Consider the following 60948-nt stretch of genomic DNA (forward strand, 5'->3'; position numbering starts at 1 on the left):
ACAGTGTTGTAGCATCAAGGCAAGGCAACGCTTGCTCTTCAATCTACACTATTAAACCAAAGCAAAGTTTCCACATTCAGTAGATCCTGATATTCCTGCATGGTTTCACCCACTGATGTACACCTGAAACAGCTATATATTTTGTTAAATAGTGCATGGCTCTTTGCATTTTGGTGGTGCAGGCATAGAATTCAACATACAATGATTTAGTGGTAGAATCTTGTGGTTTAGTGGTAGAATTCTCGCCTGCCATGAGGGAGGCATGGATCTGAAAAGGGAATAAACACCACCCAATGTTGTGCTCAAAGCAAATGACTCTTAGATTTGGAGTCTTATTCGCTATTGACTCAGATAGCTAGGCTTTTTTACAGTGTTATGGCATCATGGCAAGGCAAGGATTGCCCTTCAATCTATAAAACCAAAGCAAGGTTTCCACATTTAGTAGATCCTGAGATTCCTGCTTGGTTTCACACACTGATGTACACCTCTTTTAAGTTTCAAATAAAACACGTTTGGTTGTGTAGTGACAGAGATCTCGCCTGTAGAATTCTGGGAAAAAACACCGCCCAATGTGGGGCTCAAACCCATGACCCTGAGATTAAGAGTCTCATGCTCTACCGACTGAGCTAGCCAGGCTTGGTTACTGTGATTTGACAAAAAGGCCACTCAAGCCAAGGAGTGCAATACAAGCTATTAAAGTAGATCTAGGCTACCACATTCAGTACACTGAGATGCATGCTTGGTTTCACACATTGAGGAAAATGGGTAAGTAACCGTGAAGTAAAATGTGAAGCATTGGTTGTTCAGTGGTAGAATTTTCGCCTGCCACGCGGGAGGCCCGGGTTCGATTCCCGGCCAATGCAGTACTCAAGTTTTACTGAAATTATGGTATATTTTGTTAAAGAGTGTCTGGCTCTTTGCATTTTGGTGGTGCAGGTATAGAATTCCACATACAATAAATTAATGGTAGAATCTTGTGGTTTAGTGGTAGAATTCCCACCTGCCAAGAGAGAGGTCTGGATCTGAAAAGGGAATAAACACCAAACAAATGTTGTACTAAAAGCATATGACTCTTAGCTTGGGAGTTTTATTTCTATTGACTAAGCTGGCCAGGCTTTGTTACAGTGTTGTAGCATCAAGGCAAGGCAACGCTTGCTCTTCAATCTACACTATTAAACCAAAGCAAAGTTTCCACATTCAGTAGATCCTGATATTCCTGCATGGTTTCACCCACTGATGTACACCTGAAACAGCGATATATTTTGTTAAAGAGTGCCTGGCTCTTTGCATTTTGGTGGTGCAGGTATAGAATTTAACATACAATGATTTAGTGGTAGAATCTTGTGGTTTAGTGGTAGAATTCTCGCCTGCCATGAGGGAGGCATGGATCTGAAAAGGGAATAAACACCACCCAATGTTGTGCTCAAAGCAAATGACTCTTAGATTTGGAGTCTTATTCGCTATTGACTCAGATAGATAGGCTTTTTTACAGTGTTATGGCATCATGGCAAGGCAAGGATTGCCCTTCAATTTATAAAAACAAAGCAAGGTTTCCACATTTAGTAGATCCTGAGATTCCTGCTTGGTTTCACACACTGATGTACACCTCTTTTAAGTTTCAAATAAAACACGTTTGGTTGTGTAGTGACAGAGATCTCGCCTGTAGAATTCTGGGAAAAAACACCGCCCAACGTGGGGCTCGAACCCACGACCCTGAGATTAAGAGTCTCATGCTCTACCGACTGAGCTAGCCAGGCTTGGTTACTGTTGTGTGACAAAAAGGCCACTCAAGCCAAGTAGTGCCTTACAAGCTATTAAAGTAGATCTAGGCTACCACATTCAGTACACTGAGATGCATGCTTGGTTTCACAAATTGAGGAAAATGGGTTAGTAACCATGAAATAAAATGTGAAGCATTGGTTGTTCAGTGGTAGAATTCTTGCCTGCCACGCGGGAGGCCCGGGTTCGATTCCCGGCCAATGCAGTACTCAAGTTTTACTGAAATTATGGTATATTTTGTTAAAGAGTGTCTGGCTCTTTGCTTTTTGGTGGTGCAGGTAAAGAATTCCACATACAATAAATTAATGTTAGAATCTTGTGGTTAAGTGGTAGAATTCCCACCTGCCAAGAGAGAGGTCTGGATCTGAAAAGGGAATAAACACCAAACAAATGTTGTACTAAAAGCATATGACTCTTAGCTTGGGAGTTTTATTTCTATTGACTAAGCTGGCCAGGCTTTGTTACAGTGTTGTAGCATCAAGGCAAGGCAACGCTTGCTCTTCAATCTACACTATTAAACCAAAGCAAAGTTTCCACATTCAGTAGATCCTGATATTCCTGCATGGTTTCACCCACTGATGTACACCTGAAACAGCGATATATTTTGTTAAAGAGTGCCTGGCTCTTTGCATTTTGGTGGTGCAGGTATAGAATTTAACATACAATGATTTAGTGGTAGAATCTTGTGGTTTAGTGGTAGAATTCTCGCCTGCCATGAGGGAGGCATGGATCTGAAAAGGGAATAAACACCACCCAATGTTGTGCTCAAAGCAAATGACTCTTAGATTTGGAGTCTTATTCGCTATTGACTCAGATAGCTAGGCTTTTTTACAGTGTTATGGCATCATGGCAAGGCAAGGATTGCCCTTCAATTTATAAAACCAAAGCAAGGTTTCCACATTTAGTAGATCCTGAGATTCCTGCTTGGTTTCACACACTGATGTACACCTCTTTTAAGTTTCAAATAAAACACGTTTGGTTGTGTAGTGACAGAGATCTCGCCTGTAGAATTCTGGGAAAAAACACCGCCTAACGTGGGGCTCGAACCCACGACCCTGAGATTAAGAGTCTCATGCTCTACCGACTGAGCTAGCCAGGCTTGGTTACTGTGATTTGACAAAAAGGCCGCTCAAGCCAAGGAGTGCATTACAAGCTATTAAAGTAGATCTAGGCTACCACATTCAGTACACTGAGATGCATGCTTGGTTTCACACATTGAGGAAAATGGGTAAGTAACCGTGAAGTAAAATGTGAAGCATTGGTTGTTCAGTGGTAGAATTCTCGCCTGCCACGCGGGAGGCCCGGGTTCGATTCCCGGCCAATGCAGTACTCAAGTTTTACTGAAATTATGGTATATTTTGTTAAAGAGTGTCTGGCTCTTTGCATTTTGGTGGTGCAGGTATAGAATTCCACATACAATAAATTAATGGTAGAATCTTGTGGTTTAGTGGTAGAATTCCCACCTGCCAAGAGAGAGGTCTGGATCTGAAAAGGGAATAAACACCAAACAAATGTTGTACTAAAAGCATATGACTCTTAGCTTGGGAGTTTTATTTCTATTGACTAAGCTGGCCAGGCTTTGTTACAGTGTTGTAGCATCAAGGCAAGGCAACGCTTGCTCTTCAATCTACACTATTAAACCAAAGCAAAGTTTCCACATTCAGTAGATCCTGATATTCCTGCATGGTTTCACCCACTGATGTACACCTGAAACAGCGATATATTTTGTTAAAGAGTGCCTGGCTCTTTGCATTTTGGTGAAGCAGGTATAGAATTTAACATACAATGATTTAGTGGTAGAATCTTGTGGTTTAGTGGTAGAATTCTCGCCTGCCATGAGGGAGGCATGGATCTGAAAAGGGAATAAACACCACCCAATGTTGTGCTCAAAGCAAATGACTCTTAGATTTGGAGTCTTATTCGCTATTGACTCAGATAGCTAGGCTTTTTTACAGTGTTATGGCATCATGGCAAGGCAAGGATTGCCCTTCAATTTATAAAACCAAAGCAAGGTTTCCACATTTAGTAGATCCTGAGATTCTTGCTTGGTTTCACACACTGATGTACACCTCTTTTAAGTTTCAAATAAAACACGTTTGGTTGTGTAGTGACAGAGATCTCGCCTGTAGAATTCTGGGAAAAAACACCGCCCTACGTGGGGCTCGAACCCACGACCCTGAGATTAAGAGTCTCATGCTCTACCGACTGAGCTAGCCAGGCTTGGTGACTGTTGTGTGACAAAAAGGCCACTCAAGCCAAGGAGTGCCCTACAAGCTATTAAAGTAGATCTAGGCTACCACATTCAGTACACTGAGATGCATGCTTGGTTTCACAAATTGAGGAAAATGGGTAAGTAACCGTGAAGTAAAATGTGAAACATTGGTTGTTCAGTGGTAGAATTCTCGTCTGCTACGCGGGAGGCCCGGGTTCGATTCCCGGCCAATGCAGTACTCAAGTTTTACTGAAATTATGGTATATTTTGTTAAAGAGTGTCTGGCTCTTTGCTTTTTGGTGGTGCAGATAAAGAATTCCACATACAATAAATTAATGTTAGAATCTTGTGGTTTAGTGGTAGAATTCCCACCTGCCAAGAGAGAGGTCTGGATCTGAAAAGGGAATAAACACCAAACAAATGTTGTACTAAAAGCATATGACTCTTAGCTTGGGAGTTTTATTTCTATTGACTAAGCTGGCCAGGCTTTGTTACAGTGTTGTAGCATCAAGGCAAGGCAACGCTTGCTCTTCAATCTACACTATTAAACCAAAGCAAAGTTTCCACATTCAGTAGATCCTGATATTCCTGCATGGTTTCACCCACTGATGTACACCTGAAACAGCGATATATTTTGTTAAAGAGTGCCTGGCTCTTTGCATTTTGGTGGTGCAGGTATAGAATTTAACATACAATGATTTAGTGGTAGAATCTTGTGGTTTAGTGGTAGAATTCTCGCCTGCCATGAGGGAGGCATGGATCTGAAAAGGGAATAAACACCACCCAATGTTGTGCTCAAAGCAAATGACTCTTAGATTTGGAGTCTTATTCGCTATTGACTCAGATAGCTAGGCTTTTTTACAGTGTTATGGCATCATGGCAAGGCAAGGATTGCCCTTCAATTTATAAAACCAAAGCAAGGTTTCCACATTTAGTAGATCCTGAGATTCCTGCTTGGTTTCACACACTGATGTACACCTCTTTTAAGTTTCAAATAAAACACGTTTGGTTGTGTAGTGACAGAGATCTCGCCTGTAGAATTCTGGGAAAAAACACCGCCTAACGTGGGGCTCGAACCCACGACCCTGAGATTAAGAGTCTCATGCTCTACCGACTGAGCTAGCCAGGCTTGGTTACTGTGATTTGACAAAAAGGCCGCTCAAGCCAAGGAGTGCAATACAAGCTATTAAAGTAGATCTAGGCTACCACATTCAGTACACTGAGATGCATGCTTGGTTTCACACATTGAGGAAAATGGGTAAGTAACCGTGAAGTAAAATGTGAAGCATTGGTTGTTCAGTGGTAGAATTCTCGCCTGCCACGCGGGAGGCCCGGGTTCGATTCCCGGCCAATGCAGTACTCAAGTTTTACTGAAATTATGGTATATTTTGTTAAAGAGTGTCTGGCTCTTTGCATTTTGGTGGTGCAGGTATAGAATTCCACATACAATAAATTAATGGTAGAATCTTGTGGTTTAGTGGTAGAATTCCCACCTGCCAAGAGAGAGGTCTGGATCTGAAAAGGGAATAAACACCAAACAAATGTTGTACTAAAAGCATATGACTCTTAGCTTGGGAGTTTTATTTCTATTGACTAAGCTGGCCAGGCTTTGTTACAGTGTTGTAGCATCAAGGCAAGGCAACGCTTGCTCTTCAATCTACACTATTAAACCAAAGCAAAGTTTCCACATTCAGTAGATCCTGATATTCCTGCATGGTTTCACCCACTGATGTACACCTGAAACAGCGATATATTTTGTTAAAGAGTGCCTGGCTCTTTGCATTTTGGTGAAGCAGGTATAGAATTTAACATACAATGATTTAGTGGTAGAATCTTGTGGTTTAGTGGTAGAATTCTCGCCTGCCATGAGGGAGGCATGGATCTGAAAAGGGAATAAACACCACCCAATGTTGTGCTCAAAGCAAATGACTCTTAGATTTGGAGTCTTATTCGCTATTGACTCAGATAGCTAGGCTTTTTTACAGTGTTATGGCATCATGGCAAGGCAAGGATTGCCCTTCAATTTATAAAACCAAAGCAAGGTTTCCACATTTAGTAGATCCTGAGATTCTTGCTTGGTTTCACACACTGATGTACACCTCTTTTAAGTTTCAAATAAAACACGTTTGGTTGTGTAGTGACAGAGATCTCGCCTGTAGAATTCTGGGAAAAAACACCGCCCTACGTGGGGCTCGAACCCACGACCCTGAGATTAAGAGTCTCATGCTCTACCGACTGAGCTAGCCAGGCTTGGTGACTGTTGTGTGACAAAAAGGCCACTCAAGCCAAGGAGTGCCCTACAAGCTATTAAAGTAGATCTAGGCTACCACATTCAGTACACTGAGATGCATGCTTGGTTTCACAAATTGAGGAAAATGGGTAAGTAACCGTGAAGTAAAATGTGAAACATTGGTTGTTCAGTGGTAGAATTCTCGTCTGCTACGCGGGAGGCCCGGGTTCGATTCCCGGCCAATGCAGTACTCAAGTTTTACTGAAATTATGGTATATTTTGTTAAAGAGTGTCTGGCTCTTTGCTTTTTGGTGGTGCAGATAAAGAATTCCACATACAATAAATTAATGTTAGAATCTTGTGGTTTAGTGGTAGAATTCCCACCTGCCAAGAGAGAGGTCTGGATCTGAAAAGGGAATAAACACCAAACAAATGTTGTACTAAAAGCATATGACTCTTAGCTTGGGAGTTTTATTTCTATTGACTAAGCTGGCCAGGCTTTGTTACAGTGTTGTAGCATCAAGGCAAGGCAACGCTTGCTCTTCAATCTACACTATTAAACCAAAGCAAAGTTTCCACATTCAGTAGATCCTGATATTCCTGCATGGTTTCACCCACTGATGTACACCTGAAACAGCGATATATTTTGTTAAAGAGTGCCTGGCTCTTTGCATTTTGGTGGTGCAGGTATAGAATTTAACATACAATGATTTAGTGGTAGAATCTTGTGGTTTAGTGGTAGAATTCTCGCCTGCCATGAGGGAGGCATGGATCTGAAAAGGGAATAAACACCACCCAATGTTGTGCTCAAAGCAAATGACTCTTAGATTTGGAGTCTTATTCGCTATTGACTCAGATAGCTAGGCTTTTTTTACAGTGTTATGGCATCATGGCAAGGCAAGGATTGCCCTTCAATTTATAAAACCAAAGCAAGGTTTCCACATTTAGTAGATCCTGAGATTCCTGCTTGGTTTCACACTGATGTACACCTCTTTTAAGTTTCAAATAAAACACGTTTGGTTGTGTAGTGACAGAGATCTCGCCTGTAGAATTCTGGGAAAAAACACCGCCCAACGTGGGGCTCGAACCCACGACCCTGAGATTAAGAGTCTCATGCTCTACCGACTGAGCTAGCCAGGCTTGGTTACTGTGATTTGACAGAAAGGCCACTCAAGCCAATGAGTGCAATACAAGCTATTAAAGTAGATCTAGGCTACCACATTCAGTACACTGAGATGCATGCTTGGTTTCACACATTGAGGAAAATGGGTAAGTAACCGTGAAGTAAAATGTGAAACATTGGTTGTTCAGTGGTAGAATTCTCGTCTGCTACGCGGGAGGCCCGGGTTCGATTCCCGGGAAAATGCAGTACTCAAGTTTTACTGAAATGATGGTATATTTTGTTAAAGAGTGCCTGGCTCTTTGCATTTTGGTGGTGCAGGTATAGAATTTAACATACAATGATTTAGTGGTAGAATCTTGTGGTTTAGTGGTAGAATTCTCACCTGCCATGAGGGAGGCATGGATCTGAAAAGGGAATAAACACCACCCAATGTTGTGCTCAAAGCAAATGACTCTTAGATTTGGAGTCTTATTCGCTATTGACTCAGATAGCTAGGCTTTTTTACAGTGTTATGGCATCATGGCAAGGCAAGGATTGCCCTTCAATTTATAAAACCAAAGCAAGGTTTCCACATTTAGTAGATCCTGAGATTCCTGCTTGGTTTCACACACTGATGTACACCTCTTTTAAGTTTCAAATAAAACATGTTTGGTTGTGTAGTGACAGAGATCTCGCCTGTAGAATTCTGGGAAAAAACACCGCCCAACGTGGGGCTCGAACCCACGACCCTGAGATTAAGAGTCTCATGCTCTACCGACTGAGCTAGCCAGGCTTGGTTACTGTGATTTGACAAAAAGGCCACTCAAGCCAAGGAGTGCAATACAAGCTATTAAAGTAGATCTAGGCTACCACATTCAGTACACTGAGATGCATGCTTGGTTTCACACATTGAGGAAAATGGGTAAGTAACCTTGAAGTAAAATGTGAAGCATTGGTTGTTCAGTGGTAGAATTCTTGCCTGCCACGCGGGAGGCCCGGGTTCGATTCCCGGCCAATGCAGTACTCAAGTTTTACTGAAATTATGGTATATTTTGTTAAAGAGTGTCTGGCTCTTTGCATTTTGGTGGTGCAGGTATAGAATTCCACATACAATAAATTAATGGTAGAATCTTGTGGTTTAGTGGTAGAATTCCCACCTGCCAAGAGAGAGGTCTGGATCTGAAAAGGGAATAAACACCAAACAAATGTTGTACTAAAAGCATATGACTCTTAGCTTGGGAGTTTTATTTCTATTGACTAAGCTGGCCAGGCTTTGTTACAGTGTTGTAGCATCAAGGCAAGGCAACGCTTGCTCTTCAATCTACACTATTAAACCAAAGCAAAGTTTCCACATTCAGTAGATCCTGATATTCCTGCATGGTTTCACCCACTGATGTACACCTGAAACAGCGATATATTTTGTTAAAGAGTGCCTGGCTCTTTGCATTTTGGTGGTGCAGGTATAGAATTTAACATACAATGATTTAGTGGTAGAATCTTGTGGTTTAGTGGTAGAATTCTCGCCTGCCATGATGGAGGCATGGATCTGAAAAGGGAATAAACACCACCCAATGTTGTGCTCAAAGCAAATGACTCTTAGATTTGGAGTCTTATTCGCTATTGACTCAGATAGCTAGGCTTTTTTACAGTGTTATGGCATCATGGCAAGGCAAGGATTGCCCTTCAATTTATAAAACCAAAGCAAGGTTTCCACATTTAGTAGATCCTGAGATTCCTGCTTGGTTTCACACACTGATGTACACCTCTTTTAAGTTTCAAATAAAACACGTTTGGTTGTGTAGTGACAGAGATCTCGCCTGTAGAATTCTGGGAAAAAACACCGCCCAACGTGGGGCTCGAACCCACGACCCTGAGATTAAGAGTCTCATGCTCTACCGACTGAGCTAGCCAGGCTTGGTTACTGTGATTTGACAGAAAGGCCACTCAAGCCAAGGAGTGCAATATAAGCTATTAAAGTAGATCTAGGCTACCACATTCAGTACACTGAGATGCATGCTTGGTTTCACACATTGAGGAAAATGGGTAAGTAACCTTGAAGTAAAATGTGAAGCATTGGTTGTTCAGTGGTAGAATTCTTGCCTGCCACGCGGGAGGCCCGGGTTCGATTCCCGGCCAATGCAGTACTCAAGTTTTACTGAAATTATGGTATATTTTGTTAAAGAGTGTCTGGCTCTTTGCATTTTGGTGGTGCAGGTATAGAATTCCACATACAATAAATTAATGGTAGAATCTTGTGGTTTAGTGGTAGAATTCCCACCTGCCAAGAGAGAGGTCTGGATCTGAAAAGGGAATAAACACCAAACAAATGTTGTACTAAAAGCATATGACTCTTAGCTTGGGAGTTTTATTTCTATTGACTAAGCTGGCCAGGCTTTGTTACAGTGTTGTAGCATCAAGGCAAGGCAACGCTTGCTCTTCAATCTACACTATTAAACCAAAGCAAAGTTTCCACATTCAGTAGATCCTGATATTCCTGCATGGTTTCACCCACTGATGTACACCTGAAACAGCGATATATTTTGTTAAAGAGTGCCTGGCTCTTTGCATTTTGGTGGTGCAGGTATAGAATTTAACATACAATGATTTAGTGGTAGAATCTTGTGGTTTAGTGGTAGAATTCTCGCCTGCCATGATGGAGGCATGGATCTGAAAAGGGAATAAACACCACCCAATGTTGTGCTCAAAGCAAATGACTCTTAGATTTGGAGTCTTATTCGCTATTGACTCAGATAGCTAGGCTTTTTTACAGTGTTATGGCATCATGGCAAGGCAAGGATTGCCCTTCAATTTATAAAACCAAAGCAAGGTTTCCACATTTAGTAGATCCTGAGATTCCTGCTTGGTTTCACACACTGATGTACACCTCTTTTAAGTTTCAAATAAAACACGTTTGGTTGTGTAGTGACAGAGATCTCGCCTGTAGAATTCTGGGAAAAAACACCGCCCAACGTGGGGCTCGAACCCACGACCCTGAGATTAAGAGTCTCATGCTCTACCGACTGAGCTAGCCAGGCTTGGTTACTGTGATTTGACAAAAAGGCCACTCAAGCCAAGGAGTGCAATACAAGCTATTAAAGTAGATCTAGGCTACCACATTCAGTACACTGAGATGCATGCTTGGTTTCACACATTAAGGAAAATGGGTAAGTAACCTTGAAGTAAAATGTGAAGCATTGGTTGTTCAGTGGTAGAATTCTTGCCTGCCACGCGGGAGGCCCGGGTTCGATTCCCGGCCAATGCAGTACTCAAGTTTTACTGAAATTATGGTATATTTTGTTAAAGAGTGTCTGGCTCTTTGCATTTTGGTGGTGCAGGTATAGAATTCCACATACAATAAATTAATGGTAGAATCTTGTGGTTTAGTGGTAGAATTCCCACCTGCCAAGAGAGAGGTCTGGATCTGAAAAGGGAATAAACACCAAACAAATGTTGTACTAAAAGCATATGACTCTTAGCTTGGGAGTTTTATTTCTATTGACTAAGCTGGCCAGGCTTTGTTACAGTGTTGTAGCATCAAGGCAAGGCAACGCTTGCTCTTCAATCTACACTATTAAACCAAAGCAAAGTTTCCACATTCAGTAGATCCTGATATTCCTGCATGGTTTCACCCACTGATGTACACCTGAAACAGCGATATATTTTGTTAAAGAGTGCCTGGCTCTTTGCATTTTGGTGGTGCAGGTATAGAATTTAACATACAATGATTTAGTGGTAGAATCTTGTGGTTTAGTGGTAGAATTCTCGCCTGCCATGAGGGAGGCATGGATCTGAAAAGGGAATAAACACCACCCAATGTTGTGCTCAAAGCAAATGACTCTTAGATTTGGAGTCTTATTCGCTATTGACTCAGATAGCTAGGCTTTTTTACAGTGTTATGGCATCATGGCAAGGCAAGGATTGCCCTTCAATCTATAAAACCAAAGCAAGGTTTCCACATTTAGTAGATCCTGAGATTCCTGCTTGGTTTCACACACTGATGTACACCTCTTTTAAGTTTCAAATAAAACAGGTTTGGTTGTGTAGTGACAGAGATCTCGCCTGTAGAATTCTGGGAAAAAACACCGCCCAACGTGGGGCTCGAACCCACGACCCTGAGATTAAGAGTCTCATGCTCTACCGACTGAGCTAGCCAGGCTTGGTTACTGTTGTGTGACAAAAAAGGCCACTCAAACCAAGGAGTGCCTTACAAGCTATTAAAGTAGATCTAGGCTACCACATTCAGTACACTGAGATGCATGCTTGGTTTCACAAATTGAGGAAAATGGGTAAGTAACCGTGAAGTAAAATGTGAAGCATTGGTTGTTCAGTGGTAGAATTCTCGCCTGCCACGCGGGAGGCCCGGGTTCGATTCCCGGCCAATGCAGTACTCAAGTTTTACTGAAATTATGGTATATTTTGTTAAAGAGTGTCTGGCTCTTTGCTTTTTGGTGGTGCAGGTATAGAATTCCACATACAATAAATTAATGTTAGAATCTTGTGGTTTAGTGGTAGAATTCCCACCTGCCAAGAGAGAGGTCTGGATCTGAAAAGGGAATAAACACCAAACAAATGTTGTACTAAAAGCATATGACTCTTAGCTTGGGAGTTTTATTTCTATTGACTAAGCTGGCCAGGCTTTGTTACAGTGTTGTAGCATCAAGGCAAGGCAACGCTTGCTCTTCAATCTACACTATTAAACCAAAGCAAAGTTTCCACATTCAGTAGATCCTGATATTCCTGCATGGTTTCACCCACTGATGTACACCTGAAACAGCGATATATTTTGTTAAAGAGTGCCTGGCTCTTTGCATTTTGGTGGTGCAGGTATAGAATTTAACATACAATGATTTAGTGGTAGAATCTTGTGGTTTAGTGGTAGAATTCTCGCCTGCCATGAGGGAGGCATGGATCTGAAAAGGGAATAAACACCACCCAATGTTGTGCTCAAAGCAAATGACTCTTAGATTTGGAGTCTTATTCGCTATTGACTCAGATAGCTAGGCTTTTTTACAGTGTTATGGCATCATGGCAAGGCAAGGATTGCCCTTCAATTTATAAAACCAAAGCAAGGTTTCCACATTTAGTAGATCCTGAGATTCCTGCTTGGTTACACACACTGATGTACACCTCTTTTAAGTTTCAAATAAAACACGTTTGGTTGTGTAGTGACAGAGATCTCGCCTGTAGAATTCTGGGAAAAAACACCGCCCAACGTGGGGGTCGAACCCACGACCCTGAGATTAAGAGTCTCATGCTCTACCGACTGAGCTAGCCAGGCTTGGTTACTGTGATTTGACAGAAAGGCCACTCAAGCCAAGGAGTGCCCTACAAGCTATTAAAGTAGATCTAGGCTACCACATTCAGTACACTGAGATGCATGCTTGGTTTCACACATTGAGGAAAATGGGTAAGTAACCGTGAAGTAAAATGTGAAGCATTGGTTGTTTAGTGGTAGAATTCTCGCCTGCCACGCGGGAGGCCCGGGTTCGATTCCCGGCCAATGCAGTACTCAAGTTTTACTGAAATTATGGTATATTTTGTTAAAGAGTGTCTGGCTCTTTGCTTTTTGGTGGTGCAGGTATAGAATTCCACATACAATAAATTAATGTTAGAATCTTGTGGTTTAGTGGTAGAATTCCCACCTGCCAAGAGAGAGGTCTGGATCTGAAAATGGAATAAACACCAAACAAATGTTGTACTACAAGCATATGACTCTTAGCTTGGGAGTTTTATTTCTATTGACTAAGCTGGCCAGGCTTTGTTACAGTGTTGTAGCATCAAGGCAAGGCAACGCTTGCTCTTCAATCTACACTATTAAACCAAAGCAAAGTTTCCACATTCAGTAGATCCTGATATTCCTGCATGGTTTCACCCACTGATGTACACCTGAAACAGCGATATATTTTGTTAAAGAGTGCCTGGCTCTTTGCATTTTGGTGGTGCAGGTATAGAATTTAACATACAATGATTTAGTGGTAGAATCTTGTGGTTTAGTGGTAGAATTCTCACCTGCCATGAGGGAGGCATGGATCTGAAAAGGGAATAAACACCACCCAATGTTGTGCTCAAAGCAAATGACTCTTAGATTTGGAGTCTTATTCGCTATTGACTCAGATAGCTAGGCTTTTTTACAGTGTTATGGCATCATGGCAAGGCAAGGATTGCCCTTCAATTTATAAAACCAAAGCAAGGTTTCCACATTTAGTAGATCCTGAGATTCCTGCTTGGTTTCACACACTGATGTACACCTCTTTTAAGTTTCAAATAAAACATGTTTGGTTGTGTAGTGACAGAGATCTCGCCTGTAGAATTCTGGGAAAAAACACCGCCCAACGTGGGGCTCGAACCCACGACCCTGAGATTAAGAGTCTCATGCTCTACCGACTGAGCTAGCCAGGCTTGGTTACTGTGATTTGACAAAAAGGCCACTCAAGCCAAGGAGTGCAATACAAGCTATTAAAGTAGATCTAGGCTACCACATTCAGTACACTGAGATGCATGCTTGGTTTCACACATTGAGGAAAATGGGTAAGTAACCTTGAAGTAAAATGTGAAGCATTGGTTGTTCAGTGGTAGAATTCTTGCCTGCCACGCGGGAGGCCCGGGTTCGATTCCCGGCCAATGCAGTACTCAAGTTTCACTGAAATTATGGTATATTTTGTTAAAGAGTGTCTGGCTCTTTGCATTTTGGTGGTGCAGGTATAGAATTCCACATACAATAAATTAATGGTAGAATCTTGTGGTTTAGTGGTAGAATTCCCACCTGCCAAGAGAGAGGTCTGGATCTGAAAAGGGAATAAACACCAAACAAATGTTGTACTAAAAGCATATGACTCTTAGCTTGGGAGTTTTATTTCTATTGACTAAGCTGGCCAGGCTTTGTTACAGTGTTGTAGCATCAAGGCAAGGCAACGCTTGCTCTTCAATCTACACTATTAAACCAAAGCAAAGTTTCCACATTCAGTAGATCCTGATATTCCTGCATGGTTTCACCCACTGATGTACACCTGAAACAGCGATATATTTTGTTAAAGAGTGCCTGGCTCTTTGCATTTTGGTGGTGCAGGTATAGAATTTAACATACAATGATTTAGTGGTAGAATCTTGTGGTTTAGTGGTAGAATTCTCGCCTGCCATGATGGAGGCATGGATCTGAAAAGGGAATAAACACCACCCAATGTTGTGCTCAAAGCAAATGACTCTTAGATTTGGAGTCTTTTTCGCTATTGACTCAGATAGCTAGGCTTTTTTACAGTGTTATGGCATCATGGCAAGGCAAGGATTGCCCTTCAATTTATAAAACCAAAGCAAGGTTTCCACATTTAGTAGATCCTGAGATTCCTGCTTGGTTTCACACACTGATGTACACCTCTTTTAAGTTTCAAATAAAACACGTTTGGTTGTGTAGTGACAGAGATCTCGCCTGTAGAATTCTGGGAAAAAACACCGCCCAACGTGGGGCTCGAACCCACGACCCTGAGATTAAGAGTCTCATGCTCTACCGACTGAGCTAGCCAGGCTTGGTTACTGTGATTTGACAAAAAGGCCACTCAAGCCAAGGAGTGCAATACAAGCTATTAAAGTAGATCTAGGCTACCACATTCAGTACACTGAGATGCATGCTTGGTTTCACACATTGAGGAAAATGGGTAAGTAACCTTGAAGTAAAATGTGAAGCATTGGTTGTTCAGTGGTAGAATTCTTGCCTGCCACGCGGGAGGCCCGGGTTCGATTCCCGGCCAATGCAGTACTCAAGTTTTACTGAAATTATGGTATATTTTGTTAAAGAGTGTCTGGCTCTTTGCATTTTGGTGGTGCAGGTATAGAATTCCACATACAATAAATTAATGGTAGAATCTTGTGGTTTAGTGGTAGAATTCCCACCTGCCAAGAGAGAGGTCTGGATCTGAAAAGGGAATAAACACCAAACAAATGTTGTACTAAAAGCATATGACTCTTAGCTTGGGAGTTTTATTTCTATTGACTAAGCTGGCCAGGCTTTGTTACAGTGTTGTAGCATCAAGGCAAGGCAACGCTTGCTCTTCAATCTACACTATTAAACCAAAGCAAAGTTTCCACATTCAGTAGATCCTGATATTCCTGCATGGTTTCACCCACTGATGTACACCTGAAACAGCGATATATTTTGTTAAAGAGTGCCTGGCTCTTTGCATTTTGGTGGTGCAGGTATAGAATTTAACATACAATGATTTAGTGGTAGAATCTTGTGGTTTAGTGGTAGAATTCTCGCCTGCCATGAGGGAGGCATGGATCTGAAAAGGGAATAAACACCACCCAATGTTGTGCTCAAAGCAAATGACTCTTAGATTTGGAGTCTTATTCGCTATTGACTCAGATAGCTAGGCTTTTTTACAGTGTTATGGCATCATGGCAAGGCAAGGATTGCCCTTCAATCTATAAAACCAAAGCAAGGTTTCCACATTTAGTAGATCCTGAGATTCCTGCTTGGTTTCACACACTGATGTACACCTCTTTTAAGTTTCAAATAAAACAGGTTTGGTTGTGTAGTGACAGAGATCTCGCCTGTAGAATTCTGGGAAAAAACACCGCCCAACGTGGGGCTCGAACCCACGACCCTGAGATTAAGAGTCTCATGCTCTACCGACTGAGCTAGCCAGGCTTGGTTACTGTTGTGTGACAAAAAAGGCCACTCAAGCCAAGGAGTGCCTTACAAGCTATTAAAGTAGATCTAGGCTACCACATTCAGTACACTGAGATGCATGCTTGGTTTCACAAATTGAGGAAAATGGGTAAGTAACCGTGAAGTAAAATGTGAAGCATTGGTTGTTCAGTGGTAGAATTCTCGCCTGCCACGCGGGAGGCCCGGGTTCGATTCCCGGCCAATGCAGTACTCAAGTTTTACTGAAATTATGGTATATTTTGTTAAAGAGTGTCTGGCTCTTTGCTTTTTGGTGGTGCAGGTATAGAATTCCACATACAATAAATTAATGTTAGAATCTTGTGGTTTAGTGGTAGAATTCCCACCTGCCAAGAGAGAGGTCTGGATCTGAAAAGGGAATAAACACCAAACAAATGTTGTACTAAAAGCATATGACTCTTAGCTTGGGAGTTTTATTTCTATTGACTAAGCTGGCCAGGCTTTGTTACAGTGTTGTAGCATCAAGGCAAGGCAACGCTTGCTCTTCAATCTACACTATTAAACCAAAGCAAAGTTTCCACATTCAGTAGATCCTGATATTCCTGCATGGTTTCACCCACTGATGTACACCTGAAACAGCGATATATTTTGTTAAAGAGTGCCTGGCTCTTTGCATTTTGGTGGTGCAGGTATAGAATTTAACATACAATGATTTAGTGGTAGAATCTTGTGGTTTAGTGGTAGAATTATCGCCTGCCATGAGGGAGGCATGGATCTGAAAAGGGAATAAACACCACCCAATGTTGTGCTCAAAGCAAATGACTCTTAGATTTGGAGTCTTATTCGCTATTGACTCAGATAGCTAGGCTTTTTTACAGTGTTATGGCATCATGGCAAGTCAAGGATTGCCCTTCAATTTATAAAACCAAAGCAAGGTTTCCACATTTAGTAGATCCTGAGATTCCTGCTTGGTTACACACACTGATGTACACCTCTTTTAAGTTTCAAATAAAACACGTTTGGTTGTGTAGTGACAGAGATCTCGCCTGTAGAATTCTGGGAAAAAACACCGCCCAACGTGGGGGTCGAACCCACGACCCTGAGATTAAGAGTCTCATGCTCTACCGACTGAGCTAGCCAGGCTTGGTTACTGTGATGTGACAAAAAGGCCACTCAAGCCAAGGAGTGCCCTACAAGCTATTACAGTAGATCTAGGCTACCACATTCAGTACACTGAGATGCATGCTTGGTTTCACACATTGAGGAAAATGGGTAAGTAACCGTGAAGTAAAATGTGAAGCATTGGTTGTTCAGTGGTAGAATTCTCGCCTGCCATGCGGGAGGCCCGGGTTCGATTCCCGGCCAATGCAGTTCTCAAGTTTTACTGAAATTATGGTATATTTTGTTAAAGAGTGTCTGGCTCTTTGCATTTTGGTGGTGCAGGTAAAGAATTCCACATACAATAAATTAATGTTAGAATCTTGTGGTTAAGTGGTAGAATTCCCACCTGCCAAGAGAGAGGTCTGGATCTGAAAAGGGAATAAACACCAAACAAATGTTGTACTAAAAGCATATGACTCTTAGCTTGGGAGTTTTATTTCTATTGACTAAGCTGGCCAGGCTTTGTTACAGTGTTGTAGCATCAAGGCAAGGCAACGCTTGCTCTTCAATCTACACTATTAAACCAAAGCAAAGTTTCCACATTCAGTAGATCCTGATATTCCTGCATGGTTTCACCCACTGATGTACACCTGAAACAGCGATATATTTTGTTAAAGAGTGCCTGGCTCTTTGCATTTTGGTGGTGCAGGTATAGAATTTAACATACAATGATTTAGTGGTAGAATCTTGTGGTTTAGTGGTAGAATTCTCGCCTGCCATGATGGAGGCATGGATCTGAAAAGGGAATAAACACCACCCAATGTTGTGCTCAAAGCAAATGACTCTTAGATTTGGAGTCTTATTCGCTATTGACTCAGATAGCTAGGCTTTTTTACAGTGTTATGGCATCATGGCAAGGCAAGGATTGCCCTTCAACCTATAAAACCAAAGAAAGGTTTCCACATTTAGTAGATCCTGAGATTCCTGCTTGGTTTCACACACTGATGTACACCTCTTTTAAGTTTCAAATAAAACACGTTTGGTTGTGTAGTGACAGAGATCTCGCCTGTAGAATTCTGGGAAAAAACACTGCCCAACGTGGGGCTCGAACCCACGACCCTGAGATTAAAAATCTCATGCTCTACCGACTGAGCTAGCCAGGCTTGGTTACTGTGATTTGACAAAAAGGCCACTCAAGCCATGGAGTGCAATACAGGCTATTAAAGTAGATCTAGGCTACCACATTCAGTACACTGAGATGCATGCTTGGTTTCAAAAATTGAGGAAAATGGGTAAGTAACCGTGAAGTAAAATGTGAAGCATTGGTTGTTCAGTGGTAGAATTCTCGCCTGACACGCGGGAGGCCCGGGTTCGATTCCCGGCCAATGCAGTACTCAAGTTTTTCTGAAATTATGGTATATTTTGTTAAAGAGTGTCTGGCTCTTTGCATTTTGGTGGTGCAGGTATAGAATTCCACATACAATAAATTAATGTTAGAGTCTTGTGGTTAAGTGGTAGAATTCCCACCTGCCAAGAGAGAGGTCTGGATCTGAAAAGGGAATAAACACCAAACAAATGTTGTACTAAAAGCATATGACTCTTAGCTTGGGAGTTTTATTTCTATTGACTAAGCTGGCCAGGCTTTGTTACAGTGTTGTAGCATCAAGGCAAGGCAACGCTTGCTCTTCAATCTACACTATTAAACCAAAGCAAAGTTTCCACATTCAGTAGATCCTGATATTCCTGCATGGTTTCACCCACTGATGTACACCTGAAAAAGCGATATATTTTGTTAAAGAGTGCCTGGCTCTTTGCATTTTGGTGGTGCAGGTATAGAATTCAACATACAATGATTTAGTGGTAGAATCTTGTGGTTTAGTGGTAGAATTCTCGCCTGCCATGAGGGAGGCATGGATCTGAAAAGGGAATAAACACCACCCAATGTTGTGCTCAAAGTAAATGACTCTTAGATTTGGAGTCTTATTCGCTATTGACTCAGATAACTAGGCTTTTTTACAGTGTTATGGCATCATGGCAAGGCAAGGATTGCCCTTCAATCTATAAAACCAAAGCTAGGTTTCCACATTTAGTAGATCCTGAGATTCCTGCTTGGTTTCACACACTGATGTACACCTCTTTTAAGTTTCAAATAAAACAGGTTTGGTTGTGTAGTGACAGAGATCTCGCCTGTAGAATTCTGGGAAAAAACACCGCCCAACGTGGGGCTCGAACCCACGACCCTGAGATTAAGAGTCGCATGCTCTACCGACTGAGCTAGCCAGGCTTGGCTACTGTTTTGTGACAAAAAGGCCACTCAAGCCAAGGAGTGCCCTACAAGCTATTAAAGTAGATCTAGGCTACCACATTCAGTACACTGAGATGCATGCTTGGTTTCACAAATTGAGGAAAATGGGTAAGTAACCATGAAGTAAAATGTGAAGCATTGGTTGTTCAGTGGTAGAATTCTCGCCTGCCACGCGGGAGGCCCGGGTTCGATTCCCGGCCAATGCAGTACTCAAGTTTTACTGAAATTATGGTATATTTTGTTAAAGAGTGTCTGGCTCTTTGCATTTTGGTGGTGCAGGTAAAGAATTCCACATACAATAAATTAATGTTAGAATCTTGTGGTTAAGTGGTAGAATTCCCACCTGCCAAGAGAGAGGTCTGGATCTGAAAAGGGAATAAACACCAAACAAATGTTGTACTAAAAGCATATGACTCTTAGCTTGGGAGTTTTATTTCTATTGACTAAGCTGGCCAGGCTTTGTTACAGTGTTGTAGCATCAAGGCAAGGCAACGCTTGCTCTTCAATCTACACTATTAAACCAAAGCAAAGTTTCCACATTCAGTAGATCCTGATATTCCTGCATGGTTTCACCCACTGATGTACACCTGAAACAGCGATATATTTTGTTAAAGAGTGCCTGGCTCTTTGCATTTTGGTGGTGCAGGTATAGAATTTAACATACAATGATTTAGTGGTAGAATCTTGTGGTTTAGTGGTAGAATTCTCGCCTGCCATGAGGGAGGCATGGATCTGAAAAGGGAATAAACGAGGGGCGTGGCCTGGCAGCCATCTTGACGGCAGCTTACCTCCGGAGCTCCGTGAGACGCTGCAGAAAATCAGCAGCAAACTGCATAATTCCCACTCTCCGGACCCCTCAGCCTCCACCCGCCGCCGTCGGAACACCCGTGGAGCCGCCCGAGCTAGCCGCAGAGCCGGGGAGGTGATACAAAACCTCCTGCAGGCTGCGACGCTCGTGGCCTGTCAGCAGCGCCCGCCATTTTGGGAGGACGCGGCCAAGCAGCGCTCAGCCTACCGAGCCCTAGCACAGAAGCACTCTCCCAGGAAGCGACTGACGGACACCTGGGTTCCTTGCCAGCAACTCCAGACCACAGTGATAGAAAGGTACAGAGGGTTATTACAAAGGGTACAGCACAACGGAGACGCTGATACAGCGCCCTAACCTGCTGCCTGATTTACCACACACCCTATCACCTGTACCTGAATAAATAACAACTGTTCCCCAAATAAACCAGAGAAGGAAAACAATATTCCTCTTACCCACAGCCAAACTCCCACTGCATACTGAAGCCCTCCCCCCCCTCCTGCAGTGTCCCAGTTAATAGTGAGTGAAAGCACACTCACATGCATAAGAATTCAGAGAGCTAAAAGCTAACCACTCTCTGGATACTGGGGAGACAATAGAGACTATTCTGGCATTTATATCAGAATTAGAACCTCAGGTGTATTTCAGAAACGATAATTAAAGTGCTGACGGGAGACAATACTCTCACTGGTACAAATACCTTTATACCTGAGAGATAGCCACAGAAAATGGAGTAAAAAATAATTCAAATAGTTCCACTCCGGTATCGGCTACATAATTACCAAGGTGTACAGTCTATTCACCGCCTGTTACCCATAATACCCAAACCCCTCTAAATAACTACATAATGGATAGGATTAAAACAACCCCACTCCCCCAACGCTCAGCGCAACAGAGCGGGATTCAGGTAAAGAGAGGCCCTGGGAACTCAAAATCTTCAGAGACAGAATCACCCCTGCCTGCACAAAAGATGCAATTTAACTCTAATCCTATACCATTAACATACGACGATATGGTAGACGCAATTACTTCTACTATGGCACCCTTACTGGCAAAAGCGGTAAACGACATCACTTCCCAACTACAAAATCTTACACACAGAGTAGATATTGTGGAAAATAACGTTGGAGCCATAGCACACGACCTAGCTGGAGCCCAACGGGAAATAAAACGACTCGAGAAAGAAAATTACAGCATCATTAATAAACTTGAAGAAATCGAAAATAGGTCGAGGAGGAGTAATTTAAGATTAATAGGACTACCGGAGTCTGTCAAGGGGCCGGCCTTGGATCTCTTTGTCGGGGAAACTCTCCCACAACTGCTAAATGTCAAAACAGAATGCGCATCTATGGTAATAGAGAGAGTCCACAGACTAGGCCCTCCTCCACGGCCTGGTGACACTCGACCCAGAGTTCTCATCTTCAAATGCCTGAGTTATGTCCACAAAATGACTTTATGGAGAGCCTCAAGGAAAATCACGAATTTAAAATGGGAAGGTAACAACCTACGCCTGTTCCAAGACTTTTCGGCAGAAGTCACTAAAGCCCGCAAAACTTTCTCCCCTATTTGCAGCAGATTAGTAACAGAAAAGATTAAGTTTGCCTTACTATATCCTGCTAAATTGAGAATCTTCTACAAAGACTCCCAATGCGACTTCACCTCGCCAGCAGATGCCATTGACTTTCTTCGTAACGAAATTCACCATAATGGTGAAAATATCTCTGATACTCCTTAAAACACCTTTTATTGAGAATGTATCCTTTAATATCTAGGTGAAAAATGGACTCACACGAACAATTTCACATATAGTCATTTCTGGTTGAGTTCTGCCTTTAGTTTAAAATTGCAAATGATTTAGTTGTTTGTTCTATGATTGTTGACCATTTTTTGTCACGTATATCTACTCCGATCCCTCTCCACCCTTCCCCGTCACAACCCTCTACCCCTACACCTACCCCCTGTCGCTCCATCAAACCCTTTCCTTACCTCCCCCCCCCTTCCCCATCATCACCTCCCATCCCCTCCCTTTTCTCTCCCTATACCCCTACCCTCCTTTTTCCGGGCGGTTTAGCCTGTCTTAGTTCATTTCTCAGCCGTTCCGGAGGGAACTTTCTCCCGGATCCAAATGGTTAAGTGTGCAGGACACACTTTAGTTCTTTTTTTGCTTCTTTTATTGGACCGCGGCCTGTCAAATGGCTATGGTAAAGTAGATAGCTCGATTAACGGGCTCCGAAATTTCGAATGTAATTTTACTGTATATTGTTGTCTTGTCTTCCCCTCCCTTCTGTCTTTACCTCACCCTAACCACAGTGATCCGACTACTACTATAAAGGTGCAACCAACCAGGTATGTCTACACATTCTTTCAATTACTATGTAAACCATGGCCGAATTAAAGATTGGATCCCTCAATGTGGGTGGTTTCAATTCCCCCGCTAAAAGACGTAAGATCTTAGTGTATGGAAACAAACTAAAATTAGACATTATGTATATTCAAGAGGCCCATCTTATCCCCTCAGAAATGGTCAAGTTGCAGATGCTGGGGTGGAAAATGATAGCTGCAGCTAGTTATAATTCCAAATCTAGAGGTGTAGTTATTCTGATAAAAAGGAATATCCCCTATGAACTAATCAAAAAAATAGAGGACCCGGAAGGAAGATATGTAATAGCTCAGATAAATATGTATACGCAATTGTACACCTTATGTAACGTGTATGCACCCACAACATACAAAAAAAGTTTCTTTAGGTGCTTAATTAGAGATCTAACTCCTCTTATGGATACGAGGATGATAATATGCGGGGATCTAAATTTAATCTCTGATACCTATTTAGACAGATCAAATCAAAATACACGCACATCAACACTACCTAAATTGGGTGTCCCGCAACTGGCTACCACACTAAGACTTATCGACATATGGAGAGTGCTTAACCCCACAGCTAAAGAATATACATGCCAATCAGCTGCCCATCACACCTACTCAAGGATTGATTATGTTCTTGGGTCGGAGACCTTGCTCCCGGGAGTCACAGCCACTGAGATTGAACCAATTGTAGTCTCCGATCACTCGCTTATCTGGTTTAAACTGTTAGTGACTGAAGAACCTTCTGCCAGATCGGCCTGGCGATTCCCGAATCACCTTCTTACATCAACTACATTTCGTACCAAGTTAGAGGAGGACTGGAGAGAGTACTGCATTAATAATCAGACACACGTTGACTCTAATCCTTCTCTTTTTTGGATGACTGCCAAGGCAGTATTGAGAGGAAATATACTATCCTATGTAGCTAAGCTTAACAAAAACTACTCCTCCGCCTTTCTAAAACTCCAACAACAATTAACGCTAGCATACTCTAGATACCAACTAAATCCCACAACCATTAACCGTCAATCATATACCACGGCCAATACACATCTAAACGAGTATCTACATAATAGAGGTAACAAGCATCTATATAGTATTAACTTCCGCTATCATAGTTTTGGCAATAAAACGGGCAAACTATTAACTAACATGTTAAATGGTACTAGGAGCCCGGATACGGTCCAACCCCTTAGACTCGAGAATGGTTCACTGACTTCCTCTAACTTACAAATAGCCCAGGTTCTGAAAGACTTCTATTCCAACTTATACGCACATAAACCTTTCCCTACTACATCGACGGAACACACCGAAGCCCCACCCTCATCATTATACTCCAAGATTAACTTTCCAAAACTTCCTACAGATAAAACGACATCACTCTCAGATCCAATAACAACGGAAGAAGTTGCCCAAGTGATAAAGAATTTGAAAAAAGGTAAAGCCCCGGGCCCAGATGGCTTTGGAAACAGTTTTTACAAGATGATGGGAAATCAGATAACTCAGCCCCTGACAAAAGCCTTCAACCATATTTTGCAAACTAATTCCCCCCCTCCCCTTTTTAACGCAGCCTTCATTAAAACCCTTCCAAAACCGGGAAGAGACCTGACAAACCCAGGATCTTACAGACCGATCTCTCTGTTGAATTCTGATTACAAAATACTAGCAAAGATTTTAACAGAGAGATTAAAACCCCTAATGCCTTTGATAATTCATCCTGATCAAACAGGCTTTATAATGGGAAGACAATCAGTGGTGAATGTGCGTAAAGTAATAACGGCTATATATAAAATGCAAGATATAAGTAGCCCTCTCCCACCCGGTATAATCATGTCCATCGACGCAGAAAAGGCCTTTGACCTTGTCCTGTGGCCCCACCTGTATAAATCTATGGAATTATTTGGCCTTCCGGAAGAGTTTATCAGCTACATTAAATTACTCTATTGTAACCCAGTTTCCCAAATAGTTAGCAATAGACAGATATCAGACTTTTTCCAGTTATACAAAGGAACCAGGCAGGGGTGCCCCCTATCCCCCCTGTTATTTGCCATTGCTATAGAACCATTAGCCCTTCTCCTACGCCAATCTGAGGGATTCACAGGCATTTCCATTAATAAGTACGAACTTAAGTTATCACTCTTTGCTGATGACATGATCCTATATGTTACAAACCCCCAAACATCGATACCCACCATCCTAACCTTAATCCAAGACTTTGGCCAAATTTCTGGCTACAAAGTTAACTTGGACAAATCGGAGTTGCTCCTAATAGGTAAATTCCCGGCAGATGCTTTTAACAACCCTATCTTTAATAGATTCAAAGTAGCCCAATCCCAGATAAAATATTTAGGAGTAAATATAACAAATAGAACCGAAAACCTCTACAAGGCAAATTATTTGCCAATCATATCTAAAACTCTTCCACTCCTAGAAAATTGGAATCAATTACCCCTCTCCTTACTTGGAAGAGCAGCGGTAGTTAAATCTATTGTATTTCCCAAAATATTCTATTTTGTACAACTCCTCCCTATAGCCCTGAAACAAATTGACATACAAAGAATTAACTCTTCAATATCTAAATTCCTGTGGAAGGGCAGAAGGCCGAGGATTGCAATGAATAAATTGACACTACCTAAAACAAATGGAGGACTGCGAATCCCTGACTTTAAAGCATACACGACTTCGGTCCTATTCAGATACGCAAGTGACTGGTTATTAGAACAATCTGTATACACTGATACTGAGCTAGATTGTGCAAACTTTCACCCATTTTCCCCGGCAGCTTTACTCCACCTAAGACAGGCAGACGTACCAAAGACACTGTTGAACAACATCATTTTTAAAGATACTTATCTAAACTGGCTACATCTACATAAGAAATTAAAACAGGATCACCGTGTGTCCCCTTACATTCCGCTCTGGGGTAACCCTAATTTCCCCCCTTCTCTCTCTAATGCTACAATTCTGAAGTGGAAGCGCAGTGGCTTGTCTCTCGTGACCAAGGTCTTCGACCCAGGTGGCGGGGTCCTACCTTTTAACATACTAGCACAAACTTACTCACTACCAAATTCCCAATTTTATCTCTACCTCCAAGTAAGGCACTATGTTCAAACGCTAAATTTTCCATTAAACAACACCTTCACTCCACACCCAATTCTCAATATCCTGCGCTACAGATCTTCAGGAAAATACAGGCTCAGCTTACTATACCCACATCTCTTAGAAGCTAACCTCCCAGTAGATAGTCAAATTAAAAATTTGGAAAATAAGTGGCGGCCCGAGGTATCTTCTACAATAGATAAGCAGACGAATTATATAGAGAATTACTGTGCGTTAACTAAGTACTTACCCTCGGCTTATCTCCAAGAAACGCACTTAAAATTCATACATAAATCTTTCATATCTCCAGCCCAAAGGAAGTACATGGTAGCTGATGACCTAGGCCATTGTTACAAATGCTCAATGGCAAATGCTAAATTCCTACATTGTTTTTGGGAATGTCCCAAAGTGCGCAGATTTTGGAATAAAACACTAGTCTATATCAATTCCATAATGCAAACGTCTATTGAGTTGATACCTGAGATTTGCCTCTTGCTGAACTTTCAATCCGCCAATGACTACCCTAATGTATCACAAAATATCCCGTTTCTAGTACTAATTTTCACTCTGGCAAAGAAATTAATTTTAAAACACTGGATTAAAAAATCGGCACCTAGTATCCAGGAATTGAAGACTCTAATTTTACAACACTTATATTTTGACCTAAAATCCATCATAATACAAGAGAATAATTCGCTATATAAATTTAAAAAAAAATGGCACAACTTCATAACATCTTTAGATCAAAACTCCAGACATATTATACTGAATTATTTTGAAGTCTCCTCATGGAGCAGAGTTAATCCCCTGATATTAGGAGAGTCTGCAGGAGAATAGGGAATACAACAATCCTTGTTAAGTAATCCCCAAACGGCGGATACAGAATGAAGGCATAAATCTGCCTCTCACGAATTGGTGACCTCCCCCATTGAATGGGAACTAATACAACACGTTGACATAACCAAATTAAAGACACTCAGAACGAAAAAGTAATACTTCAGTTTAAGACATACGATTGGCAATGCACAAATGATATTAGTCCTAACGATCACTGATACCCTTATCTTTATCTTTACCCTTCCCTTCTCCCCCACCCTTTCTGTCCTCGTCAATGTTTAATATGTAAGTTGGTTTATATGCTTAACGTGTTTAGGTTAGAATTGAAATCGGGCGATACAAGTTTATAGTACATTGTCGATACCACCCTCTCACTGGAACAACTTATAACCCCCAGGAATCCCTGTAATACAGTAGAAACCCTAAGACCCTTACTAGACTTAAATATAGAAACCCTTTAAATAAGATGGGATAGTATGCTCCCTGCTACTACTCGTATTACTAAAAATTTAAGACTTACTGCACTGAAACATTCCACGCAACAGGGAACGATATACCAAAGAAATAAGACTAAGTACAATGGGCTCTAATATAACTCGTGACACACTGTGAGAGGGTGACAGACAGGATATTTATCTGTTTTTTTTTTTCTTTCCTTATCCTTATCTTCAATAGGTATGTTTAGATATAAAGTAGCAATGCTCTTAGCAGAATATTATATATACACTCTTATCATACATGTTTGGGCTGAGCCCTATTGCTATGCATACTCTAGCGATCTGAAGACAATTTGATTTTGAGATTACTATGCAAGAGTGAAAATATATTGTATCGTTTGCCAATTGTCTGAGCCTATTCACAAAGGCAATATGTTTGTACTATTTTCAGAATTTAAAAACAATAAAAAAGTATATAAAAAAAAAAAAGAAAAGGGAATAAACACCACCCAATGTTGTGCTCAAAGCAAATGACTCTTAGATTTGGAGTCTTATTCGCTATTGACTCAGATAGCTAGGCTTTTTTACAGTGTTATGGCATCATGGCAAGGCAAGGATTGCCCTTCAATTTATAAAACCAAAGCAAGGTTTCCACATTTAGTAGATCCTGAGATTCCTGCTTGGTTTCACACACTGATGTACACCTCTTTTAAGTTTCAAATAAAACACGTTTGGTTGTGTAGTGACAGAGATCTCGCCTGTAGAATTCTGGGAAAAAACACCGCCCAACGTGGGGCTCGAACCCACAACCCTGAGATTAAGAGTCTCATGCTCTACCGACTAAGCTAGCCAGGCTTGGTTACTGTTGTGTGACAAAAACGCCACTCAAGCCAAGGAGTGCCCTACAAGCTATTAAAGTAGATCTAGGCTACCACATTCAGTACACTGAGATGCATGCTTGGTTTCACAAATTGAGGAAAATGGGTAAGTAACCGTGAAGTAAAATGTGAAGCATTGGTTGTTCAGTGGTAGAATTCTCGCCTGCCACGCGGGAGGCCCGGGTTTGATTCCCGGCCAATGCAGTACTCAAGTTTTACTGAAATTATGGTATATTTTGTTAAAGAGTGTCTGGCTCTTTGCATTTTGGTGGTGCAGGTAAAGAATTCCACATACAATAAATTAATGTTAGAATCTTGTGGTTAAGTGGTAGAATTCCCACCTGCCAAGAGAGAGGTCTGGATCTGAAAAGGGAATAAACACCAAACAAATGTTGTACTAAAAGCATATGACTATTAGCTTGGGAGTTTTATTTCTATTGACTAAGCTGGCCAGGCTTTGTTACAGTGTTGTAGCATCAAGGCAAGGCAACGCTTGCTCTTCAATCTACACTATTAAACCAAAGCAAAGTTTCCACATTCAGTAGATCCTGATATTCCTGCATGGTTTCACCCACTGATGTACACCTGAAACAGCGATATATTTTGTTAAAGAGTGCCTGGCTCTTTGCATTTTGGTGGTGCAGGTATAGAATTTAACATACAATGATTTAGTGGTAGAATATTGTGGTTTAGTGGTAGAATTCTCGCCTGCCATGAGGGAGGCATGGATCTGAAAAGGGAATAAACACCACCCAATGTTGTGCTCAAAGTAAATGACTCTTAGATTTGGAGTCTTATTCGCTATTGACTCAGATAACTAGGCTTTTTTACAGTGTTATGGCATCATGGCAAGGCAAGGATTGCCCTTCAATCTATAAAACCAAAGCTAGGTTTCCACATTTAGTAGATCCTGAGATTCCTGCTTGGTTTCACACACTGATGTACACCTCTTTTAAGTTTCAAATAAAACAGGTTTGGTTGTGTAGTGACAGAGATCTCGCCTGTAGAATTCTGGGAAAAAACACCGCCCAACGTGGGGCTCGAACCCACGACCCTGAGATTAAGAGTCTCATGCTCTACCGACTGAGGAAAATGGGTAAATGGGTAAGTAACCGTGAAGTAAAATGTGAAGCATTGGTTGTTCAGTGGTAGAATTCTAACCTGCCACGCGGGAGGCCCGGGTTCGATTCCCGGACAATGCAGTACTCAAGTTTTACTGAAATTATGGTATATTTTGTTAAAGAGTGTCTGGCTCTTTGCATTTTGGTGGTGCAGGTAAAGAATTCCACATACAATAAATTAATGTTAGAATCTTGTGGTTAAGTGGTAGAATTCCCACCTGCCAAGAGAGAGGTCTGGATCTGAAAAGGGAATAAACACCAAACAAATGTTGTACTAAAAGCATATGACTCTTAGCTTGGGAGTTTTATTTCTATTGACTAAGCTGGCCAGGCTTTGTTACAGTGTTGTAGCATCAAGGCAAGGCAACGCTTGCTCTTCAATCTACACTATTAAACCAAAGCAAAGTTTCCACATTCAGTAGATCCTGATATTCCTGCATGGTTTCACCCACTGATGTACACCTGAAACAGCAATATATTTTGTTAAAGAGTGCCTGGCTCTTTGCATTTTGGTGGTGCAGGTATAGAATTCAACATACAATGATTTAGTGGTAGAATCTTGTAGTTTAGTGGTAGAATTCTCGCCTGCTATGAGGGAGGCATGGATCTGAAAAGGGAATAAACACCACCCAATGTTGTGCTCAAAGCAAATGACTCTTAGATTTGGAGTCTTATTCGCTATTGACTCAGATAACTAGGCTTTTTTACAGTGTTATGGCATCATGGCAAGGCAAGGATTGCCCTTCACTCTATAAAACCAAAGCAAGGTTTCCACATTTAGTAGATCCTGAGATTCCTGCTTGGTTTCACACACTGATGTACACCTCTTTTAAGTTTCAAATAAAACACGTTTGGTTGTGTAGTGACAGAGATCTCGCCTGTAGAATTCTGGGAAAAAACACAGCTCAACGTGGGGCTCGAACCCACGACCCTGAGATTAAGAGTCTCATGCTCTACCGACTGAGCTAGCCAGGCTTGGTTACTGTTGTGTGACAAAAAGGCCACTCAAGCCAAGGAGTGCCCTACAAACTATTAAAGTAGATCTAGGCTACCACATTCAGTACACTGAGATGCATGCTTGGTTTCACAAATTGAGGAAAATGGGTAAGTAACCGTGAAGTAAAATGTGAAGCATTGGTTGTTCAGTGGTAAAATTCTCGCCTGCCATGCGGGAGGCCCGGGTTCGATTCCCGGCCAATGCAGTACTCAAATTTTACTGAAATTGTGGTATATTTTGTTAAAGAGTGTCTGGCTCTTTGCATTTTGGTGGTGCAGGTAAAGAATTCCACATACAATAAATTAATGTTAGAATCTTGTGGTTAAGTGGTAGAATTCCCACCTGCCAAGAGAGAGGTCTGGATCTGAAAAGGGAATAAACACCAAACAAATGTTGTACTAAAAGCATATGACTCTTAGCTTGGGAGTTTTATTTCTATTGACTAAGCTGGCCAGGCTTTGTTACAGTGTTGTAGCATCAAGGCAAGGCAACGCTTGCTCTTCAATCTACACTATTAAACCAAAGCAAAGTTTCCACATTCAGTAGATCCTGATATTCCTGCATGGTTTCACCCACTGATGTACACCTGAAACAGCGATATATTTTGTTAAAGAGTGCCTGGCTCTTTGCATTTTGGTGGTGCAGGTATAGAATTTAACATACAATGATTTAGTGGTCGAATCTTGTGGTTTAGTGGTAGAATTCTCGCCTGCCATGAGGGAGGCATGGATCTGAAAAGGGAATAAACACCACCCAATGTTGTGCTCAAAGCAAATGACTCTTAGATTTGGAGTCTTATTCGCTATTGACTCAGATAACTAGGCTTTTTTACAGTGTTATGGCATCATGGCAAGGCAAGGATTGCCCTTCAATCTATAAAACCAAAGCTAGGTTTCCACATTTAGTAGATCCTGAGATTCCTGCTTGGTTTCACACACTGATGTACACCTCTTTTAAGTTTCAAATAAAACAGGTTTGGTTGTGTAGTGACAGAGATCTCGCCTGTAGAATTCTGGGAAAAAACACCGCCCAACGTGGGGCTCGAACCCACGACCCTGAGATTAAGAGTCTCATGCTCTACCGACTGAGGAAAATGGGTAAATGGGTAAGTAACCGTGAAGTAAAATGTGAAGCATTGGTTGTTCAGTGGTAGAATTCTAGCCTGCCACGCGGGAGGCCCGGGTTCGATTCCCGGACAAGGCAGTACTCAAGTTTTACTGAAATTATGGTATATTTTGTTAAAGAGTGTCTGGCTCTTTGCATTTTGGTGGTGCAGGTAAAGAATTCCACATACAATAAATTAATGTTAGAATCTTGTGGTTAAGTGGTAGAATTCCCACCTGCCAAGAGAGAGGTCTGGATCTGAAAAGGGAATAAACACCAAACAAATGTTGTACTAAAAGCATATGACTCTTAGCTTGGGAGTTTTATTTCTATTGACTAAGCTGGCCAGGCTTTGTTACAGTGTTGTAGCATCAAGGCAAGGCAACGCTTGCTCTTCAATCTACACTATTAAACCAAAGCAAAGTTTCCACATTCAGTAGATCCTGATATTCCTGCATGGTTTCACCCACTGATGTACACCTGAAACAGCAATATATTTTGTTAAAGATTGCCTGGCTCTTTGCATTTTGGTGGTGCAGGTATAGAATTCAACATACAATGATTTAGTGGTAGAATCTTGTAGTTTAGTGGTAGAATTCTCGCCTGCTATGAGGGAGGCATGGATCTGAAAAGGGAATAAACACCACCCAATGTTGTGCTCAAAGCAAATGACTCTTAGATTTGGAGTCTTATTCGCTATTGACTCAGATAACTAGGCTTTTTTACAGTGTTATGGCATCATGGCAAGGCAAGGATTGCCCTTCAATCTATTAAACCAAAGCAAGGTTTCCACATTTAGTAGATCCTGAGATTCCTGCTTGGTTTCACACACTGATGTACACCTCTTTTAAGTTTCAAATAAAACACGTTTGGTTGTGTAGTGACAGAGATCTCGCCTGTAGAATTCTGGGAAAAAACACAGCTCAACGTGGGGCTCGAACCCACCACCCTGAGATTAAGAGTCTCATGCTCTACCGACTGAGCTAGCCAGGCTTGGTTACTGTTGTGTGACAAAAAGGCCACTCAAGCCAAGGAGTGCCCTACAAACTATTAAAGTAGATCTAGGCTACCACATTCAGTACACTGAGATGCATGCTTGGTTTCACAAATTGAGGAAAATGGGTAAGTAACCGTGAAGTAAAATGTGAAGCATTGGTTGTTCAGTGGTAAAATTTCTCGCCTGCCATGCGGGAGGCCCGGGTTCGATTCCCGGCCAATGCAGTACTCAAATTTTACTGAAATTATGGTATATTTTGTTAAAGAGTGTCTGGCTCTTTGCATTTTGGTGGTGCAGGTAAAGAATTCCACATACAATAAATTAATGTTAGAATCTTGTGGTTAAGTGGTAGAATTCCCACCTGCCAAGAGAGAGGTCTGGATCTGAAAAGGGAATAAACACCAAACAAATGTTGTACTAAAAGCATATGACTCTTAGCTTGGGAGTTTTATTTCTATTGACTAAGCTGGCCAGGCTTTGTTACAGTGTTGTAGCATCAAGGCAAGGCAACACTTGCTCTTCAATCTACACTATTAAACCAAAGCAAAGTTTCCACATTCAGTAGATCCTGATATTCCTGCATGGTTTCACCCACTGATGTACACCTGAAACAGCGATATATTTTGTTAAAGAGTGCCTGGCTCTTTGCATTTTGGTGGTGCAGGTATAGAATTTAACATACAATGATTTAGTGGTCGAATCTTGTGGTTTAGTGGTAGAATTCTCGCCTGCCATGAGGGAGGCATGGATCTGAAAAGGGAATAAACACCACCCAATGTTGTGCTCAAAGCAAATGACTCTTAGATTTGGAGTCTTATTCGCTATTGACTCAGATAGCTAGGCTTTTTTATAGTGTTATGGCATCATGGCAAGGCAAGGATTGCCCTTCAATTTATAAAACCAAAGCAAGGTTTCCACATTTAGTAGATCCTGAGATTCCTGCTTGGTTTCACACACTGATGTACACCTCTTTTAAGTTTCAAATAAAACACGTTTGGTTGTGTAGTGACAGAGATCTCGCCTGTAGAATTCTGGGAAAAACACCGCCCAACGTGGGGCTCGAACCCACGACCCTGAGATTAAGAGTCTCATGCTCTACCGACTGAGCTAGCCAGGCTTGGTTACTGAGATGTGACAAAAAGGCCACTCAAGCCAAGGAGTGCCCTACAAGCTATTAAAGTACATCTAGGCTACCACATTCAGTACACTGAGATGCATGCTTGGTTTCACACATTGAGGAAAATGGGTAAGTAACCTTGAAGTAAAATGTGAAGCATTGGTTGTTCAGTGGTAGAATTCTCGCCTGCCACGCGGGAGGCCCTGGCTCGATTCCCGGACAATGCAGTACTCAAGTTTTACTGAAATTATGGTATATTTTGTTAAAGAGTGGCTGGCTCTTTGCATTTTGGTGGTGCAGGTAAAGAATTCCACATACAATAAATTAATGGTAGAATCTTGTGGTTTAGTGGTAGAATTCCCACCTGCCAAGAGAGAGGTCTGGATCTGAAAAGGGAATAAACACCAAACAAATGTTGTACTAAAAGCATATGACTCTTAGCTTGGGAGTTTTATTTCTATTGACTAAGCTGGCCAGGCTTTGTTACAGTGTTGTAGCATCAAGGCAAGGCAACGCTTGCTCTTCAATCTACACTATTAAACCAAAGCAAAGTTTCCACATTCAGTAGATCCTGATATTCCTGCATGGTTTCACCCACTGATGTACACCTGAAACAGCGATATATTTTGTTAAAGAGTGCCTGGCTCTTTGCATTTTGGTGGTGCAGGTATAGAATTTAACATACAATGATTTAGTGGTAGAATCTTGTGGTTTAGTGGTAGAATTCTCGCCTGCCATGAGGGAGGCATGGATCTGAAAAGGGAATAAACACCACTCAATGTTGTGCTCAAAGCAAATGACTCTTAGATTTGGAGTCTTATTCGCTATTGACTCAGATAGCTAGGCTTTTTTACAGTGTTATGGCATCATGGAAAGTCAAGGATTGCCCTTCAATCTATAAAACCAAAGCAAGGTTTCCACATTTAGTAGATCCTGAGATTCCTGCTTGGTTTCACACACTGATGTACACCTCTTTTAAGTTTCAAATAAAACACGTTTGGTTGTGTAGTGACAGAGATCTCGCCTGTAGAATTCTGGGAAAAAACACCGCCCAACGTGGGGCTCGAACCAACGACCCTGAGATTAAGAGTCTCATGCTCTACCGACTGAGCTAGCCAGGCTTGGTTACTGTGATTTGACAAAAAGGCCACTCAAGCCAAGGAGTGCAATACAAGCTATTAAAGTAGATCTAGGCTACCACATTCAGTACACTGAGATGCATGCTTGGTTTCACACATTGAGGAAAATGGGTAAGTAACCGTGAAGTAAAATGTGAAGCAAAATGTGAAGCATTGGTTGTTCAGTGGTAGAATTCTCGCCTGCCACGCGGGAGGCCCGGGATCTATTCCCGGCCAATGCAGTACTCATGTTTTACTGAAATTATGGTATATTTTGTTAAAGAGTGTCTGGCTCTTTGCATTTTGGTGGTGCAGGTATAGAATTCCACATACAATAAATTAATGGTAGAATCTTGTGGTTTAGTGGTAGAATTCCCACCTGCCAAGAGAGAGGTCTGGATCTGAAAAGGGAATAAACACCAAACAAATGTTGTACTAAAAGCATATGACTCTTAGCTTGGGAGTTTTATTTCTATTGACTAAGCTGGCCAGGCTTTGTTACAGTGTTGTAGCATCAAGGCAAGGCAACGCTTGCTCTTCAATCTACACTATTAAACCAAAGCAAAGTTTCCACATTCAGTAGATCCTGATATTCCTGCATGGTTTCACCCACTGATGTACACCTGAAACAGCGATATATTTTGTTAAAGAGTGCCTGGCTCTTTGCATTTTGGTGGTGCAGGTATAGAATTTAACATACAATGATTTAGTGGTAGAATCTTGTGGTTTAGTGGTAGAATTCTCGCCTGCCATGAGGGAGGCATGGATCTGAAAAGGGAATAAACACCACCCAATGTTGTGCTCAAAGCAAATGACTCTTAGATTTGGAGTCTTATTCGCTATTGACTCAGATAGCTAGGCTTTTTTACAGTGTTATGGCATCATGGCAAGGCAAGGATTGCCCTTCAATTTATAAAACCAAAGCAAGGTTTCCACATTTAGTAGATCCTGAGATTCCTGCTTGGTTTCACACACTGATGTACACCTCTTTTAAGTTTCAAATAAAACACGTTTGGTTGTGTAGTGACAGAGATCTCGCCTGTAGAATTCTGGGAAAAAACACCGCCCAACGTGGGGCTCGAACCCACAACCCTGAGATTAAGAGTCTCATGCTCTACCGACTAAGCTAGCCAGGCTTGGTTACTGTTGTGTGACAAAAAGGCCACTCAAGCCAAGGAGTGCCCTACAAGCTATTAAAGTAGATCTAGGCTACCACATTCAGTACACTGAGATGCATGCTTGGTTTCACAAATTGAGGAAAATGGGTAAGTAACCGTGAAGTAAAATGTGAAGCATTGGTTGTTCAGTGGTAGAATTCTCGCCTGCCACGTGGGAGGCTCGGGTTTGATTCCCGGCCAATGCAGTACTCAAGTTTTACTGAAATTATGGTATATTTTGTTAAAGAGTGTCTGGCTCTTTGCATTTTGGTGGTGCAGGTAAAGAATTCCACATACAATAAATTAATGTTAGAATCTTGTGGTTAAGTGGTAGAATTCCCACCTGCCAAGAGAGAGGTCTGGATCTGAAAAGGGAATAAACACCAAACAAATGTTGTACTAAAAGCATATGACTATTAGCTTGGGAGTTTTATTTCTATTGACTAAGCTGGCCAGGCTTTGTTACAGTGTTGTAGCATCAAGGCAAGGCAACGCTTGCTCTTCAATCTACACTATTAAACCAAAGCAAAGTTTCCACATTCAGTAGATCCTGATATTCCTGCATGGTTTCACCCACTGATGTACACCTGAAACAGCGATATATTTTGTTAAAGAGTGCCTGGCTCTTTGCATTTTGGTGGTGCAGGTATAGAATTTAACATACAATGATTTAGTGGTAGAATATTGTGGTTTAGTGGTAGAATTCTCGCCTGCCATGAGGGAGGCATGGATCTGAAAAGGGAATAAACACCACCCAATGTTGTGCTCAAAGCAAATGACTCTTAGATTTGGAGTCTTATTCGCTATTGACTCAGATAGCTAGGCTTTTTTACAGTGTTATGGCATCATGGCAAGGCAAGGATTGCCCTTCAATTTATAAAACCAAAGCAAGGTTTCCACATTTAGTAGATCCTGAGATTCCTGCTTGGTTTCACACACTGATGTACACCTCTTTTAAGTTTCAAATAAAACACGTTTGGTTGTGTAGTGACAGAGATCTCGCCTGTAGAATTCTGGGAAAAAACACCGCCCAACGTGGGGCTCGAACCCACGACCCTGAGATTAAGAGTCTCATGCTCTACCGACTGAGCTAGCCAGGCTTGGTTACTGTGATGTGACAAAAAGGCCACTCAAGCCAAGGAGTGCCCTACAAGCTATTAAAGTAGATCTAGGCTACCACATTCAGTACACTGAGATGCATGCTTGGTTTCACACATTGAGGAAAATGGGTAAGTAACCGTGAAGTAAAATGTGAAGCATTGGTTGTTCAGTGGTAGAATTCTCGCCTGCCACGCGGTAGGCCCGGGTTCGATTCCCGGCCAATGCAGTACTCAAGTTTTACTGAAATTATGGTATATTTTGTTAAAGAGTGTCTGGCTCTTTGCATTTTGGTGGTGCAGGTATAGAATTCCACATACAATAAATTAATGGTAGAATCTTGTGGTTTAGTGGTAGAAATCCCACCTGCCAAGAGAGAGGTCTGGATCTGAAAAGGGAATAAACACCAAACAAATGTTGTTCTAAAAGCATATGACTCTTAGCTTGGGAGTTTTATTTCTATTGACTAAGCTGGCCAGGCTTTGTTACAGTGTTGTAGCATCAAGGCAAGGCAACGCTTGCTCTTCAATCTACACTATTAAACCAAAGCAAAGTTTCCACATTCAGTAGATCCTGATATTCCTGCATGGTTTCACCCACTGATGTACACCTGAAACAGTGATATATTTTGTTAAAGAGTGCCTGGCTCTTTGCATTTTGGTGGTGCAGGTATAGAATTCAACATACAATGATTTAGTGGTAGAATCTTGTGGTTTAGTGGTAGAATTCTCGCCTGCCATGAGGGAGGCATGGATCTGAAAAGGGAATAAACACCACCCAATGTTGTGCTCAAAGCAAATGACTCTTAGATTTGGAGTCTTATTCGCTATTGACTCAGATAGCTAGGCTTTTTTACAGTGTTATGGCATCATGGCAAGGCAAGGATTGCCCTTCAATTTATAAAACCAAAGCAAGGTTTCCACATTTAGTAGATCCTGAGATTCCTGCTTGGTTTCACACACTGATGTACACCTCTTTTAAGTTTCAAATAAAACATGTTTGGTTGTGTAGTGACAGAGATCTCGCCTGTAGAATTCTGGGAAAAAACACCGCCCAACGTGGGGCTCGAACCCACGACCCTGAGATTAAGAGTCTCATGCTCTACCGACTGAGCTAGCCAGGCTTGGTGACTGTGATTTGACAAAAAGGCCACTCAAGCCAAGGAGTGCCCTACAAGCTATTAAAGTAGATCTAGGCTACCACATTCAGTACACTGAGATGCATGCTTGGTTTCACACATTGAGGAAAATGGGTAAGTAACCGTGAAGTAAAATGTGAAGCATTGGTTGTTCAGTGGTAGAATTCTCGCCTGCCACGCGGGAGGCCCGGGTTCGATTCCCGTCCAATGCAGTACTCAAGTTTTACTGAAATTTTGGTATATTTTGTTAAAGAGTGTCTGGCTCTTTGCATTTTGGTGGTGCAGGTATAGAATTCCACATACAATAAATTAATGTTAGAGTCTTGTGGTTAAGTGGTAGAATTCCCACCTGCCAAGAGAGAGGTCTGGATCTGAAAAGGGAATAAACACCAAACAAATGTTGTACTAAAAGCATATGACTCTTAGCTTGGGACTTTTATTTCTATTGACTAAGCTGGCCAGGCTTTGTTACAGTGTTGTAGCATCAAGGCAAGGCAACGCTTGCTCTTCAATCTACACTATTAAACCAAAGCAAAGTTTCCACATTCAGTAGATCCTGATATTCCTGCATGGTTTCACCCACTGATGTACACCTGAAAAAGCGATATATTTTGTTAAAGAGTGCCTGGCTCTTTGCATTTTGGTGGTGCAGGCATAGAATTCAACATAAAATGATTTAGTGGTAGAATCTTGTGGTTTAGTGGTAGAATTCTCGCCTGCCATGAGGGAGGCATGGATCTGAAAAGGGAATAAACACCACCCAATGTTGTGCTCAAAGCAAATGACTCTTAGATTTGGAGTCTTATTCGCTATTGACTCAGATAGCTAGGCTTTTTTACAGTGTTATGGCATCATGGCAAGGCAAGGATTGCCCTTCAATCTATAAAACCAAAGCAAGGTTTCCACATTTAGTAGATCCTGAGATTCCTGCTTGGTTTCACACACTGATGTACACCTCTTTTAAGTTTCAAATAAAACACGTTTGGTTGTGTAGTGACAGAGATCTCGCCTGTAGAATTCTGGGAAAAAACACAGCTCAACGTGGGGCTCGAACCCACGACCCTGAGATTAAGAGTCTCATGCTCTACCGACTGAGCTAGTCAGGCTTGGTTACTGTTGTGTGACAAAAAGGCCACTCAAGCCAAGGAGTGCAATACAAGCTATTAAAGTAGATCTAGGCTACCACATTCAGTACACTGAGATGCATGCTTGGTTTCACACATTGAGGAAAATGGGTAAGTAACCTTGAAGTAAAATGTGAAGCATTGGTTGTTCAGTGGTAGAATTCTCGCCTGCCATGCAGGAGGCCCGGGTTCGATTCCCGGCCAATGCAGTACTCAAATTTTACTGAAATTATGGTATATTTTGTTAAAGAGTGTCTGGCTCTTTGGATTTTGGTGGTGCAGGTAAAGAATTCCACATACAATAAATTAATGTTAGAATATTGTGGTTAAGTGGTAGAATTCCCACCTGCCAAGAGAGAGGTCTGGATCTGAAAAGGGAATAAACACCAAACAAATGTTGTACTAAAAGCATATGACTCTTAGCTTGGGAGTTTTATTTCTATTGACTAAGCTGGCCAGGCTTTGTTACAGTGTTGTAGCATCAAGGCAAGGCAACGCTTGCTCTTCAATCTACACTATTAAACCAAAGCAAAGTTTCCACATTCAGTAGATCCTGATATTCCTTCATGGTTTCACCCACTGATGTACACCTGAAACAGCGATATATTTTGTTAAAGAGTGCCTGGCTCTTTGCATTTTGGTGGTGCAGGTATAGAATTTAACATACAATGATTTAGTGGTAGAATCTTGTGGTTTAGTGGTAGAATTCTCGCCTGCCATGAGGGAGGCATGGATCTGAAAAGGGAATAAACACCACCCAATGTTGTGCTCAAAGCAAATGACTCTTAGATTTGGAGTCTTATTCGCTATTGACTCAGATAGCTAGGCTTTTTTACAGTGTTATGGCATCATGGCAAGGCAAGGATTGCCCTTCAATTTATAAAACCAAAGCAAGGTTTCCACATTTAGTAGATCCTGAGACTCCTGCTTGGTTTCACACACTGATGTACACCTCTTTTAAGTTTCAAATAAAACACGTTTGGTTGTGTAGTGACAGAGATCTCGCCTGTAGAATTCTGGGAAAAAACACCGCCTAACGTGGGGCTCGAACCCACGACCCTGAGATTAAGAGTCTCATGCTCTACCGACTGAGCTAGCCAGGCTTGGTTACTGTGATGTGACAAATAGGCCACTCAAGCCAAGGAGTGCCCTACAAGCTATTAAAGTAGATCTAGGCTACCACATTCAGTACACTGAGATGCATGCTTGGTTTCACACATTGAGGAAAATGGGTAAGTAACCTTGAAGTAAAATGTGAAGCATTGGTTGTTCAGTGGTAGAATTCTCGCCTGCCACGCGGGAGGCCCGGGCTCGATTCCCGGACAATGCAGTACTCAAGTTTTACTGAAATTATGGTATATTTTGTTAAAGAGTGTCTGGCTCTTTGCATTTTGGTGGTGCAGGTAAAGAATTCCACATACAATAAATTAATGTTAGAATCTTGTGGTTAAGTGGTAGAATTCCCACCTGCCAAGAGAGAGGTCTGGATCTGAAAAGGGAATAAACACCAAACAAATGTTGTACTAAAAGCATATGACTCTTAGCTTGGGAGTTTTATTTCTATTGACTAAGCTGGCCAGGCTTTGTTACAGTGTTGTAGCATCAAGGCAAGGCAACGCTTGCTCTTCAATCTACACTATTAAACCAAAGCAAAGTTTCCACATTCAGTAGATCCTGATATTCCTGCATGGTTTCACCCACTGATGTACACCTGAAACAGCAATATATTTTGTTAAAGAGTGCCTGGCTCTTTGCATTTTGGTGGTGCAGGTATAGAATTTAACATACAATGATTTAGTGGTAGAATATTGTGGTTTAGTGGTAGAATTCTCGCCTGCCATGAGGGAGGCATGGATCTGAAAAGGGAATAAACACCACCCAATGTTGTGCTCAAAGCAAATGACTCTTAGATTTGGAGTCTTATTCGCTATTGACTCAGATAGCTAGGCTTTTTTACAGTGTTATGGCATCATGGCAAGGCAAGGATTGCCCTTCAATTTATAAAACCAAAGCAAGGTTTCCACATTTAGTAGATCCTGAGATTCCTGCTTGGTTTCACACACTGATGTACACCTCTTTTAAGTTTCAAATAAAACACGTTTGGTTGTGTAGTGACAGAGATCTCGCCTGTAGAATTCTGGGAAAAAACACAGCTCAACGTGGGGCTCGAACCCACGACCCTGAGATTAAGAGTCTCATGCTCTACCGACTGAGCTAGCCAGGCTTGGTTACTGTTGTGTGACAAAAAGGCCACTCAAGCCAAGGAGTGCCCTACAAACTATTAAAGTAGATCTAGGCTACCACATTCAGTACACTGAGATGCATGCTTGGTTTCACAAATTGAGGAAAATGGGTAAGTAACCGTGAAGTAAAATGTGAAGCATTGGTTGTTCAGTGGTAAAATTCTCGCCTGCCATGCGGGAGGCCCGGGTTCGATTCCCGGCCAATGCAGTACTCAAATTTTACTGAAATTATGGTATATTTTGTTAAAGAGTGTCTGGCTCTTTGCATTTTGGTGGTGCAGGTAAAGAATTCCACATACAATAAATTAATGTTAGAATCTTGTGTTTAAGTGGTAGAATTCCCACCTGCCAAGAGAGAGGTCTGGATCTGAAAAGGGAATAAACACCAAACAAATGTTGTACTAAAAGCATATGACTCTTAGCTTGGGAGTTTTATTTCTATTGACTAAGCTGGCCAGGCTTTGTTACAGTGTTGTAGCATCAAGGCAAGGCAACGCTTGCTCTTCAATCTACACTATTAAACCAAAGCAAAGTTTCCACATTCAGTAGATCCTGATATTCCTGCATGGTTTCACCCACTGATGTACACCTGAAACAGCAATATATTTTGTTAAAGAGTGCCTGGCTCTTTGCATTTTGGTGGTGCAGGTATAGAATTCAACATACAATGATTTAGTGGTAGAATCTTGTAGTTTAGTGGTAGAATTCTCGCCTGCTATGAGGGAGGCATGGATCTGAAAAGGGAATAAACACCACCCAATGTTGTGCTCAAAGCAAATGACTCTTAGATTTGGAGTCTTATTCGCTATTGACTCAGATAACTAGGCTTTTTTACAGTGTTATGGCATCATGGCAAGGCAAGGATTGCCCTTCAATCTATAAAACCAAAGCAAGGTTTCCACATTTAGTAGATCCTGAGATTCCTGCTTGGTTTCACACACTGATGTACACCTCTTTTAAGTTTCAAATAAAACACGTTTGGTTGTGTAGTGACAGAGATCTCGCCTGTAGAATTCTGGGAAAAAACACAGCTCAACGTGGGGCTCGAACCCACGACCCTGAGATTAAGAGTCTCATGCTCTACCGACTGAGCTAGTCAGGCTTGGTTACTGTTGTGTGACAAAAAGGCAACTCAAGCCAAGGAGTGCAATACAAGCTATTAAAGTAGATCTAGGCTACCACATTCAGTACACTGAGATGCATGCTTGGTTTCACAAATTGAGGAAAATGGGTAAGTAACCGTGAAGTAAAATGTGAAGCATTGGTTGTTCAGTGGTAGAATTCTCGCCTGCCATGCAGGAGGCCCGGGTTCGATTCCCGGCCAATGCAGTACTCAAATTTTACTGAAATTATGGTATATTTTGTTAAAGAGTGTCTGGCTCTTTGCATTTTGGTGGTGCAGGTAAAGAATTCCACATACAATAAATTAATGTTAGAATATTGTGGTTAAGTGGTAGAATTCCCACCTGCCAAGAGAGAGGTCTGGATCTGAAAAGGGAATAAACACCAAACAAATGTTGTACTAAAAGCATATGACTCTTAGCTTGGGAGTTTTATTTCTATTGACTAAGCTGGCCAGGCTTTGTTACAGTGTTGTAGCATCAAGGCAAGGCAACGCTTGCTCTTCAATCTACACTATTAAACCAAAGCAAAGTTTCCACATTCAGTAGATCCTGATATTCCTTCATGGTTTCACCCACTGATGTACACCTGAAACAGCGATATATTTTGTTAAAGAGTGCCTGGCTCTTTGCATTTTGGTGGTGCAGGTATAGAATTTAACATACAATGATTTAGTGGTAGAATCTTGTGGTTTAGTGGTAGAATTCTCGCCTGCCATGAGGGAGGCATGGATCTGAAAAGGGAATAAACACCACCCAATGTTGTGCTCAAAGCAAATGACTCTTAGATTTGGAGTCTTATTCGCTATTGACTCAGATAGCTAGGCTTTTTTACAGTGTTATGGCATCATGGCAAGGCAAGGATTGCCCTTCAATTTATAAAACCAAAGCAAGGTTTCCACATTTAGTTGATCCTGAGACTCCTGCTTGGTTTCACACACTGATGTACACCTCTTTTAAGTTTCAAATAAAACACGTTTGGTTGTGTAGTGACAGAGATCTCGCCTGTAGAATTCTGGGAAAAAACACCGCCTAACGTGGGGCTCGAACCCACGACTCTGAGATTAAGAGTCTCATGCTCTACCGACTGAGCTAGCCAGGCTTGGTTACTGTGATGTGACAAATAGGCCACTCAAGCCAAGGAGTGCCCTACAAGCTATTAAAGTAGATCTAGGCTACCACATTCAGTACACTGAGATGCATGCTTGGTTTCACACATTGAGGAAAATGGGTAAGTAACCTTGAAGTAAAATGTGAAGCATTGGTTGTTCAGTGGTAGAATTCTCGCCTGCCACGCGGGAGGCCCGGGCTCGATTCCCGGACAATGCAGTACTCAAGTTTTACTGAAATTATGGTATATTTTGTTAAAGAGTGTCTGGCTCTTTGCATTTTGGTGGTGCAGGTAAAGAATTCCACATACAATAAATTAATGTTAGAATCTTGTGGTTAAGTGGTAGAATTCCCACCTGCCAAGAGAGAGGTCTGGATCTGAAAAGGGAATAAACACCAAACAAATGTTGTACTAAAAGCATATGACTCTTAGCTTGGGAGTTTTATTTCTATTGACTAAGCTGGCCAGGCTTTGTTACAGTGTTGTAGCATCAAGGCAAGGCAACGCTTGCTCTTCAATCTACACTATTAAACCAAAGCAAAGTTTCCACATTCAGTAGATCCTGATATTCCTGCATGGTTTCACCCACTGATGTACACCTGAAACAGCAATATATTTTGTTAAAGAGTGCCTGGCTCTTTGCATTTTGGTGGTGCAGGTATAGAATTCAACATACAATGATTTAGTGGTAGAATCTTGTAGTTTAGTGGTAGAATTCTCGCCTGCTATGAGGGAGGCATGGATCTGAAAAGGGAATAAACACCACCCAATGTTGTGCTCAAAGCAAATGACTCTTAGATTTGGAGTCTTATTCGCTATTGACTCAGATAACTAGGCTTTTTTACAGTGTTATGGCATCATGGCAAGGCAAGGATTGCCCTTCAATCTATAAAACCAAAGCAAGGTTTCCACATTTAGTAGATCCTGAGATTCCTGCTTGGTTTCACACACTGATGTACACCACTTTTAAGTTTCAAATAAAACACGTTTGGTTGTGTAGTGACAGAGATCTCGCCTGTAGAATTCTGGGAAAAAACACAGCTCAACGTGGGGCTCGAACCCACGACCCTGAGATTAAGAGTCTCATGCTCTACCGACTGAGCTAGCCAGGCTTGGTTACTGTTGTGTGACAAAAAGGCCACTCAAGCCAAGGAGTGCCCTACAAACTATTAAAGTAGATCTAGGCTACCACATTCAGTACACTGAGATGCATGCTTGGTTTCACAAATTGAGGAAAATGGGTAAGTAACCGTGAAGTAAAATGTGAAGCATTGGTTGTTCAGTGGTAAAATTCTCGCCTGCCATGCGGGAGGCCCGGGTTCGATTCCCGGCCAATGCAGTACTCAAATTTTACTGAAATTATGGTATATTTTGTTAAAGAGTGTCTGGCTCTTTGCATTTTGGTGGTGCAGGTAAAGAATTCCACATACAATAAATTAATGTTAGAATCTTGTGGTTAAGTGGTAGAATTCCCACCTGCCAAGAGAGAGGTCTGGATCTGAAAAGGGAATAAACACCAAACAAATGTTGTACTAAAAGCATATGACTCTTAGCTTGGGAGTTTTATTTCTATTGACTAAGCTGGCCAGGCTTTGTTACAGTGTTGTAGCATCAAGGCAAGGCAACGCTTGCTCTTCAATCTACACTATTAAACCAAAGCAAAGTTTCCACATTCAGTAGATCCTGATATTCCTGCATGGTTTCACCCACTGATGTACACCTGAAACAGCGATATATTTTGTTAAAGAGTGCCTGGCTCTTTGCATTTTGGTGGTGCAGGTATAGAATTTAACATACAATGATTTAGTGGTAGAATCTTGTGGTTTAGTGGTAGAATTCTCGCCTGCCATGAGGGAGGCATGGATCTGAAAAGGGAATAAACACCACCCAATGTTGTGCTCAAAGCAAATGACTCTTAGATTTGGAGTCTTATTCGCTATTGACTCAGATAGCTAGGCTTTTTTACAGTGTTATGGCATCATGGCAAGGCAAGGATTGCCCTTCAATTTATAAAACCAAAGCAAGGTTTCCACATTTAGTAGATCCTGAGATTCCTGCTTGGTTTCACACACTGATGTACACCTCTTTTAAGTTTCAAATAAAACACGTTTGGTTGTGTAGTGACAGAGATCTCGCCTGTAGAATTCTGGGAAAAAACACCGCCCAACGTGGGGCTCGAACCCACGACCCTGAGATTAAGAGTCTCATGCTCTACCGACTGAGCTAGCCAGGCTTGGTTACTGAGATGTGACAAAAAGGCCACTCAAGCCAAGGAGTGCCCTACAAGCTATTAAAGTAGATCTAGGCTACCACATTCAGTACACTGAGATGCATGCTTGGTTTCACACATTGAGGAAAATGGGTAAGTAACCTTGAAGTAAAATGTGAAGCATTGGTTGTTCAGTGGTAGAATTCTCGCCTGCCACGCGTGAGGCCCGGGCTCGATTCCCGGACAATGCAGTACTCAAGTTTTACTGAAATTATGGTATATTTTGTTAAAGAGTGGCTGGCTCTTTGCATTTTGGTGGTGTAGGTAAAGAATTCCACATACAATAAATTAATGGTAGAATCTTGTGGTTTAGTGGTAGAATTCCCACCTGCCAAGAGAGAGGTCTGGATCTGAAAAGGGAATAAACACCAAACAAATGTTGTACTAAAAGCATATGACTCTTAGCTTGGGAGTTTTATTTCTATTGACTAAGCTGGCCAGGCTTTGTTACAGTGTTGTAGCATCAAGGCAAGGCAACGCTTGCTCTTCAATCTACACTATTAAACCAAAGCAAAGTTTCCACATTCAGTAGATCCTGATATTCCTGCATGGTTTCACCCACTGATGTACACCTGAAACAGCGATATATTTTGTTAAAGAGTGCCTGGCTCTTTGCATTTTGGTGGTGCAGGTATAGAATTTAACATACAATGATTTAGTGGTAGAATCTTGTGGTTTAGTGGTAGAATTCTCACCTGCCATGAGGGAGGCATGGATCTGAAAAGGGAATAAACACCACCCAATGTTGTGCTCAAAGCAAATGACTCTTAGATTTGGAGTCTTATTCGCTATTGACTCAGATAGCTAGGCTTTTTTACAGTGTTATGGCATCATGGAAAGTCAAGGATTGCCCTTCAATCTATAAAACCAAAGCAAGGTTTCCACATTTAGTAGATCCTGAGATTCCTGCTTGGTTTCACACACTGATGTACACCTCTTTTAAGTTTCGGTACTTATGTAATATCTGGGCTCCCGTTTTTCTTATGAGACCGCGTCCCCTCGCGGGGCTCGCTGCGCTCGCCACGCTTCGGGCACGGTGGCTCGCTGCGCTCGCCACACTATATAAAATCAACTCCATGCGGAATTGGATAGTAGGGGTATGAAAAAATGGGGTGCATTTAACATGGGAGCCCAGATAATACATAAGTACCTAAGTTTCAAATAAAACACGTTTGGTTGTGTAGTGAAAGAGATCTCGCCTGTAGAATTCTGGGAAAAAACACCGCCCAACGTGGGGCTCGAACCAATGACCCTGAGATTAAGAGTCTCATGCTCTACCGACTGAGCTAGCCAGGCTTGGTTACCGTGATTTGACAAAAAGGCCACTCATGCCAAGGAGTGCAATACAAGCTATTAAAGTAGATCTAGGCTACCACATTCAGTACACTGAGATGCATGCTTGGTTTCACACATTGAGGAAAATGGGTAAGTAACCGTGAAGTAAAATGTGAAGCAAAATGTGAAGCATTGGTTGTTCAGTGGTAGAATTCTCGCCTGCCACGCGGGAGGCCCGGGTTTGATTCCCGGCCAATGCAGTACTCAAGTTTTACTGAAATTATGGTATATTTTGTTAAAGAGTGTCTGGCTCTTTGCATTTTGGTGGTGCAGGTAAAGAATTCCACATACAATAAATTAATGTTAGAATCTTGTGGTTAAGTGGTAGAATTCCCACCTGCCAAGAGAGAGGTCTGGATCTGAAAAGGGAATAAACACCAAACAAATGTTGTACTAAAAGCATATGACTCTTAGCTTGGGAGTTTTATTTCTATTGACTAAGCTGGCCAGGCTTTGTTACAGTGTTGTAGCATCAAGGCAAGGCAACGCTTGCTCTTCAATCTACACTATTAAACCAAAGCAAAGTTTCCACATTCAGTAGATCCTGATATTCCTGCATGGTTTCACCCACTGATGTACACCTGAAAAAGCGATATATTTTGTTAAAGAGTGCCTGGCTCTTTGCATTTTGGTGGTGCAGGTATAGAATTCAACATACAATGATTTAGTGGTAGAATCTTGTGGTTTAGTGGTAGAATTCTCGCCTGCCATGAGGGAGGCATGGATCTGAAAAGGGAATAAACACCACCCAATGTTGTGCTCAAAGCAAATGACTCTTAGATTTGGAGTCTTATTCGCTATTGACTCAGATAGCTAGGCTTTTTTACAGTGTTATGGCATCATGGCAAGGCAAGGATTGCCCTTCAACCTATAAAACCAAAGAAAGGTTTCCACATTTAGTAGATCCTGAGATTCCTGCTTGGTTTCACACACTGATGTACACCTCTTTTAAGTTTCAAATAAAACACGTTTGGTTGTGTAGTGACAGAGATCTCGCCTGTAGAATTCTGGGAAAAAACACTGCCCAACGTGGGGCTCGAACCCACGACCCTGAGATTAAGAGTCTCATGCTCTACCGACTGAGCTAGCCAGGCTTGGTTACTGTGATTTGACAAAAAGGCCACTCATGCCAAGGAGTGCAATACAAGCTATTAAAGTAGATCTAGGCTACCACATTCAGTACACTGAGATGCATGCTTGGTTTCACACATTGAGGAAAATGGGTAAGTAACCGTGAAGTAAAATGTGAAGCAAAATGTGAAGCATTGGTTGTTCAGTGGTAGAATTCTCGCCTGCCACGCGGGAGGCCCGGGTTCGATTCCCGGCCAATGCAGTACTCAAGTTTTACTGAAATTATGGTATATTTTGTTAAAGAGTGTCTGGCTCTTTGCATTTTGGTGGTGCAGGTAAAGAATTCCACATACAATAAATTAATGTTAGAATCTTGTGGTTAAGTGGTAGAATTCCCACCTGCCAAGAGAGAGGTCTGGATCTGAAAAGGGAATAAACACCAAACAAATGTTGTACTAAAAGCATATGACTCTTAGCTTGGGAGTTTTATTTCTATTGACTAAGCTGGCCAGGCTTTGTTACAGTGTTGTAGCATCAAGGCAAGGCAACGCTTGCTCTTCAATCTACACTATTAAACCAAAGCAAAGTTTCCACATTCAGTAGATCCTGATATTCCTGCATGGTTTCACCCACTGATGTACACCTGAAAAAGCGATATATTTTGTTAAAGAGTGCCTGGCTCTTTGCATTTTGGTGGTGCAGGTATAGAATTCAACATACAATGATTTAGTGGTAGAATCTTGTGGTTTAGTGGTAGAATTCTCGCCTGCCATGAGGGAGGCATGGATCTGAAAAGGGAATAAACACCACCCAATGTTGTGCTCAAAGCAAATGACTCTTAGATTTGGAGTCTTATTCGCTATTGACTCAGATAGCTAGGCTTTTTTACAGTGTTATGGCATCATGGCAAGGCAAGGATTGCCCTTCAATCTATAAAACCAAAGCAAGGTTTCCACATTTAGTAGATCCTGAGATTCCTGCTTGGTTTCACACACTGATGTACACCTCTTTTAAGTTTCAAATAAAACACGTTTGGTTGTGTAGTGACAGAGATCTCGCCTGTAGAATTCTGGGAAAAAACACCGCCCAACGTGGGGCTCGAACCCACGACCCTGAGATTAAGAGTCTCATGCTCTACCGACTGAGCTAGCCAGGCTTGGTTACTGTTTTGTGACAAAAAGGCCACTCAAGCCAAGGAGTGCCCTACAAGCTATTAAAGTAGATCTAGGCTACCACATTCAGTACACTGAGATGCATGCTTGGTTTCACAAATTGAGGAAAATGGGTAAGTAACCGTGAAGTAAAATGTGAAGCATTGGTTGTTCAGTGGTAGAATTCTCGCCTGCCACGCGGGAGGCCCGGGTTCGATTCCCGGCCAATGCAGTACTCAAGTTTTACTGAAATTATGGTATATTTTGTTAAAGAGTGTCTGGCTCTTTGCATTTTGGTGGTGCAGGTAAAGAATTCCACATACAATAAATTAATGTTAGAATCTTGTGGTTAAGTGGTAGAATTCCCACCTGCCAAGAGAGAGGTCTGGATCTGAAAAGGGAATAAACACCAAACAAATGTTGTACTAAAAGCATATGACTCTTAGCTTGGGAGTTTTATTTCTATTGACTAAGCTGGCCAGGCTTTGTTACAGTGTTGTAGCATCAAGGCAAGGCAACGCTTGCTCTTCAATCTACACTATTAAACCAAAGCAAAGTTTCCACATTCAGTAGATCCTGATATTCCTGCATGGTTTCACCCACTGATGTACACCTGAAAAAGCGATATATTTTGTTAAAGAGTGCCTGGCTCTTTGCATTTTGGTGGTGCAGGTATAGAATTCAACATACAATGATTTAGTGGTAGAATCTTGTGGTTTAGTGGTAGAATTCTCGCCTGCCATGAGGGAGGCATGGATCTGAAAAGGGAATAAACACCACCCAATGTTGTGCTCAAAGCAAATGACTCTTAGATTTGGAGTCTTATTCGCTATTGACTCAGATAGCTAGGCTTTTTTACAGTGTTATGGCATCATGGCAAGGCAAGGATTGCCCTTCAACCTATAAAACCAAAGAAAGGTTTCCACATTTAGTAGATCCTGAGATTCCTGCTTGGTTTCACACACTGATGTACACCTCTTTTAAGTTTCAAATAAAACAGGTTTGGTTGTGTAGTGACAGAGATCTCGCCTGTAGAATTCTGGGAAAAAACACCGCCCAACGTGGGGCTCGAACCCACGACCCTGAGATTAAGAGTCTCATGCTCTACCGACTGAGCTAGCCAGGCTTGGCTACTGTTTTGTGACAAAAAGGCCACTCAAGCCAAGGAGTGCCCTACAAGCTATTAAAGTAGATCTAGGCTACCACATTCAGTACACTGAGATGCATGCTTGGTTTCACAAATTGAGGAAAATGGGTAAGTAACCGTGAAGTAAAATGTGAAGCATTGGTTGTTCAGTGGTAGAATTCTCACCTGCCACGCGGGAGGCCCGGGTTCGATTCCCGGCCAATGCAGTACTCAAGTTTTACTGAAATTATGGTATATTTTGTTAAAAAGTGTCTGGCTCTTTGCATTTTGGTGGTGCAGGTAAAGAATTCCACATACAATAAATTAATGTTAGAATCTTGTGGTTAAGTGGTAGAATTCCCACCTGCCAAGAGAGAGGTCTGGATCTGAAAAGAGAATAAACACCAAACAAATGTTGTACTAAAAGCATATGACTCTTATCTTGGGAGTTTTATTTCTATTGACTAAGCTGGCCAGGCTTTGTTACAGTGTTGTAGCATCAAGGCAAGGCAACGCTTGCTCTTCAATCTACACTATTAAACCAAAGCAAAGTTTCCACATTCAGTAGATCCTGATATTCCTGCATGGTTTCACCCACTGATGTACACCTGAAAAAGCGATATATTTTGTTAAAGAGTGCCTGGCTCTTTGCATTTTGGTGGTGCAGGTATAGAATTCAACATACAATGATTTAGTGGTAGAATCTTGTGGTTTAGTGGTAGAATTCTCGCCTGCCATGAGGGAGGCATGGATCTGAAAAGGGAATAAACACCACCCAATGTTGTGCTCAAAGCAAATGACTCTTAGATTTGGAGTCTTATTCGCTATTGACTCAGATAGCTAGGCTTTTTTACAGTGTTATGGCATCATGGCAAGGCAAGGATTGCCCTTCAACCTATAAAACCAAAGAAAGGTTTCCACATTTAGTAGATCCTGAGATTCCTGCTTGGTTTCACACACTGATGTACACCTCTTTTAAGTTTCAAATAAAACACGTTTGGTTGTGTAGTGACAGAGATCTCGCCTGTAGAATTCTGGGAAAAAACACTGCCCAACGTGGGGCTCGAACCCACGACCCTGAGATTAAGAGTCTCATGCTCTACCGACTGAGCTAGCCAGGCTTGGTTACTGTGATTTGACAAAAAGGCCACTCAAGCCAAGGAGTGCAATACAGGCTATTAAAGTAGATCTAGGCTACCACATTCAGTACACTGAGATGCATGCTTGGTTTCACAAATTGAGGAAAATGGGTAAGTAACCGTGAAGTAAAATGTAAAGCATTGTTTGTTCAGTGGTAGAATTCTCGCCTGCCACGCAGGAAGGCCCGGGTTTGATTCCCGGCCAATGCAGTACTCAAGTTTTACTGAAATTATGGTATATTTTGTTAAAGAGTGTCTGGCTCTTTGCATTTTGGTGGTGCAGGTAAAGAATTCCACATACAATAAATTAATGTTAGAATCTTGTGGTTAAGTGGTAGAATTCCCACCTGCCAAGAGAGAGGTCTGGATCTGAAAAGGGAATAAACACCAAACAAATGTTGTACTAAAAGCATATGACTATTAGCTTGGGAGTTTTATTTCTATTGACTAAGCTGGCCAGGCTTTGTTACAGTGTTGTAGCATCAAGGCAAGGCAACGCTTGCTCTTCAATCTACACTATTAAACCAAAGCAAAGTTTCCACATTCAGTAGATCCTGATATTCCTGCATGGTTTCACCCACTGATGTACACCTGAAACAGCGATATATTTTGTTAAAGAGTGCCTGGCTCTTTGCATTTTGGTGGTGCAGGTATAGAATTTAACATACAATGATTTAGTGGTAGAATCTTGTGGTTTAGTGGTAGAATTCTCGCCTGCCATGAGGGAGGCATGGATCTGAAAAGGGAATAAACACCACCCAATGTTGTGCTCAAAGCAAATGACTCTTAGATTTGGAGTCTTATTCGCTATTGACTCAGATAGCCAGGCTTTTTTACAGTGTTATGGCATCATGGCAAGGCAAGGATTGCCCTTCAATTTATAAAACCAAAGCAAGGTTTCCACATTTAGTAGATCCTGAGATTCCTGCTTGGTTTCACACACTGATGTACACCTCTTTTAAGTTTCAAATAAAACACGTTTGGTTGTGTAGTGACAGAGATCTCGCCTGTAGAATTCTGGGAAAAAACACTGCCCAACGTGGGGCTCGAACCCACGACCCTGAGATTAAGAGTCTCATGCTCTACCGACTGAGCTAGCCAGGCTTGGTTACTGTTGTGTGACAAAAAGGCCACTCAAGCCAAGGAGTGCAATACAAGCTATTAAAGTAGATCTCGGCTACCGCATTCAGTACACTGAGATGCATGCTTGGTTTCACACATTGAGGAAAATGGGTAAGTAACCATGAAGTAAAATGTGAAGCATTGGTTGTTCAGTGGTAGAATTCTCGCCTGCAACGCGGGAGGCCCGGGTTCAATTCCCGGCCAATGCAGTACTCAAGTTTTACTGAAATTATGGTATATTTTGTTAAAGAGTGTCTGGCTCTTTGCATTTTGGTGGTGCAGGTATAGAATTCCACATACAATAAATTAATGTTAGAATCTTGTGGTTTAGTGGTAGAATTCCCACCTGCCAAGAGAGAGGTTTGGATCTGAAAAGGGAATAAACACCAAACAAATGTTGTACTAAAAGCATATGACTCTTAGCTTGGGAGTTTTATTTCTATTGACTAAGCTGGCCAGGCTTTGTTACAGTGTTGTAGCATCAAGGCAAGGCAACGCTTGCTCTTCAATCTACACTATTAAACCAAAGCAAAGTTTCCACATTCAGTAGATCCTGATATTCCTGCATGGTTTCACCCACTGATGTACACCTGAAACAGCGATATATTTTGTTAAATAGTGCATGGCTCTTTGCATTTTGGTGGTGCAGGCATAGAATTCAACATACAATGATTTAGTGGTAGAATCTTGTGGTTTAGTGGTAGAATTCTCGCCTGCCATGAGGGAGGCATGGATCTGAAAAGGGAATAAACACCACCCAATGTTGTGCTCAAAGCAAATGACTCTTAGATTTGGAGTCTTATTCGCTATTGACTCAGATAGCTAGGCTTTTTTACAGTGTTATGGCATCATGGCAAGGCAAGGATTGCCCTTCAATCTATAAAACCAAAGCAAGGTTTCCACATTTAGTAGATCCTGAGATTCCTGCTTGGTTTCACACACTGATGTACACCTCTTTTAAGTTTCAAATAAAACACGTTTGGTTGTGTAGTGACAGAGATCTCGCCTGTACAATTCTGGGAAAAAACACCGCCCAATGTGGGGCTCGAACCCACGACCCTGAGATTAAGAGTCTCATGCTCTACCGACTGAGCTAGCCAGGCTTGGTTACTGTTGTGTGACAAAAAGGCCACTCAAGCCAAGGAGTGCCCTACAAGCTATTAAAGTAGATCTAGGCTACCACATTCAGTACACTGAGATGCATGCTTGGTTTCACAAATTGAGGAAAATGGGTAAGTATCCGTGAAGTAAAATGTGAAGCATTGGTTGTTCAGTGGTAGAATTCTCGCCTGCCACGCGGGAGGCCTGGGTTCGATTCCCGGCCAATGCAGTACTCAAGTTTTACTGAAATTATGGTATATTTTGTTAAAGAGTGTCTGGCTCTTTGCTTTTTGGTGGTGCAGGTATAGAATTCCACATACAATAAATTAATTTTAGAATCTTGTGGTTTAGTGGTAGAATTCCCACCTGCCAAGAGAGAGGTCTGGATCTGAAAAGGGAATAAACACCAAACAAATGTTGTACTAAAAGCATATGACTCTTAGCTTGGGAGTTTTATTTCTATTGACTAAGCTGGCCAGGCTTTGTTACAGTGTTGTAGCATCAAGGCAAGGCAACGCTTGCTCTTTAATCTACACTATTAAACCAAAGCAAAGTTTCCACATTCAGTAGATCCTGATATTCCTGCATGGTTTCACCCACTGATGTACACCTGAAACAGCGATATATTTTGTTAAAGAGTGCCTGGCTCTTTGCATTTTGGTGGTGCAGGTATAGAATTTAACATACAATGATTTAGTGGTAGAATCTTGTGGTTTAGTGGTAGAATGCTCGCCTGCCATGAGGGAGGCATGGATCTGAAAAGGGAATAAACACCACCCAATGTTGTGCTCAAAGCAAATGACTCTTAGATTTGGAGTCTTATTCGCTATTGACTCAGATAGCTAGGCTTTTTTACAGTGTTATGGCATCATGGCAAGGCAAGGATTGCCCTTCAATTTATAAAACCAAAGCAAGGTTTCCACATTTAGTAGATCCTGAGATTCCTGCTTGGTTTCACACACTGATGTACACCTCTTTTAAGTTTCAAATAAAACATGTTTGGTTGTGTAGTGACAGAGATCTCGCCTGTAGAATTCTGGGAAGAAACACCGCCCAACGTGGGGCTCGAACCCACGACCCTGAGATTAAGAGTCTCATGCTCTACCGACTGAGCTAGCCAGGCTTGGTTACTGTTGTGTGACAAAAAGGCCACTCAAGCCAAGGAGTGCCCTACAGGCTATTAAAGTAGATCTAGGCTACCACATTCAGTACACTGAGATGCATGCTTGGTTTCACAAATTGAGGAAAATGGGTAAGTAACCGTGAAGTAAAATGTGAAACATTGGTTGTTCAGTGGTAGAATTCTCGCCTGCCACGCGGGAGGCCCGGGTTCGATTCCTGGCCAATGCAGTACTCAAGTTTTACTGAAATTATGGTATATTTTGTCAAAGAGTGTCTGGCTCTTTGCTTTTTGGTGGTGCAGGTATAGAATTCCACATACAATAAATTAATGGTAGAATCTTGTGGTTTAGTGGTAGCATTCCCACCTGCCAAGAGAGAGGTCTGGATCTGAAAAGGGAATAAACACCAAACAAATGTTGTACTAAAAGCATATGACTCTTAGCTTGGGAGTTTTATTTCTATTGACTAAGCTGGCCAGGCTTTGTTACAGTGTTGTAGCATCAAGGCAAGGCAACGCTTGCTCTTCAATCTACACTATTAAACCAAAGCAAAGTTTCCACATTCAGTAGATCCTGATATTCCTGCATGGTTTCACCCACTGATGTACACCTGAAACAGCGATATATTTTGTTAAATAGTGCATGGCTCTTTGCATTTTGGTGGTGCAGGCATAGAATTCAACATACAATGATTTAGTGGTAGAATCTTGTGGTTTAGTGGTAGAATTCTCGCCTGCCATGAGGGAGGCATGGATCTGAAAAGGGAATAAACACCACCCAATGTTGTGCTCAAAGCAAATGACTCTTAGATTTGGAGTCTTATTCGCTATTGACTCAGATAGCTAGGCTTTTTTACAGTGTTATGGCATCATGGCAAGGCAAGGATTGCCCTTCAATCTATAAAACCAAAGCAAGGTTTCCACATTTAGTAGATCCTGAGATTCCTGCTTGGTTTCACACACTGATGTACACCTCTTTTAAGTTTCAAATAAAACACGTTTGGTTGTGTAGTGACAGAGATCTCGCCTGTACAATTCTGGGAAAAAACACCGCCCAATGTGGGGCTCGAACCCATGACCCTGAGATTAAGAGTCTCATGCTCTACCGACTGAGCTAGCCAGGCTTGGTTACTGTGATTTGACAAAAAGGCCACTCAAGCCAAGGAGTGCAATACAAGCTATTAAAGTAGATCTAGGCTACCACATTCAGTACACTGAGATGCATGCTTGGTTTCACACATTGAGGAAAATGGGTAAGTAACCGTGAAGTAAAACGTGAAGCATTGGTTGTTCAGTGGTAGAATTCTCGCCTGCCACGCGGGAGGCCCGGGTTCGTTTCCCGGCCAATGCAGTACTCAAGTTTTACTGAAATTATGGTATATTTTGTTAAAGAGTGTCTGGCTCTTTGCTTTTTGGTGGTGCAGGTATAGAATTCCACATACAATAAATTAATGTTAGAATCTTGTGGTTTAGTGGTAGAATTCCCACCTGCCAAGAGAGAGGTCTGGATCTGAAAAGGGAATAAACACCAAACAAATGTTGTACTAAAAGCATATGACTCTTAGCTTGGGAGTTTTATTTCTATTGACTAAGCTGGCCAGGCTTTGTTACAGTGTTGTAGCATCAAGGCAAGGCAACGCTTGCTCTTCAATCTACACTATTAAACCAAAGCAAAGTTTCCACATTCAGTAGATCCTGATATTCCTGCATGGTTTCACCCACTGATGTACACCTGAAACAGCGATATATTTTGTTAAAGAGTGCCTGGCTCTTTGCATTTTGGTGGTGCAGGTATAGAATTTAACATACAATGATTTAGTGGTAGAATCTTGTGGTTTAGTGGTAGAATTCTCGCCTGCCATGAGGGAGGCATGGATCTGAAAAGGGAATAAACACCACCCAATGTTGTGCTCAAAGCAAATGACTCTTAGATTTGGAGTCTTATTCGCTATTGACTCAGATAGCTAGGCTTTTTTACAGTGTTATGGCATCATGGCAAGGCAAGGATTGCCCTTCAATTTATAAAACCAAAGCAAGGTTTCCACATTTAGTAGATCCTGAGATTCCTGCTTGGTTTCACACACTGATGTACACCTCTTTTAAGTTTCAAATAAAACATGTTTGGTTGTGTAGTGACAGAGATCTCGCCTGTAGAATTCTGGGAAAAAACACCACCCAATGTGGGGCTCGAACCCATGTCCCTGAGATTAAGAGTCTCATGCTCTACCGACTGAGCTAGCCAGGCTTGGTTACTGTGATTTGACAAAAAGGCCACTCAAGCCAAGGAGTGCAATACAAGCTATTAAAGTAGATCTAGGCTACCACATTCAGTACACTGAGATGCATGCTTGGTTTCACACATTGAGGAAAATGGGTAAGTAACCGTGAAGTAAAATGTGAAGCATTGGTTGTTCAGTGGTAGAATTCTCGCCTGCCACGCGGGAGGCCCGGGTTCGATTCCCGGCCAATGCAGTACTCAAGTTTTACTGAAATTATGGTATATTTTGTTAAAGAGTGTCTGGCTCTTTGCATTTTGTTGGTGCAGGTATAGAATTCCACATACAATAAATTAATGGTAGAATCTTGTGGTTTAGTGGTAGAAATCCCACCTGCCAAGAGAGAGGTCTGGATCTGAAAAGGGAATAAACACCAAACAAATGTTGTACTAAAAGCATATGACTCTTAGCTTGGGAGTTTTATTTCTATTGACTAAGCTGGCCAGGCTTTGTTACAGTGTTGTAGCATCAAGGCAAGGCAACGCTTGCTCTTCAATCTACACTATTAAACCAAAGCAAAGTTTCCACATTCAGTAGATCCTGATATTCCTGCATGGTTTCACCCACTGATGTACACCTGAAACAGCGATATATTTTGTTAAAGAGTGCCTGGCTCTTTGCATTTTGGTGGTGCAGGTATAGAATTTAACATACAATGATTTAGTGGTAGAATCTTGTGGTTTAGTGGTAGAATTCTCGCCTGCCATGAGGGAGGCATGGATCTGAAAAGGGAATAAACACCACCCAATGTTGTGCTCAGAGCAAATGACTCTTAGATTTGGAGTCTTATTCGCTATTGACTCAGATAGCTAGGCTTTTTTACAGTGTTATGGCATCATGGCAAGGCAAGGATTGCCCTTCAATTTATAAAACCAAAGCAAGGTTTCCACATTTAGTAGTTCCTGAGATTCCTGCTTGGTTTCACACACTGATGTACACCTCTTTTAAGTTTCAAATAAAACACGTTTGGTTGTGTAGTGACAGAGATCTGTAGAATTCTGGGAAAAAACACCGCCCAACGTGGGGCTCGAACCCACGACCCTGAGATTAAGAGTCTCATGCTCTACCGACTGAGCTAGCCAGGCTTGGTTACTGTTGTGTGACAAAAAGGCCACTCAAGCCAAGGAGTGCCCTACAAGCTATTAAAGTAGATCTAGGCTACCACATTCAGTACACTGAGATGCATGCTTGGTTTCACAAATTGAGGACAATGGGTAAGTATCCGTGAAGTAAAATGTGAAGCATTGGTTGTTCAGTGGTAGAATTCTCGCCTGCCACGCGGGAGGCCTGGGTTCGATTCCCGGCCAATGCAGTACTCAAGTTTTACTGAAATTATGGTATATTTTGTTAAAGAGTGTCTGGCTCTTTGCTTTTTGGTGGTGCAGGTATAGAATTCCACATACAATAAATTAATTTTAGAATCTTGTGGTTTAGTGGTAGAATTCCCACCTGCCAAGAGAGAGGTCTGGATCTGAAAAGGGAATAAACACCAAACAAATGTTGTACTAAAAGCATATGACTCTTAGCTTGGGAGTTTTATTTCTATTGACTAAGCTGGCCAGGCTTTGTTACAGTGTTGTAGCATCAAGGCAAGGCAACGCTTGCTCTTCAATCTACACTATTAAACCAAAGCAAAGTTTCCACATTCAGTAGATCCTGATATTCCTGCATGGTTTCACCCACTGATGTACACCTGAAACAGCGATATATTTTGTTAAAGAGTGCCTGGCTCTTTGCATTTTGGTGGTGCAGGTATAGAATTTAACATACAATGATTTAGTGGTAGAATCTTGTGGTTTAGTGGTAGAATTCTCGCCTGCCATGAGGGAGGCATGGATCTGAAAAGGGAATAAACACCACCCAATGTTGTGCTCAAAGCAAATGACTCTTAGATTTGGAGTCTTATTCGCTATTGACTCAGATAGCTAGGCTTTTTTACAGTGTTATGGCATCATGGCAAGGCAAGGATTGCCCTTCAATTTATAAAACCAAAGCAAGGTTTCCACATTTAGTAGATCCTGAGATTCCTGCTTGGTTTCACACACTGATGTACACCTCTTTTAAGTTTCAAATAAAACATGTTTGGTTGTGTAGTGACAGAGATCTCGCCTGTAGAATTCTGGGAAAAAACACCGCCCAACGTGGGGCTCGAACCCACGACCCTGAGATTAAGAGTCTCATGCTCTACCGACTGAGCTAGCCAGGCTTGGTTACTGTTGTGTGACAAAAAGGCCACTCAAGCCAAGGAGTGCCCTACAGGCTATTAAAGTAGATCTAGGCTACCACATTCAGTACACTGAGATGCATGCTTGGTTTCACAAATTGAGGAAAATGGGTAAGTAACCGTGAAGTAAAATGTGAAACATTGGTTGTTCAGTGGTAGAATTCTCGCCTGCCACGCGGGAGGCCCGGGTTCGATTCCCGGCCAATGCAGTACTCAAGTTTTACTGAAATTATGGTATATTTTGTCAAAGAGTGTCTGGCTCTTTGCTTTTTGGTGGTGCAGGTATAGAATTCCACATACAATAAATTAATGGTAGAATCTTGTGGTTTAGTGGTAGCATTCCCACCTGCCAAGAGAGAGGTCTGGATCTGAAAAGGGAATAAACACCAAACAAATGTTGTACTAAAAGCATATGACTCTTAGCTTGGGAGTTTTATTTCTATTGACTAAGCTGGCCAGGCTTTGTTACAGTGTTGTAGCATCAAGGCAAGGCAACGCTTGCTCTTCAATCTACACTACTAAACCAAAGCAAAGTTTCCACATTCAGTAGATCCTGATATTCCTGCATGGTTTCAACCACTGATGTACACCTGAAACAGCGATATATTTTGTTAAATAGTGCATGGCTCTTTGCATTTTGGTGGTGCAGGCATAGAATTCAACATACAATGATTTAGTGGTAGAATCTTGTGGTTTAGTGGTAGAATTCTCACCTGCCATGAGGGAGGCATGGATCTGAAAAGGGAATAAACACCACCCAATGTTGTGCTCAAAGCAAATGACTCTTAGATTTGGAGTCTTATTCGCTATTGACTCAGATAGCTAGGCTTTTTTACAGTGTTATGGCATCATGGCAAGGCAAGGAATGCCCTTCAATCTATAAAACCAAAGCAAGGTTTCCACATTTAGTAGATCCTGAGATTCCTGCTTGGTTTCACACACTGATGTACACCTCAATTAAGTTTCAATTAAAACACGTTTGGTTGTGTAGTGACAGAGATCTCGCCTGTAGAATTCTGGGAAAAAACACCGCCCAATGTGGGGCTCGAACCCATGACCCTGAGATTAAGAGTCTCATGCTCTACCGACTGAGCTAGCCAGGCTTGGTTACTGTGATTTGACAAAAAGGCCACTCAAGCCAAGGAGTGCAATACAAGCTATTAAATTAGATCTAGGCTACCACATTCAGTACACTGAGATGCATGCTTGGTTTCACAAATTGAGGAAAATGGGTAAGTATCCATGAAGTAAAATGTGAAGCATTGGTTGTTCAGTGGTAGAATTCTCGCCTGCCACGCGGGAGGCCCGGGTTCGATTCCCGGCCAATGCAGTACTCACGTTTTACTGAAATTATGGTATATTTTGTTGAAGAGTGTCTGGCTCTTTGCTTTTTGGTGGTGCAGGTATAGAATTCCACATACAATAAATTAATTTTAGAATCTTGTGGTTTAGTGGTAGAATTCCCACCTGCCAAGAGAGAGGTCTGGATCTGAAAAGGGAATAAACACCAAACAAATGTTGTACTAAAAGCATATGACTCTTAGCTTGGGAGTTTTATTTCTATTGACTAAGCTGGCCAGGCTTTGTTACAGTGTTGTAGCATCAAGGCAAGGCAACGCTTGCTCTTCAATCTACACTATTAAACCAAAGCAAAGTTTCCACATTCAGTAGATCCTGATATTCCTGCATGGTTTCACCCACTGATGTACACCTGAAACAGCGATATATTTTGTTAAAGAGTGCCTGGCTCTTTGCATTTTGGTGGTGCAGGTATAGAATTTAACATACAATGATTTAGT

General features: G+C 41.7%; 8 non-coding genes across 8 annotated transcripts; 2 read left to right on the top strand and 6 right to left on the bottom strand.

Annotated features, from left to right (window-relative positions):
- Window positions 1–2805: 2805 nt before the first annotated feature.
- TRNAK-CUU (transfer RNA lysine (anticodon CUU)) lies at window positions 2806–2878 on the bottom strand. Its single transcript has one exon. It is a non-coding gene; the product is annotated as a tRNA-Lys (tRNA).
- Window positions 2879–5047: 2169 nt separating this feature from the next.
- Window positions 5048–5120, bottom strand: TRNAK-CUU (transfer RNA lysine (anticodon CUU)). Its single transcript has one exon. It is a non-coding gene; the product is annotated as a tRNA-Lys (tRNA).
- Window positions 5121–18363: 13243 nt separating this feature from the next.
- TRNAV-GAC (transfer RNA valine (anticodon GAC)) lies at window positions 18364–18434 on the top strand. Its single transcript has one exon. It is a non-coding gene; the product is annotated as a tRNA-Val (tRNA).
- Window positions 18435–39770: 21336 nt separating this feature from the next.
- Window positions 39771–39843, bottom strand: TRNAK-CUU (transfer RNA lysine (anticodon CUU)). The gene has a single exon. It is a non-coding gene; the product is annotated as a tRNA-Lys (tRNA).
- A 7997-nt stretch (window positions 39844–47840) lies between these two features.
- TRNAK-CUU (transfer RNA lysine (anticodon CUU)) lies at window positions 47841–47913 on the bottom strand. The gene has a single exon. It is a non-coding gene; the product is annotated as a tRNA-Lys (tRNA).
- A 3302-nt stretch (window positions 47914–51215) lies between these two features.
- Window positions 51216–51288, bottom strand: TRNAK-CUU (transfer RNA lysine (anticodon CUU)). The gene has a single exon. It is a non-coding gene; the product is annotated as a tRNA-Lys (tRNA).
- A 1049-nt stretch (window positions 51289–52337) lies between these two features.
- Window positions 52338–52410, bottom strand: TRNAK-CUU (transfer RNA lysine (anticodon CUU)). Its single transcript has one exon. It is a non-coding gene; the product is annotated as a tRNA-Lys (tRNA).
- A 156-nt stretch (window positions 52411–52566) lies between these two features.
- TRNAC-GCA (transfer RNA cysteine (anticodon GCA)) lies at window positions 52567–52637 on the top strand. Its single transcript has one exon. It is a non-coding gene; the product is annotated as a tRNA-Cys (tRNA).
- Window positions 52638–60948: the final 8311 nt, after the last annotated feature.

Source organism: Crinia signifera, unplaced genomic scaffold (genome assembly GCF_055691185.1).
Source record: "Crinia signifera unplaced genomic scaffold, ASM5569118v1 HAP2_SCAFFOLD_74, whole genome shotgun sequence".
In the NCBI taxonomy this organism is placed as follows: Eukaryota; Metazoa; Chordata; class Amphibia; order Anura; family Myobatrachidae; genus Crinia; species Crinia signifera.